This window comes from Silene latifolia, chromosome Y (assembly GCF_048544455.1).
Source record: "Silene latifolia isolate original U9 population chromosome Y, ASM4854445v1, whole genome shotgun sequence".
NCBI lineage: Eukaryota > Viridiplantae > Streptophyta > Magnoliopsida > Caryophyllales > Caryophyllaceae > Silene > Silene latifolia.
The window spans coordinates 430939021-431011109 of NC_133538.1; the positions used below are offsets into that span (position 1 = coordinate 430939021).

The 72089-nt window shown below is 42.6% G+C and overlaps 2 protein-coding genes, 1 long non-coding RNA gene and 1 other non-coding gene across 4 annotated transcripts; 3 read left to right on the forward strand and 1 right to left on the reverse strand.

Moving 5' to 3' along the window:
- Positions 1–26188: 26188 nt before the first annotated feature.
- LOC141626725 (ubiquitin-like modifier-activating enzyme 5) lies at positions 26189–27636 on the forward strand. The gene is made up of 3 exons (XM_074440395.1): positions 26189–26318; positions 26539–26607; positions 27193–27636. The coding sequence occupies exons 1-3, from the start codon at positions 26235–26237 to the stop codon at positions 27295–27297; spliced, it is 258 nt and encodes an 85-aa protein (XP_074296496.1). The 5' UTR covers positions 26189–26234; the 3' UTR covers positions 27298–27636.
- A 1278-nt stretch (positions 27637–28914) lies between these two features.
- Positions 28915–31744, forward strand: LOC141626727 (uncharacterized). The gene is made up of 3 exons (XR_012536317.1): positions 28915–29832; positions 30521–30849; positions 31517–31744. It is a non-coding gene; the product is annotated as an uncharacterized LOC141626727 (long non-coding RNA).
- An 820-nt stretch (positions 31745–32564) lies between these two features.
- Positions 32565–38011, reverse strand: LOC141632555 (uncharacterized). The gene is made up of 2 exons (XM_074445096.1): positions 37666–38011; positions 32565–32638 (listed from the first exon to the last, which is right to left on the reverse strand). The coding sequence occupies exons 1-2, from the start codon at positions 38009–38011 to the stop codon at positions 32565–32567; spliced, it is 420 nt and encodes a 139-aa protein (XP_074301197.1).
- An 18868-nt stretch (positions 38012–56879) lies between these two features.
- Positions 56880–56986, forward strand: LOC141635749 (small nucleolar RNA R71). The gene has a single exon (XR_012540412.1). It is a non-coding gene; the product is annotated as a small nucleolar RNA R71 (small nucleolar RNA).
- The last annotated feature ends 15103 nt before the right edge of the window (positions 56987–72089 follow it).

A 72089-nucleotide genomic window follows, 5' to 3' on the forward strand; every position in this document is an offset into this window, starting at 1 on the left:
ACAATCAATCACAACTACTAATCAGTAAGCAAACCTAACAACCGTCACAATACTCGTACGATAATATTCAACAATCACAAATCACAACCAACACATCACGTGACTAATACTGAGTAGGGAAACCCTACCTGGAATGCAATACAATCAGACGGTCTCAACAGCTGTTATCAAAACTCCTCTTCTACGAATCTTCCTCCTAACATATGATCATACAATTACTAATAATCATAAAAGACAACAAAACCCCCAAACCCCCAAATTAGGGTTTAAACAAACTTAATAAAATACTATAAAATCGGTACGTAGATCTTACCCTCGACGCAAGGATCACAAGAATGTAGAGGATGATGAATTCCGACCTCTCAAGCTCCGGGATTTGTCAATAATGCGAAAGATGTGAAGTATGTAGGTTGAAATCTCTTTTGAAGTAATTAGGTTTGATAAAAGTGTTTAGTGTTGATGACGGAAAGCTTTATATACCTATTCGCATTATTAACAAAACCCGACAAAACATTACCCGTAAACCGAGCTACTCGATCGAGCAACTAACGTACTCGATCGAGTGTCGCTTACTCGATTGAGTGCCCATGCTACTCGATCGAGTACCCTACGGGCAGACACTGTTTTAAAATTCAAAACACCCTTACTCGACAAAGTAAAGCCCACTCGATAGAGTACCCAGAGGCTCATAAAACCGTAGTATTACACCCTCCTTCCCCCCCTCTCTCTCTCCCTCTCCCTCCCTCTCTCTCTCTCTCTCTCTATACCTTTCTCTCTGCAAATTCTTTCACCACTGTTTTCGTCTCCTTACTGCAGTTTCGACTTCTGCTTTATTTTTTATTGAGATTTGGTGGATTTTTTCTTTTGTTTTGAACATTTGCATGTCGGGATGTAGTTTTAAATGTCGTATTTCTGGGTTTTTTAACTGCATTGCTTTAGCTGACGGTAATCACAATCACAATGAGGAGAACCGCCGGCGATGAACACCGGCATTTGTGAGGTAGTGTAGGATTAATTACCTCCCTTGTATTTATTGTAATATTTTAAAACGAATTGATTATTTTCCCAGTTGATTTTTATGTTTTTATTCCTATTTTTCTGTTTGCATGTGGGATGCCCAAATTCTAATCATGCTATTATTCCAGTTTCCAGTTTAAATTTGGGGGTGCTTTGCTTTTATTTTGATGTGCACTTGCTTATGTTGATTGGGGTTTGTTGAAAGGTTGATCGAGGTGTATTTTGATTAGGGTTAATGTAATACTACGGTTTTATGAGTCTCTGGGTACTCTATCGAGTGGGGCTTACTCTGTCGAGTAAGTATGTTTTGGTATACAAAACAGTGTTCTGTCTGTAGGGTACTCGATCGAGTAGCCTTGGCACTCGATCGAGTAAGCGGCACTCGATCGAGTATGTTACTTACTCGATCGAGTAAGTTGGTTATCGGGTATTATTTTGACGAGTTTGTTAATAATGCGAATTAGTATATATAATACGCCGTTATCTTTCATAAACACTTTTATAAACCTTATACACTCAAAAAGAGATTGCAAACTACGTTGTTCTCCCCATTCGCATTATTGGCAAATCCCCGAGCTAGAGAGGTCGGATTTCGTTGTTCTTTGTATCATAGTGATCCTTGCGTCAAGGGTAAGATCCACGTACCATTTTTTATAGCATTTGGTTGACTTTGTTTAAACCCTAATTTTGGGAATTGGGGGTTTTTATGATTTATTGTGTTGTTAGTAATTGTATGATTATGTGTTAGGAAGAGGATTCGTAGAGGAGAGATTTTGAGACAGCTGCTAAGATCGTCTGTTGTGTGTTTGCATTCCAGGTAGGGTTTTCCCTACTCAGTATTAGTTACATGATATGTGTGGTGATTGTGCTGTAGTTAGTGATTGTTGATTGATTCAGACGGTTGTGATTGTATATTGTTGATTGATTCAGACGGTTGTTGATTTTGGTGTTATGGTTATTGTTTATCTGTCTGTGTTCTTCGGGGTGCGTCCCTGGCTGAGTGGAGTCACTTGCGAAGTGACTTCACGCCCATGATTCGCCTTCTGTGGAACCCGCCACAGAAGGGATGTGCACTTTAATGGACTTGGGTTTTTCGCTCGATGGAGATGAGCGGGGCTTAGGTGGGAACGGCTGCGGTCCCCCACTGGCGGCGAGGAGTAACCTGTTGAGATGGGTACTCTGGCAGGGCTACACACTTTAGTGTGTAGTCAGTTATGAGGAGTTGATTATGGAGACTGGGGTTGATGTGACGATTGAGCTGTTTGTGTACTTGTTCCATTGTGGCATTGTTAATGTGTAATTAGTACTGACCTCGTTAAATGTTTTGAAAACTGTGGTGATCCACTCGGGGGTGGTGAGCAGTTATTGAGCAGGTATGAGCTGATGCGTATGGGATAACTGGGATGAGTCACCACGATGCAGTTTAGAAGTCTTCCGCTGTGTTTGATAGTTTTATAGTCTTTTGATAGTAGACAGTTTTGGAGAACTTGTATCTCTTTATCAGTTTTGGTTTTTGGCATGTAATCACATTAAACGTTATTTACTATTTAAATATATTTCTTTATTGTCTGATGATTATCATTGCCTCGGGTAACCGGGATGGTAGCACTTTCATGCCTTAAGTGGTCCTGGTAAGGCACTTGGAGTATGGGGGTGTTACAGTTAATCTAATTTACCTAAATTTAGTCTTTTTTTCCAGAAAATGCAGTGTTGAAAATGATGCATATCGAAGAGTGAGATTTTCGACACGGCGACAATTGCTAGATAGACAGTATAAGAGTTTGGATGTGAAGAAAAAGTATTCTGATATCAAGGCTAAGAAGGTTGATGGTTCACTCTTATTTTCAGTTAATTTTCCTTCTCCTCAACAGCCTTGAGAGTTCTTTTTGGCCTTTCACTGACGGAGACATAAATTACTATACTGTAAGATTTTTTGTTGTTTAAATTTTGGGTTGAAATGATGTTATCTGAAATAGACGATTTAAAAAAAATGCGGAACCTTTGTAGAAGATGGTGAAGGAGGCAGTATACTACGGTTTATTCGGTGTTAGGATTTATGCTTCTATCATCTATCTATAATTTATATCTCTTTGAACTTTCTGGAAACGTTCATAGTGGGGGCAGCGCATTGAGAACGGAGGTCGAAGATCTTCGGTACCACGATGGGGAACGCCGCCAGCGATGAAAACTGCCACTCGTGAGGTAGTGTCGCCTTAATTACTTCCGCAAATCGCTCACCATTTCAACAATTAGGGTTTTGATTTGTTGAGCGTCTACTTTTCTGGTATTAAGGTGTTCTTCTCTTTCTCCCTTTTTTCTGGAAAATAGGTCTTCTCCTTTTTCTAAATTAAGGTTTCAATTTCAACTTCATTTTCAATTTAATCTTCAGTTCTTTCCTCTTAATCATTTATAAATATGTCTTCCCTTTTTTGTAGAATTAGGCTTTCGATTTCAACTTCATTTTCAATTTAATTCCCGTAATTTCTGCAATTCTGCTCATTTTAAGGCTACTGCTATTGATGATTTTATAATGTTTCTGAATTTTGTTAGAGAACGATGCCAATTAGGGTTATTTTAGTGTTTTTAGGTCTATTGGCACGTGACTATTTCTTCTCTTGCTAGATGGTGGAGTTCTTTTAAACATAATTTTCTTTTAGTGAATAGTTCGTAGAATCTAATAGTCAATCCATTATTACCTATTTTAAAAATGTGAACCGAAGGTAAAATATGTGTTTCGTGGATAAATGTTTATACAAATGTTTTAAAAGTATGATAACTACCCAAGTTATATGGTATTGAAATGACTGTTGATTGTTTCACTAACAATAATCTATTAGTGTTTGTTTCATGGATAAATGTTTCGAATGAAATAGTCGACAATTTGTTGTGACATTTATTCATATCTATTTGTTTTATTGATTTTTGGCTGACAAATTGAATACACTTCGCTTCTCTCATACATTACAGCTGCAACATCGAGTACGACATATTACCGGTCTTGTGAAGTCAGCACCAGTTCAACGATCCAGAGTCAAGGTCATATATATCTTTTTAGACTTTTCTCTGATTTGCAGTTTTATGTTTGCAATATGTAAGTGATGCAATATTGATGAATTGATGAAATATAACAGAATATGAGAGTGCTGAAGTGATTGACAAGAATCCACTTTTAACATATGGGCATTGTAGCTAATTATGAAAGAATACGAGAATATTCTGTGGCAGTTGTTGTAGATACCCAGTATCTGCTGAGACTCCAACAAACACCCGATGATTATCGGACTACAACATGTTTTGGAATCGCGGCGTTTGATCGACAGTTTGTGTACAACTTTACGTCGGAAAACCTAAAACGATTTCGAAAATAAAACATTTCAAAACATTTCAAAAATACCTGGAGTGTTTAATGCACGGCAACGGGGTCGCAATGACACTAACTAGAGTCAAAACCGACACCGGACCAAAAACCGACTACAAAATTCAAATCCCGACTCCAACAACGAGTCAAACCGAGTCAATCACAAAAACAAAATATCTCAAAGCCTTCTATGCTAAGTTTTCCCGGATTCATGTTGGTCAAGTACCAAACATGTGACTACAAAACCTAGGATAGAACAAATCATGATTGCGTTTGTTGTGAAAGCGACAACACAGCTCGAAGACCCGCGACGTGGCTCGCGCCTCTTTGAGCAGCCCAGGTGGCCACGTCGCTCAAAACTCACACAACCACTCATTCTCCTATAAATACCCCTCAAATGCCACCCATTTGAGAGTTACGCGAGTGTCCGCCCCCTCTTTTCTCCCTTAAAATTCTCGACTCGACTTCTAAAGTCACAATCCGACGCGTATTTACGACCTACCGATTGTAAACACGAGCCTTACACATTGTTTGGTACCGTCATCGTGCATTAAACCACTTGACCTACCACTTCGACCACAACACCATCACTAAACTTTTAAAACACTCTTTTACTTACCAAAACGGTTTTAAACCGAGTTTTTTCCGATCAAACGAGTTGTTACACTTACGTCGGTCACTCGCCATAACCAAACATGTAAGTATGAGGGTGTAAAAATCCTCTTTTATTGTGTTTTCATTTGTTTCATGACTCTAACATGCTAAAACATGCATAACATGAACCAAAACATGGAATAAACGAGCCAAAACTGATTTTTGGTCTGAGGCAGAAGCCCCTTAGGTCGCCAACTGGCTCGCGCCTAAATGGGGTATTCAGACCAGAAATCAACCGTGTTTGTTCTCGTCATTTACCTTAATCCATTTTTCATATTTGTAATCGGTTTTTACCATTTCAAGTATTTTCGAAATCTTTTTGTTTCATTTCATATCTTTTAATCATAAAACATTTTTCACCCTTCGTTCCTCATACCATGACGGTTAAATCCGTGTTTCGGTGATAATATTTGGTTAATGACATTTATAAGGTATTTTAAAGCCTTTTATTTCATTTCTTTACATTTGCAAACAAACATATTAGTCACCAACACAAAATCATCCTTGGTTCTACATACCATGCCGGATTTTAACCCGGGTACGATGACAAGTATCGACTAATTACATTCAAAATGGACTTAAAACAATTAGTCCATAATCATTTTTCAAAACTATTCATGTCAAGTTTGTCAAATCGAACCCGACACCGAATATTATCAAATAATGATGATTATTCGTGTCTAGTTCTTCAAATCAACAAATGCGGTCTAAACGACCCTTTCACAATCAAACCGGGTTCAAATACCCATTTTTAACACGTTTTCTAACGTTTTCTAAAAGGTCAAAACACGGCATACAACCGTTGGCTAACCCGCGCCTCAAGCAGGCCTTTTCTTTCTCATTTTCAAAACTAGAGGGAGGCTCCTTACACCGCCGGCTGGCTCACGCCTCTTATAGCCGTCTGGTACAAGGCCTGTTCCCTTCCAGCATTAGTCTAGGACGATCCCGACTCCGGCTAACCCGGATATAGGACGGATAAGATGACTATTCATTTATTCAAAACCATATTTGCAAAATGCCTTACTAAGACAAATGGATCATGTTATGCACCCTAAACCTAATACGGTAAATGGATGTTTAATTTCCGTCTTGCATGCAAATCAACCATTAATCCAACTCGACATCTTATACTTGATACTTGGATTAAATCAACCGACTTAGAAAGCTCTCACATGTTAGGTTTAAATCATTGGATGTGCATTCATGCATTTAAACCGTTTTATCAACTTTTGCATTCAACCAACCAAGATCGATCAGTAGAGGCCGCTAAACGCGGGCGGGATTGGGTGTCTGATTAAAGGACTTCCCAATACGTACCTTCACCTCTTACTCAGAAACTTTGGATAGTGGACGACCTTATCCAGGGTGTACGAGAGTCATTCTAGAGATAGGATGCTAAAGAGGGACGATTTCCTTATCTTTAGTACCTATGTCAAACGCTGCTTTGTGCTTCGATTTGACCGAGGTATAAAGTGGAATTCGAACGGGTTCCAGGCATCCCACAAATGCTTGGTGGCGACTCCGAACATCTCTAATCGTTTCGAGACCCTTACCGAGACGACACCGATCGATCTAAAACGATCCGGTCGAAAGCATCTTTACGCCGCCGAGCGTGGCTTTCAAAAGACCGCTGCATGTCCACCGATTGGCCTGGCGTGCAGGTGGCCCGCGACCGCGGACCGGTAGGTGGCCCCAAATCCACAGACCGAGACGTGGCCCATGACCACAGATTGGCGACTCCGCTGGGGAGGACTAGGACACTTACGTCTTTGTGATCCCTAGATGGTGAGACTCGAACGAGGTCTTGGTTGGAATGCATTAATTGATATTACGGTCACGGTCGGGTTTCCTCGTCCGGGCCCACAACCTAACCCTTTTCGACCAATTGGCTCGTTTCGTCAGCGTGAGTTTTCTCATCCCCGCGTTTCAAATCCCGATTGAGTCAAGCATACCATTGATGTTACACATTTTGTTTCGTCAAAGTGCTTTCATCACTTTCGAGCACGAGGCTAGGGCACCCTCCTTACACATTTTGTTTGGATTGGTATCCCTCTCGCAAATCGGGGTTTGATTGCTTGGTGTGTAACCCACCCTTCTAAGCCAAAACCCGTGTCAGCATGATGCATAATATAATGAACTGTGAGTGCTTATGTGCTATCTGATCATAAGTCCTTCCGTGTCATTTTCAAACTTTCAAAAACACCCTTTTCGCGCCGTTATAATGGCCATTTCATAACTCGGTCTTTCGCCGACCGATGCACGCCTTTCTAGGCCGTCGTAATGATGATTTTCAAACCCTTTTTTGTATAACCATTTCAACACGCCTTTCTAGGCCGTCGTAATGACGAATTTCAAACCCGGTTTTGTATAACCATTTCAACACGCCTTTCTAGGCCGTCGTAATGACGATTTTCAAACCCGGTTTTGTATAACCATTTCAAATCACCTTTTTACGTCGTTGTAATCGCCGCGTCTAGACACGGATTTTAACCCGTTTCGTGCCGACAATGGCTCTCTTTCAAAACCCGAGAAAAGAACACACCCCTTTTCTCGAGACACTTTCGGATCCCGAGGACCACACACCGTCCCCGAGACCTTTTCAAACATTTCAAACTCGATTTTCAAAACATACAATTTTGAATTTCAAAACCGTCTTGGGAAACATTGCACTGTTTTCCGAGCCGACTCGAACTCAAACCGTATTTTGCAAATAAACTTAAGACAACCCTTTTCAACTGATCGACTTGCGGAGATTTCTATCTTCGGAAGCCGTCAATAAAAGCGAGAAATGAATCTTTTTGAAAATTTCTATTTTCGAAAACTTCAGTCCACCGTTCTAATTCCGCCTCGTGTCTATCGAGTCGAAGCAAACGTACTTATGGGTCTTTACTTATGAGTCGTCTCATCACGAGACTCGTCCAATGGCGTCACGCCGTCATGTTGGACTCGTGTCAAAGGTTCGGTCAAACACCGTCACATCATAAATCGAGTCAGCACCGAGGGACCACACACGGTCACCCCGTCTTGTTGAGTCGATCTTTGTCTCGTCCTCTGTGTTGTCTGCGTTCAGTCTTGGAACCGTGTCGGATTGAGTTGTAATGTGAGCCATTTTTCTGCCTCAGAGCCATGGCCCCGTCTTCAACTTTGTCTGTCAACCACAACAACATTGATAATAACAGAGATGTCACAACTGATCAGCTAGCCAGCCTGTTTACCGCTCTTAAGGTCACTTTGGATCGCGTCGAGACCCTGGAGAACAAGGAAATTGGGGAACATAATACCCCACCTCTGACTGAAACCGAGAAGAGGCTGAAACTCTTGGAAGAACAGCTCCTAGCCCGGGGTAACAATATCCACCTTGAAAATAACCGAAGGTTCGAACTTGAGGATCGGTTACGACAACTTCACCCCGACGATGTGCCCAAGTTCAAGGGAGTGGAGGACCCACTCAACCACATCCGTGCTTTCAAAGACTACATGGCCATTAAAGGGGTCAAACAGGAGCTCTTTACCCGGATCTTCCCATCCTCTCTGGAGCCAATTTCTCGCCAATGGTACTACTCCTTGGATCCGAAAAATCTTACTACTTGGGATGAGATCGCAGTTCAGTTTGCCAAACAGTATGCCGACAATGTCGAGATCCAGGCCAACACCCGTACTCTCGAAGTGCTAACCCAAAACGACAAGGAAGGGTTCACCGAGTTCCCAACCCGTTGGAGGAGGGTGAGCACTCAGTTGGTCGATGGCCGAGTGAATCAACTCCGGTCGAGAAGTTTGTCAACAACCTCCGCCCGGTTTATGCCAACCTGCGAGGTATCGAATATCAAAACTTTTCAAGATCTGCGTTACGGGGACACGTATCGAGGACGACCTCCGAAAGGGTGTCTTAGCAAAGACCACTGGCAGGGGTTATCAAGGATCCACCTCAACCGGATCTCGCCCTTACGGTCAGACAAACAAGATTGATGAGGTTAACCTCGTCGAACCATCTGCCAAGAAAACTGAATGCCCCCAGAGTGTGTTCACCAACATAGGGTCGACTTATGCAAGTACCTTGAAAAGGCTCATGGACCAAGGGAAGATACAACCGATCGGGCCCACCCCGGACCCGGCCGAAGCGAAGAAATCCCGATTTTGGAACCCCAACGCCTACTGCCAGTATCATCGAGGGAAAGGGCATGATACCGAAAATTGCTTCAAACTCAAACACCTCATTCAAGACATGATTGAGAAGGGAGATTTGCCTATACCCCCACCAACTAAACCAAACAACAAAATGAATCCCCTGGGAATTCACGCCATCTCTGACGATGAGCTGTCCCTAGACTGCTCTCATCTCATCTTGCCGATTGACGATGAGGTGAATGTTCTGGAAAAGGATCCTTCAGACGGAGTGTTCGTGTTTAGTGCTGCCACCATGCTCACTATGTTTCAGCAAGTGGAAGAGGCTATAGCCAGCCTCTCTGAGAGGATCACCCGACTCGACGACGCCTACCGTCGACTCATCTTCAATCCCCCAACACCGCGTCCGAGGTAGAATTCCCCAAGCATTCAAAACTACCCACCCCAGGATGGATTGCTCCCGCGACCATTCTGGCATAGACCTCACGAAAATCACCCTCAAAATAACTACCCCCCAAAAATCGCCCTCACAAAAATATCCCCCACAAGAACTACCCACCGAGGAATACCCCTCCAAGGTATCCTCGAGACCCTGAAATTAACGGCATATGGCGGGATGATGTTGAGGATGTCTATATCCTCCCGGGGAAGGAAAAGCGCACGAAGGAAATCGGACATCTCACCCGGTCCGGACGTCCCTATCAGAAACCGAGCAACTCAACGGTCGTTCCAACAACGAATGACCAAATCTTCCCAGAGGTGGACACTCAACCAAAGGCCCCCGAGAACTCAATCCTGAAACAGCTCCAGAAAGCAAAAGCCGAAATCACAATTTGGCAGCTGATCGCAACGCCTTTTGAGCATCGACATGCCTTACTGCAGGCCTTGGGAAAGACGCCCTTGATCTGAGCAACCCGGTCGTCTTCTCCGATGAGGATATTCCCCTGTTCGGAGCCAACCATAACCTAGTCCTGTACATCACCGTATAATGCCTCCAAAAGAATATACCAATGGTCCTCGTGGATGACGGTTCCGCCGTGAATGTCATTCCTCTCAAAACCGCCCACAGGCTGGGTATCAAGGAATCTGATCTAATCCCAACGAATCAAGGAGTACGCGCCTACGACGGCACTCGTCGCAAGGTCGCTGGGCTAGTCACTTTGACCATCATAACCGGACCCTTAGAAAGACAAACCAGTTTTCAAGTGGTCGACATCGACGCGTCCTTCAACATGCTCCTGGGGCGTCCCTGGATTCACGCCGTCAAGGCGGTCACATCAACTCTCCACTAGAAGATCAGGGTCCCCTTCAATGGGAAAACGATCACGATTCCCGCTTCCCCAATCAAAGCAGTTATGAGAAAGGGGATGGCCTCCCAAGCCATCGAGGAGGACGACAACGAAATGTGGGGTTTTCAAGCCATAAACGCCATAACTGATGAATTGATGCCCTCTGATTGTGACCCGTTCACCAGCCTCACGGTCAACCGTATTATGATGCGGCAGGGTTATTTCCCGGGTTTGCCGCTCAATCCACTAAATGACCCGTTGCCTCCCTTGAAACAGGCTAAGGTCCCCAACATTCCCTTTGGGCTGGGGTACGAACCTACTGACGAGGATGTCCGGGAGATGAACCTCCTAGTCCGAAAACGCAAGAAGCACGGGGTTATCCTCCGTCCCTACCACCTGACTCTCAACGGATACTTTGTCCCCGAGGGAGAGTCCGAGCTCTACCACGGTTTTCCGGAACCAATCTATGACTCTGTGGCGAAAGCTAGGTACCCGGGAGTGGAAGTCTTCCCGGGATCGCTACTTTATCCCCGACAACATCGAAGCTGCATCAACTGAGTCCAAGCCGTCACCCTGCCTTGACGGACAAGCTGTCACACTCCTCTTTGGGGAAGATAACGTCAAACACCTCGACTATGAGGACATCATCAACATCGCCCTGAAGGACAATCAATTTGATCCAACAGCCTTGATCTCCAATACTGACCCGGAGAAAACTACCCAAGGCTGGAGGAAGACCGTCAAGTGGACCGATGGCCAGGGCCGCATTCTCAAGATAACAACTGGAGAAGGCCCTATGTTCAAGGAGGAAAGTGAAGAAGGATCTCGAGTCCGAGTCCGAGTCGAGTCGAGTCATCATAACTCCTAACACTCGATGTCCCGTCAAGGTCCCCTTCCCACTGTTTTATCACAAAGTCATGGCTGATTCAGAGGCTGAGTCTACTGGGATCACCCCCACTCCCATGAATGGTGACAACCTGGAGCCTGTTCCAGGGGCCACTTCCTCTGTCGTGTCGCCTCTGACTGACTACGAGATGTCTGTCCTTTCCGAGCTATTCGCTCTTGTCAACTTAATGAACGCTAAGTTTGCTTATGACTCGTCTCAATTTAACTGCAATGCAATTCTGAATGATTATGAGGAATTTGACTTGAGTGACTACCCACCTCACTTAGCCAAAGAACTTGACAAGCGGGAAACCAAAACTCCCATCATTGAGGAAACTGAGCCTATTAACGTAGGAAGCGATAATACACCTCAAGAACTTAGGATAGGGACAACCCTGGACCCCTCGGAAAGACAACAGTTCATTGACCTCCTCCACGAATACAAGGACGTGTTCGCCTGGTCTTACAGAGATATGCCTGGGATTGACAGAGAAATCGCAGAGCACCGGATACCCATTAAATCCGGGGCTAAACCTATGAAACAGAAGCTACGCCGGATGCGTCCTGAGTGGGCCCTAAAAATCAAGGAAGAGGTGGACAAACAGTTCAAGGCTGGGTTCATCAAAGTGTCTGAATACTCGGATTGGGTGGCCAACATTGTGCCGGTACAAAAGAAAGACGGAAGAATTCGGGTTTGCGTCGACTTCAGGGATCTGAACAAGGCAAGTCTAAAGGACGACTTCCCTTTGCCACATGTTGACATTCTGGTGGACAACACTGCCGAACATGCTCTCCTATCATTCATGGACGGGTATGCCGGGTACAACCAGATTAAGATGGTTGAGGAAGACATGGACAAAACTGCGTTCACCACACAGTGGGGTACATATTGCTACACGGTCATGCCTTTCGGCCTCATCAACGCCGGAGCGACCTATCAAAGAATCGCTACCATTCTCCTACATGATATGATGCACAAGGAGGTAGAGGTATATGTCGATGACATGATCGTCAAATCAAAAGAACGGGACGGCCACATCAATGCCCTCCGGAAATTCTTCGCTCGTCTGTGGAATTATAACATGAGACTAAATCCTCAGAAGTGTGCATTCGGGGTCACCTCCGGAAAACTCTTGGGACATGTCGTCAGCAAAAGAGGCATTGAGATTGATCCAACCAAAATCAAAGCCCTTCAACAAATGCCTCGGCCTAAGAACGAGAAGGAGATTCGGGGATTTCTCGGTCAGGTCCAATACATCAGCCGGTTCATTGCCAAGCTCACTATAATCTGTGAACCGATATACAAGAAGCTTCGAGCATCCGATCACACCGATTGGGACGACGACTGTCAAAAGGGGTTCGACAGGATAAAGGAAATCCTATCCAAACCTCCTGTCCTCATGCCACCTCAACCAGGGATTCCTCTATCCCTATACCTGACTGTTACCGACACAACCATGGGAGCAATGCTCGCACAAACAGTTGGCAACGACGAGCGAGCCATCTACTACATCAGCAAAAAGTTCATTGAGTACGAGACGAGGTATACCCAACTGGAAAAGACATGTCTTGCCCTAGTATGGTCAACAAAGAAGCTGCGGCATTACATGCTCAGCTACTCGGTCCACATCTACTCCAAGATGGACCCGGTTAAATACATCTTCGAAAACCCCGTACTAAACGGAAGGCTGTCTAGATGGACACTCATGCTGTCCGAATTTGACCTCAAGTTCGTACCCCTCAAGGTTATCAAGGGAAGAGCAGTCGCTGATTTCCTAGCAGAAAATCTCGTCAACGAGGATCGAACGACCGACACATGGTCACTTCCTGACGAAGACATACTTTATGCCGACTCCGACACATGGGACCTATACTTTGATGGTGCATCTAATCTGAGAGGCTTCGGGGTAGGAATCCTTCTAATATCGTCAGAGGGAGAACACGTTCCGATCTCGGTCTAGCTAGACTTCGCCGTCACCAACAACACCACTGAATATGAAGCATGTCTCATCGGCCTACAAGCAGCCATCACACATGGCATCAAGAGACAGAGGGTCCATGGCGATTCCTCACTCATCATCAATCAGGTATCCGGATCATGGAAAATCCGATTTGACAGCTTAGCTCCCTACCTAGCAAAGATCAATCAAGAGGCCGAATTCTTCGACCAAGTCGACTACTTCCACTTGCCGCGAGAGGAAAATCAATTTGCTGATGCCCTGGAAAAATTTGCCGCGCTCGACAACATACCTGACGACATGACATCGATGCCCCTATGTGTCGAAAGACGGAGCGAACCAGCTCACATTTGTGCCATTATCGACGACGAGGAAAGCCATGATGAACCTTGGTACCAAGCCATCCTCAATTACAAAACCAAAAACGAATTTCCTCCCAACTCTGATCAAAGAGGACAAAGAGCCATCCGTTTACTTGCATCACAATTCGTGATAAACCAAAATCAACTCTACAAAAGAACACCCCAAGGAATTCTCCTCCTTTGCATTGACCATCACAAAGCCAATAAAGTCATGGGAGAGGTTCACGACGGAGAATGTGGCTCTCACATGAGTAGAATGATGCTTACACGGAAAATCATGCGGCTAGGTTACTACTGGACCACCATGGAAGCTGATTGCCGTAACTACGTCAAACATTGCCACAATTGCCAAATCTTCGCCAACATACAACACATACCACCATCCCTTTTGTACACAATGACATCACCCTGGCCTTTCTCAACCTGGGGCATCGACATCATCAAGAAAGTCAACCCAATAGGAACCAAGGGGCATTGCTTCGTCCTCATCGCCATCGACTACTTCACCAAATGGGTGGAAGCGCAGTCGTATGCACTCTTGACCGCCAAGCAAGTGGCCAAGTTCATTCAAAACAACATCATCTGCCGATATGGGGTACCCCATGAAATCATCAGCGATTAAGGCTCTCACTTCCGGGCGGAAACTCAAGCTTTGCTGGACAAATACAAGATCAAACGACATCGATCATCCCCCTACCGTCCCCAAACTAACAGAGCGGTGGAGGCAGCGAACAAAACTCTTGTTACCATTATCAAGAAAATGCAAGACAACTACCGCGATTGGCCGAGCAAACTTCCATTCGCACTCTGTGGATACCGAACCTCCATTCGAACACCGACAGGCCCCACACCCTTCTACCTAGCATACGGTATGGAGGCGGTTCAACCGGTAGAGTTAGAGGTCCCATCTCTACGCATCCTACTGGAGAGTCAAGTACCTGAGGCGGAATGGACCCGTCGAAGGTACGAACAACTCACTCTTCTAGACGAACGGCGACCCAACGACTTGTACAACGTCCAACTATACCAACGACGTATACAACGGGCATTCAACAAGAAGGTTAAACCCCAAAACATCCGGGAGGGCGACTTGGTCCTCAAGTCAGTTCGAGCACCATTACCCGTCGATCCGAGGGGAAAATTTAAACCCAACTGGGCCGGGCCATACCTGGTCAAGAAAATACTTTCGGGGGGCGCAGTGAGACTGAGTGACCTAGACGGGGAGGACTTTACAAACCCGACCAACCTGGACCAACTCAAGAAATACTACCCTTGAACCCTATCAACCAACAACCTAGCCTAGTTTTACAACTAGCATCGACCTCAACCCTTTTCAAATCAAGTTCCTCAATATGTTCTGATTTGAAATTGCATGTTTTATCGAGTCTAAGGTGCGACACCTTGCCCGTTTCGAATGTCCTTTGATCCGTCAAAGGCAACGTCCATTTGCACTAAAACAAAAAACCCCCTGAACTACGAGCATGGTTTGATTTCGCCTTTTCAGGTGGATACGTAGGCAGTCCCTCTTATTCCTGAGGGATACAACCACAAAACCCAATCAAATTCACAAAACATTTCGAACTACGATTATGGTTTGATTTCATCTCTCCCGGTGAATACGTAGGCAGTCCTTTCTTACACAAGATGGATACAACCATTCCCACAATCAAATACAATCATTCCCATACAAAAATCCCTATCAAAAAAGAGAAAGGTAAAACCATTCCCTTTCCCACAAAAATACAAAAAATGAGCCTTTCTCCCTTCCCACAAAATACCACTTTCCCAAGTGCAAATGTTTAGGACGATTCAAATTGAATTGCCTTCACCAAACGGATGGAATAAACAAGCGTTCACAATTTTCGACACGAGCAATCCTCTTATTTAATTAATAATGGGAGGGATTACAGTTTCAACAACAAATAAAGCTCGACGAGTCTACAACTTGTCAAAGCTAAGGTGTCCACTAACACACGTCACATAATAAAACTAGCACAAAACGCACAATAACTAGCTAGTACAACATAATAAAAACTCACAACAATACTACAACATAATAATAAAGCGGGTAATGGAGGTCTTCACTCTTCCATTCTACCCTTGCCTTTTCCCTCGGGGTACATCTTCCCCTTGTTCTTCTTGTTGGCCCGCCTAGCATGGACTTCCTCCTCGGAACGGATCCTCAACGGGTCTAAGACGGCGGCCTCCGGTCTAGCACAAGACCCCATATTCGAGCCAAGACGAGCCAATGCACGGCCCACCATACTCTTGGGGCCGGAACTCCTCCTCTTCGGTGGTCTCATCACATCGGGGGTAGCTCCATACTCCTCGAAGAAGGCACGGTTGGCCTTGCCAATCTCTCGATACTTCAAGTCGACAACCTCGTCCTTACGAAATTTGGATCTCTCTTCCAAGGACGGAGCATGTGACCACTTGACATAAGCGGGAGTCACCCATGTCGTGGCAGCGGGGTTTGGCACCTCCCAAAGTGGTCGAGTGGCCCACCACCTTTCAAAGAATTCCACCAGCTCGGAGTTCCGGAACACATTCTCTTGAACAAGAGTATCTTGATCAGGCACCTTTGTTGACGCCCCATTTGCCTCATGAGCCTTTCGGGATATATGAAGGAAACAACCTTAAAACCCACCACCATCAAAGAACGAGGACTAGCACCCGAAGCGGGCAACCCCGTGAAAGACCTCAAGTGCCACCACAGCGCCAGAGGACCACCCTCCTCCGCCAACCTTGCGGCCCAATAGGCCTCGGTGGAAGCAAAACTATCCGGGTACAACTTCTTCCTCATGGTAAGATGACGGAAGAATAAGAAGAAGGATTAACCGGAGGCTCTACATACCTTAGCCTCTTCAATAGCCACACTTGGAGGATCCTTGGCGATCCAAAAGAGGGAGCTTCTCCACAAGAGCCTTCCTTGTCCAAAGCTTGGATAATCTCTCCAAGCACCAACCATGATGGATCTCTACCATGCTCCATTTTCTCAATCACATGGATGAGGGTCATGCTACCATGGCATCTTGGCCCCTCCTTCTTCAAGACATCAACAAAGAGGTACACATGGACAAGGCAAAATGCAAGAGCCCTTCTCCTAGCCACCTCCGATACGTCAACATCTAATCGGTTTGAAAACATGTTGATAAGAGCCAACATATCCACACCATGTGGGGCAAGAAGAAAGTTGATTTGGCTTGTTGACAAGCCCAACATGGAACGGAATTTCTCCTTGTAGCACAACCGAGTCGGAGGAAGCACCGGAACACAACCCGGCCACCCACCAATGGCTCCAACTTCTTCGGCAAGAGGACAAAGCTCGCCTTTTGGGAAAACGAAAACATGATGTTTCGAATCCCAAAACCGAGAACATGCTTCAAGAAACGAAGGTTGCACCTTGATTTGACGAAGCACCAACAATTGACCAACTCCCATGCAAATGAGTTGATGCTTTTCGGGAGGCGACAAATCCCGACACCATTGTCGCAATGCGTTCTCAAAAGCATCCATGAAATATTTTTGTGGAAGAAGAAGAGGTTTTGTAGAGATGTTTTTGTGTTTCGGATGATGAAAAAATGAAGCGCAAACGTCCCTATTTATACAAAATGATCAGCGCATTTTTCAGAAAAATGGGAGAGCTGCTTCCATCGCCAAGCTGCTCGCGCCTCTTTGAGGCTCCTCCAGGATTCCCGCTGTTGACTCGTCTCTTTCAACATGTGTCTTCTCCTGACACCTCAAACCTCCCGCCGGGAACCTTGCGCCTCTTCGGGATGATTCAGGAAATTTTGTGTTTCCTCACACTCACATTTCCTTGTTTTCGCGTTTTACGAAATCCGACACGGTTTCCATGACGCGGCTTTAAACATACGGATTTTTTCTTCTTATTTTTAAAAGGGGGAAGGGCTAGCCGCCCCGATCCGCGATGGATCGTTTCCATGTCAGTCGAAATGCCTAAATTTTTTCGCTTTTTCGCAATTTTACGGCAAAAATCAAAATCGAAAATTGATAACACGACATCAATTTTCCTCAAAATTCAAGCACTAACAAATTCGAGTCTTGACATCAAAAGCCAAATATACTCGCAAAAATCCTTTTCTAAAATTCTTTCCTGACGGTTTGAGTTTTATATTTTTCGAGTCAATTTTCAATAATTTCGATGCAATTTAATTCACGACACGAGTTAATTGCTCAAATTCTCAAATCAATTCTTTTTGAATTCCAAACGCGGCGATTTTTCACGGAATCTTCAAAATTCATTTCAAAACTCAATTTTAACTTCAAGTCATCTTGGTTAATTTTGATTTTCAAACAAATGTTTTACGTGTTTTCAACCAAATGCTTCTATGTGTTTACGTTTTTTGCGTATGAGCTATCTGTTGCCTGTTTTCTACAGCTAACGATGCAGGAACTGGTGCAAAGTAAAAGGAGAATCAACAGCCGACAACGCTCCTCCGAAACACAACACGAAAAATCCAAAAATCACAAAACAAACCACAATCCAAAAACACATATATACAGACCGCCTCACGCAAAATGTAAATATGTACAAACAAGAGTCCAAGACACGGACAAACTACAACAACTACTCGTTGTCTCCCGTCGGACCAGTCCTGGTCTCACTAGGAGTCGCCGCCAACGCAGACACCACAACCAGCTCAGACTCCCTCTCAGGGGAACTCTCCAGCATCTCAGGCTCCATCTCGACGTGAAGCTCCTCCGCTACAGCCAACTGAGCCTTCAGAGAGGCAATCTCCGCGTCTCGGCTCCGCAACGCGTCCTCGTGACGCCTCAACTCCTGGTCTCAATCGGTAATCCCCAACCCCTGGGCCTCGATCATCGACCTGGCTGCCTCCAACTCAGCACGGACCCAAGCAAGCTCCGCCGGATCCGCAGTGCCCTGCAAAACACAATAACAGATCTTCAAGATCTAAAAACGTGAAATACAACACCAAATACACAAAAATTACACACAAAATGTACCTGGGAAAGTCGAGCCTCCCTCGTAACCAGGGCACTAGTAAGCGCCCTCCAGCGGTTGGCCATCCGCCACAAGTCTTGGTGACTAACAGTCGTCACCTGCAAAACAAAAATGTCCTTCAAAACAATGTAAGGCAAGGTATAAATGGAGAGAATGTTCAAGTCGAACTCACCCTCGAAACGTCAACCTCCACTCCATGCGGCATCGGCCATCTCGGCCACCGCGGGCTCCGTAAGCGCAAATCGAAGCTCCTCGCCACCCGGCCCAAAAAGTGGTCTCCGTCGGGAAAGTCAAATGAGTCCTCATCGGGTCGACTCCCTGCCATTTGGATCCACATCAAAAATGACAAACCCTCCTATCAAGAGAGGCAATAAAAACAAAAGAAAAGAGGAAAACATACCTCGATCGGGTACCAAGCAAGCCTTGACAACCGGAAGGTGTCGTAGTCGACGTCCCACAGCAACAGCTCCTCACCTCCCCGACCATGAAGGTGCTCCTCAACCTTGTCAGGAGTCGACTCCTGGAACAACACCCCAGGCGGGTCAACCGGCACGATAAAAGTCTCGGTAAAGCACTAGCGAACTAGACGCTCGCCCAAGTACCAAATCGGCTCAATCGCCGTCTCCAAGTACAGACGCAGGGAGCTGCGAGGCCGCAAACACTCCCTGATGGCAGCCGGCACACCCGTGTAGTGTTCCTAAGGCCGCCCAACAAACTGCATTCGAGACAAAGCTACTCAGCTAACTGGGGGCTTCACAAGCTACCTAATCATCCTATCTCTGTCTACCTCTATCTAAGGGAGAAGGGGGAAGAGACCAAGAACTTACATCAGCAACCGGAAGCTTGTTCACGTGACGCCTGCAGTCCTCGTAAGTCGACTTGGTCGACTTCTTCCGAGACACCGTCCAACCCCTCACAGTAGGGTAAGCCGAGGGAACATCGTCTGTAGTCCCCGGACGCAGAGGAGTGAAGTAAGCATACAACCAAGCCTGTAATCAAACACAGCAAACACAAATTAGCCAATTTCTCAAAAATTGCCAAAGTCAAAATCAAAATCAAACTAAAAAAAAAACTACCACAAAAAAAACTCGTACCTCAAAGATGAGGCTGGGACCAACCAAAGCAGAAGCACTACCCGCTCCCACTGTCTCCGGACGCACCGCCGCGTGCAAGTACCGGGTGAAACTCGCCAAAGTCGGCGTAACCCAGTCAAACCGACCCAAAGTGTCAAGGTCGGTAAGGAGAGGAAGCACCTTGGTCGACAAGCGCTCGCCCTTGTCACCAAAGTACGTGGCACCCAAGAAGTACCACAACCACAGCCGCGCCTCCCTCGCGTTGGCCTCAACCTCTACCTCCGGACTCGCCAACGGCGCCGGAACAACACCTGCCACCCTCTCAGTGAAGTGGTCCTTCACGTAGGAACTCGCAATCAGGTACCGAGTGACGTCGGAAGGCTCCGGCAAAGCAGTACCGATCAAGGCGGTGACCGCAGGAGAAGACACTCTCTCCGGCGTCGCGCTAAACTCAATAGGCAGCTCGCCGCAGGGAAGGCCGGATACCATGGCGAAGTCCTCTAAAGTCACACCGACCTACCCAAACTCCATGTGGAACGATGACGTCGTATCCCAATACCAATCCAACATAGCGCGGATCAAACACAGCTTCAACCTAATCGAGGACCTGTGAATGTCCCGCCAAGCGGCCACCAACGGCCCAAAAGCCGACCTCTCTATCAACGCCCTCGACCCGGCTCGGAGAACGTCGTAAAGACCCAAGCATGTAGAAAAGCCCGAGAAAGTCCTCATGGTGCCGATCTCCTGAAATCAAAAACAGACAACGTCAGAATGCCTATTTAGGCTCGACACTTCAAAAATGACAAAATTCAACCAGGGAATGCGACTCACCATGCCCTCGTGAGCACGGTAGGAAAGGTGTCGGTCCAGTCGAAACAACAACTGGCTACCGTCAAAACCCTCGGCCCACTCAGACGCCGCCCGTAAAAGCAACCCCCGCGGGGCCGTACCTCGCCTGGCTCTCCAGCTCGCGGCGTCAGCATCGTCCTCGGCTGTCTCTGCTCTCCGCCTCTTATGACCACGAGACTCAACGTGGTGGACAGGGCCCAACTCAACGACCCTGTTGACGTCCCGCAACGTCCGCTTAGTCGCCCAAGGACGTCGCTCCCTCGAAGAAACCCTCCTCCCGGAGGTACTCGCCTCAGCCCCAGTCTGAGCTCTACCGGTGCTAACAGCCCCAACAACGGGCTCCTCACGCTCCTCGACGGCCCCTGAGGCCCCAATAGTCTGCTCAGGAGGTCTCTCCTCCTCAGTAACGTCCTCCACAACCACGGTAGGCGTGCTAACCGGAGTACTAACCGGGCCTGACCCGAACAACTCCTCAAGAGTCGCAGCCATGAACTCGGCTTGCCCCGAACACTCTCCTACAAACAAAAAAATGTTAGCCGCAATTTCGGCATTACGACGGCATGAAATGGATAAATCCAAAAACAAAAAAAACAACCTGCAATACAAAAACAAGGGGCAATCCCGCCCCGAACCATTCACAAAAAAAACACAAAAACGACTCGCCCCTCTTTTCAAGCAAAAGACGAGTCAAAATCACAAAAACGGCATTTCAAGACCCATACAAGGTCCGCCAACAACCCCAAAATACATTCCCGACACAATGGGGATTTTTCTACGGTTCAAAAATGCAATTCATACGCTAATTTGAGCCCAAACCGGTCAAAAATTCAAAAACGACCGCAAAAAGGCAAACATGATTTTATCACGCCTCAAGGTGACCTAAAATACCAATAAGGTCCATTTCAAGGCAAATTGACTCAATTCAACCCCAAACAGGCGCTTATTTTGTCAGACGTAAGACCGTCGCAAAAGGCAAAAATCCAATTTTGCCCACAAACATATAACGAAGGTCCTTAGATGGCAAACACGGGTTTTCCCAACTACAATGCAACCTAGTGGGACCCACTATTCAAGCAAATAAACTTGGCATTGCGAAGTGAGACAGTGTCTCACCTTACTCGCGTTTTTCGAACATAGGGAGCGGGAACGGGGACCAAAATGCAAACTAAAAGCACCCCTATGCTCCTAAACAGGTTTCTAACCTAATGCAAACATTAATTTCACTCGAAATTGGCTCAATCAAAAACGCCCAATTCGATTGTTAGGGCAAAATTTCGCCCTAATTCAATCAAGCTAAAAATCGACAAATTTGAATGGATTCAAGAGGAAATACTTACCTTGAGATGACATTTGTTGACAATGGCACAAGTGAAAGCAAGCTAGAAGGTCCTTTAATGGCGATTTTGCGAGATTTTAAGGTTGAAGATGAATAATCATCCGCAGCTCAACCTCGCGTCTTTTTAACAGAAAATAGGGAAGCCGGCTTCCATCGCCAGATGGCTCGCGCCTAAACCAGGCCTCTCCCTTGCCTTTTCAGCGAAATTTGGGCTTTGGCCCAATTTCTAATCAACAAATTCGGATTTTCGTTGACGACATTGAATGTCGTCATATCCTCAAAAACAAACAAAACCAAATAGTGAAAATTCAAATTCGCTATATTCAAAATTTCAAGCAAACGGCGATCAAAACCGCCAACTTCAAAAATAATAGCGAAAATTCAAAATCGCTATTTCCTCAAAATCCGAACGACGGCAATTAAAACCGTCAATTCCAAAAATAATAGCGAAAATTCAAAAACCGCTATTTCTCCAAATTTCAAGCAACGGCGGCACATAAACCGTCACTTTGATCAATAGTGAAGATTTCAAATTCACTATTTCCATCACATGTCAACGGCGGCACATAAACCGTCACTTCAATCAATAGTGAAGATTCCAAATTCACTATTTCTGTCAAATGTCAACGGCGGCACATAAACCGTCACTTCAAACGCTATAGCAAACTCAAATTCGCTATTTTCCTTCCAAATTAGAACAAACGGCGATCAAAACCGCCACTGCAAATTCAACCCAACGAATGGTGAAGATTCCAAATTCATTATTCCTTCAAATACCAGCAGGGGGCTTCCTCGCGGAACCCACTCATTCCAAAAACGGTGATAGTGAAAATCTAAATTCATTATTTCCACAACGGCATCACGAGTTCGCTACTTTCAAAACAAGCCCATTCGACGCGGCTATTCCCATGGTCCATTAACCGACCGCTGGCGAGCCTTTGTCTGTAACACATCAAGGATACATCCCGAAGATGCCTCGGGTACATTTTCTTACCATTGGCTGGCGAGCCTTTGTCCGCAACCTTTCAAGGATACATCCCGAAGATGCCTCGGGTACATTTCCTTACCATCGGCTGGCGAGCCTTTGTCCGCAACCTTTGAAGGATACATCCCGAAGATGCCTCGGGTACATTTCCTTACCATCGGCTGGCGGGCCTTTGTCCGCAACACATGCGAAGACATATCCGAAGATGCCTCAGGCATGACTCCTTCTTATGGCTGGCGAGCCTTTGTACGTAGTCTAACGGACTTTAAACGACCCGCGCGGACATTCGACAGACTCTAAACTGTTCCCAACGACAGGCCCTTGACTCGTACCCTCGAGTCGCCTTGGCGTCGCCCTTCCCGACGGCAGGTCCTTGGCCCAAATTCTTTCGAGCCGCCTCGACGTCGCTTGGGTCTCCAGGTTGTAATCTTCGATTGACCTGGGGGCTCTACTTTGACTTTCGCCCTGTCCATGCCTCAGTCAAAGTGGGGACTCTATAGATACCCAGTATCTGCTGACACTCCAACAAACACCCGATGATTATCGGACTACAACATGTTTTGGAATCGTGGCGTTTGATCGACTGTTTTTGTACAACTTTACGTCGGAAAACTTAAAACGATTTCGAAAATAAAACATTTCAAAATATTTCAAAAATACCTGGAGTGTTTAATGCACGGCGACGGGGTCGCAATGACACTAACTAGAGTCAAAACCGACACCGGACCAAAAACCGACTCAAAAATTCAAATCCCGACTCCAACAACGAGTCAAACCGAGTCAACCACAAAAACAAAATATCTCAAAGCCTTCTATGCTAAGTTTTCCCGGATTCATGTTGGTCAAGTACCAAACATGTAACTACAAAACCTAGGATAGAACAAATCATGATTGCGTTTGTTGTGAAAGCGACAACACAGCTCGAAAACCCACGACGTGGCTCCCGCCTTTTATGAGCAGCCCAGGTGGCCACGTCGCTCAAAACTCACACAACCACTCATTCTCCTATAAATACCCCAAATGCCACCCATTTGAGAGTTACGCGAGTGTCCGCCCCCTCTTTTCTCCCTTAAAATTCTCGACTCGACTTCTAAAGTTACAATCCGACACGTATTTACGACCTACCGATCATAAACACGAGCCTTACACATTGTTTGGTACCGTCATCGTGCATTAAACAACTTGACCTACCACTTCGACCACAACACCATCACTAAACTTTTAAAACACTCTTTTACTTACCAAAACGGTTTTAAACCGAGTTTTTTCCGATCAAACGAGTTGTTACACTTACGTCGGTCACTCGCCATAACCAAACATGTAAGTATGAGGGTGTAAAAATCCTCTTTTATTGTGTTTTCATTTGTTTCATGACTCTAACATGCTAAAACATGCATAACATGAACCAAAACATGGAATAAACGAGCCAAAACTGATTTTTGGTCTGAGGCAGAAGCTCCTTAGGTCGCCAACTGGCTCGCGCCTAAATGGGGTATTCAAACCAGAAATCAACCGTGTGTGTTCTCGTCATTTCCCTTAATCCATTTTTCATATTTGTAATCGGTTTTTACCATTTCAAGTATTTTCGAAACCTTTTTGTTTCATTTCACATGTTTTAACCATAAAACATTTTTCACCCTTGGTTCCTCATACCATGACGGTTAAATCCTTGTTTCGGTGATAATATTTGGTTAATGACATTTAGAAGGTATTTTAAAGCCTTTTATTTCATTTCTTTACATTTCCAAACAAACATATTAGTCGCCAACAGAAAATCATCCTTGGTTCTACATACCATGCCGGATTTTAACCCGGGTACGATGACGAGTATCGACTAATTACATTCAAAATGGACTTAAAACAATTAGTCCATAATCATTTTCCAAAACTATCCATGTCAAGTTTGTCAAATCGAACCCGACACCGAATATTATCAAATAATGATGATTATTCGTGTCTAGTTCTTCAAATCAACAAATGCGGTCTAAATGACCCTTTCAAAATCAAACCGGGTTCAAATATCCATTTTCAACACGTTTTCTAACGTTTTCTAAAAGGTCAGAACACGGCATACAACCGTTGGCTAACCCGCGCCTCAAGCAGTCCTTTTCTTTCTTATTTTCAAAACCAGAGGGAGGCTCCTTACAACGCCGGCTGGCCCGCGCCTCTTATAGCCGTCTAGTATAGGGCCTATTCCCTTCCAGCATTAGTCTAGGACGATCCCGACTCCAACTAACCCGGATATAGGACGGATCAGATGACTATTCATTTATTCAAAACCATATTTGCAAAATGCCTTACTAAGACAAATGGATCATGTTATGCACCCTAAACCTAATACGGTAAATGGATGTTTAATTTCCGTCTTGCATGCAAATCAACCATTAATCCAACTCGACATCTTATACTTGATAGTTGGATTAAATCAATCGACTTAGAAAGCTCTCACATGTTAGGTTTAAATCATTGGATGTGCATTCATGCATTTAAACCGTTTTATCAACTTTTGCATTCAACCAACCAAGATCGATCAGTAGAGGCCGCTAAACGCGGGCGGGATTGGGTGTCTGATTAAAGGGCTTCCCAATACGTACCTTCACCTCTTACTCAGAAACTTTGGATAGTGGACGACCTTATCCAGGCGTACGATTTGCAGAGTCATTCTAGAGATAGGATCTTTAAGAGGGACGATTTCCTTATCTTTAGTACCTATGTCAAATCTTTGCTTTGTCTTCGATTTGACCGAGGTATAAAGTGGAATTCGAACGGGTTCTAGGCATCCCACAAATGCTTGGTGGCGACTCTGTGAACATCTCTAATCGTTTCGAGACCCTTACCGAGACGAAACCGACCGATCTAAAACGATCAGGTCGAAAGCATCTTTACGCCGCTGAGCGTGGCTTTCAAAAGACCGTTGCAAGTCCACCAATTGGCCTGGCGTGCAGGTGGCCCGCGACCGCGGACCGGTAGGTGGCCCCAAATCCACAGACCGAGACGTGGCCCATGACCACAGTTGTGGTATGTTCTTGAACTTTCTCCATTTACTTGTTTCTTATTTACTTTTCTCTTTAATTTCACTTCTAGAAATTATTGTGTGAATCAATTAATTATGAATGGGAAATTTTTTGCTCAACTAATGAAAATTGAATTCGGCGTATTTGGTGTGTTGTGGCAATTGGGTTGCTATATTGCAAAATTTCTAGAATTTGGTTTTCAGATAGTGTTACATGTATGATCTAGCATCAATTAGTTGGGTGAGATAGATTTCTTAGAATTCTAATTTTTTTAGAGGAAATGATTTTTCAATACAGGGTATTGGTGGAGTAGGAAGTGTTGCCGATGAGATGCTTATTAGTTAATAGATGCTGCATTGGTCGCTTTTGCTTTATGATTACGACACGCTGGAGTTGGCTTACATGAATAGGTTGTTTTTCCGTCCAGACCAGGTTTGTCTCATATGATCTTTTTCATTTGTACTCTATATAAATTCTCCTCTTTAGCTTACTTTAAATTTGGTCGTTGTAGTATCATTTCAGTAAGTTAGAGCCTATGGGATCGGATATCTTAATTTTTATTTGATTACGACTGAATCGCACAGTGCTGTTTTGAAAGATATATATAGGCCAGTTGTCATTTCACATTTGGGTGGTGGATTCTCAATTACAGGTTGGTATGCCAAAGACTAATACTGCTTTTCAGATTCTATCAGATATAAATCCTGATGCTGTACTTGAGGTGAGTATACTACATATATATTATACAACTGATGATATGCATCTCTCACTTCTATTTTCTCTTTATTGCTTTGCTGATTGAGTTGTCAGATTTGTCCCTTCAAAGTTAGATCAGTTTCTAAATTGTTAATGCAAGGGGTGAGGTTAAAACCACAAGACCTAATCAGTTTTCCTTAAGTAGTACTTCCTCCGTTCTTATATAATGTACCCATTTGTTGAATATATGAGTGTAGTATTTTAATAAAATGGGTACATCATATGAGAATGGAGGAATTAGTAGTTTGACCAGCTGAAATCTGGAACTAAGAGGGTGGGGTTAAAGCGACAGGAACTAATCAATTTCCTTAAGAAATAGTTTGACCAGCTGAAATCTGAAACTAAGCAAAGAAAAGTGACATTCACTAAAGGATGCTACAAGCCATGCTCAATTTCTCATGGTGGTTTGATTATTATGTTAAAGGGTGTATATAAAACATAGTTGCTTGACAAACACCTTGGTTGAGTATTGAGGTGGATTACTTCTTTATACCTGTGAAAGTTTTGAGAAAGCCAGCTTTAAACTGAGCCTTTTTTAATGTGATTGCAGTTGTTGAGGATAACGGAGATCGAGCAAGTAAGGACATCACCATGGATTGTTTCGAAAATCAGAACTCCTTCTAGTGTATGTTGTCTCTTTTTCGGTTTATTTTGATGATTTGGAATTGTGGGTTTTATTCGCGCGCTTGTTTTGAGGAATTTAGATCTGATTTTGATTTGTTGGTTCAAGGTTTGATTTTTAAGATTGTATTTTTTTGGGTTTGCTTTTGTAGTTATAACATGATCAATGAAGCATCAAATATAGTCTCTTTGTTTCTTAGGGAGTGCCCCATTTGATTAAAATTGTCCTCGTAAATCTTAAAAAGTGGGGCAATTCCAAAGAAACGGAGGTATTATAGTTCCAGTTATGAATGTCTTGGATTGAATCGTGTGAGGTGCTGCGTTTTATGTCTCTGATTTGATAGTCGTGATGATTGACAACAGTTCTCATTTGTGATTTTCTTGTTTAGTGAGTTGAGTTGTCCTTTCTGTACTTCAAGTTGTAGTTATTGATCTCAAAACAACACAAGTTTGAAAATAGGGTTTGAGTTTGTACCTTTCAGTAGCTCAATATTTTAATGGGTCATAGTTTCTTAGGTAGATTAATCATATTGGTAGTAGATGTAAATGCAGATAATGAGTTTTATTTGATGTTCTTATTTCTTGACACATTACGCTTTTCCGTGCTACCTTTAGGCCTATATCTAAGTTTTGATGTCTCCACTCCTTTTCCATTGTCCTATTCCCCCCGTTCATTACTCATTTGTGTCAATTCCTTTTTCACCATCCTATTCCCATTTCATTTTAGCCACGCACTTTCCATATGTCTCATTCACTTACAAGCATAATATAATTTGTGCATTTTATGTAGCAAGATGAGTAATGTGGGGTTGTCTCAGAGGATGTGTATATGGAAAAGTGAGGGAGAAGCGAGAGATATTAAGTGTGATATTATTAATATTGTGGCATGTTGAATATGATATCAGGAAGGTTTGATTGTGGATTGAGTTAATTTTAAGCTAATTGTATGGTTATAGGTATTAAACAATTTGATTAATCTAATGCTTATTCAACTTTGTCTTATTTTGGAGTATCTGGCTGGCAGCTTATAATTATCTTTTACTTCTAACTTTAATTATGGCCGTTTTCAAGTTTAAGTAGATTCACAAATCAAGCAGTCATAAATTAATGTTATGGTGTTGTTATTATCGTTGGTCATATCATTATTATCGTTTTTAAAATTAGGCCGACATTAACAGTAATTACATTGTTTATCTACTGGGTAACAGTAGTTACTGTATATGCTCTGACGATCTTAAATTCTGAGACAGACCCTTTATATGAAAAACACCCGTCTATTAATAGCGAGAACAATTTTCTTTCATAAAAGTACCGTCATACATGTCAGATCGTGTGTGACTGGGTAAAGCGTTAATTAGGATTGTGTGGCATCATCAGTACATGCTCTATGAGCATTTTTTAGCTAATTAAAGATTCAGTTAGTCTTCTACTCTCCGATAAACATACACATAATAACACATATTAATGTAATGGGAACCAAAGTATTTGACCAAGGCATCATGACTACTGTATTGTGTTGATTAATTTCTCATATAAGTACTCTGTTATGATCTGCCTAGGAAATCTAAAGTCATATTTTAACTCCATGTTCTGCGTTACGCTCAAATAATGATTTCCAACGTTTAATACTCATATTTTCTGATGTGAATTTCACCGTGTTCTATGTCCACATGCTCACTTGCTTAAAACTTACCCAAAATAGAAATAGATAATAATTGAGCAATACGCCCCAAAAGAGAAATAGATAACAATTGATCGGAATGGAGGTAGTAAGTCACAAATGTGGCATTATGATTTAAATGGAAGTGGATTCGAATACGAGATTTATTGTCTACAATAGTTATTTTGGGAAAAGAAGCAGCAGATACATCTGTTGTTGACTCACAATAGCAAAGATTGTCATTTATGAGGCTTGTAGCATTGGTTTGTAAGCCCCTGCATCCGGGCCTTATTTTTTACTCTTTTTGTCCCATCTGTGTTGTCCTCTAACTACCATTAGTGGTTAAATGTAGAGAACTTTGGGCAATATTTTCGTACAAAGATTCAATGACTGCAACATTTTTGAATTATAATATGAACAATTTTCCCCTCCTGATAACTCAAATAAAACAAATATTATGTTATAGTATATCCCATGTTTGAAGAACTAATGGTCAAAGTTGAAAATATTTGACCACCAATGTCAAATAGGGACAATAAATTTGGAACGAGGTAAAGTTGTATGATGACCCTTGGCTATTTTGTGAAAATTTTTCATATTTATATTTGCCTGAATCGAGTGTACAAAATGTCATGTCAGAATGTAGAATATGAGACATGCGAAACGTCGCCAGATTGGAGTGTAAAGTAATTCAGCCTAGAAGAAGAATGCCTATTTCTCACTGTTTTTTAATACCCTTGTTAAAATTGTCCTGTCGGAGGCCTTTGGTATTTGTTATTACAGGAGATTGAGTTGTCTGCATTTGACAAGGATAAGGTTAAGAACAACACAGAATTAGTGAAGATAAGGAATAAATTACAGTGGGGATTAAAGAATCCACCGTACTTTTTGGAGGGACATTTTCTTATGGTAAACAATCCGCCTTAGAGCATGACTTATTCCATGTGCTCTCCTCTTTAGTCTCTTTGATCTTGTCCATGTATTTGCTTTATATTGGGAGTTGGACATAATCGATTTTGATAGGATAAGATAGGAGCCTTGTACAATTAGTTATAGTCCAATGTTTAAGATGCTGTCTTTTATCGTGTTTAGACCTTCTATGATGTGAGCACTACCTAAATGTATTATGGACTTCACTATCGTTTAGACAGTCTGTCAATAGGTTGCAGAACGTAGTTGGGTTTTAGGAATGCACTATCTTTTCAGCGAATCTTGTATAAGATAGACTCACATAGTCGTACATGTGAGACCAACCTAAATCTGCACGTATTCCTCATTTACTTAGTGTTAATGGTACGGTGAGACATATGAGACTATAAGTTAGTTTAAGCAGTAAAGTCATTGACGGGTGATACTAAATCTTAGGGTCAGTACACGATGGCAATTCGTTTTCTTTGTCCCTTTCACACTGAGAAAAATTAATGTCTCTTATAAATTCGTGTAGATTTTCACTTTTCATGAATTTTGTTCCACGGCTCACTTTTATTATTATTAGGGTTTTATTTGTGACAATACTACATTTGCACCCCATTATGTGTGTTGTATTATGGATTCTTCAGTACTAATTATTCTTAACTTATATGGGCTGTCATCTCAGAAGAAGAAACTGTTGATATTAAGAGGTTCTCTCACACGATAGAAGGAAGTTCAGTAGACCAAATATCTCTTGATAACTCTGGCTATATGACACTCCTACCAAGATATTTTAGTACCTCGTTTTGCATTCCATACCACTTTCCTCCCTGTCCTTCGCTTTGTGCCTAGCAAGTAAATCTTATGTAAATAATCAAGTCAATTCCTCTCTCATGTCGACTTTACTTTCAACCAAAAATCCTGAATTGTCGTTTACATCTTGGAGTCAAGTTATGGAAGCTGGCTTACTACAAAGAGGGACTTCGGGCTGCTCTTTGTACTGCGAACTGGCGGGTACTGACCAGTTCATCATGTTCATTTGTCTTAAACACCATATTCTTACCATAAACCACAAGAGTGAGCCTTAATTTCAACCCTGTTATCCCTCCTTCCTTTAATTTGGATTTTAATAGAGCAATAAACGGCCAACCATTTTCGTATGTTTCAACTAATTATTATTGGAAATTTCACACGTTCGGAAGTTTATTGAGGTAGTTAATCTAACACTTGTTGAACAAAACCTTCAGTTTAGGCCAAGATGATATTGTATTTGTTCCAAAGCTTAATCAATCCGTGGAGTATAATGACCCATGGATTAGTTAGTCAATTATCTCCTCTCTCCAAATCAAGTAATTATTGTACCAATTATGTTGACGTGAAGAGTGGGGAGGCAAGGGTTCGATAAGAAACAAGGGTTCTGATTTATTTATATTACTTCCTCTATAGGAGTAGATTGTTGATTACGGGTTAAGTGGACAGTATTTCTTTGATTGCTTGTTATAATATTGGTTTCTTTTAAAAGGTTGGTTTGATATTTTTCAACATTGCGAATGTTGATTTTCTAACCTCTGAATAATTCAACATTGATCTACAGGTGGGAGTGGTTCCTAATCTGAGATTTTCTGCTATATTGGCGCAAGCTGAGAGACATTTACTGTCTTCTATTCTTTTGTCTTTGCAGACACAACAACATGTGTAATGGACAAGACTTTCACTCTTCTTTCAATAGGTGTGCTATTGTTTCTGCAAAAGCAAAAGAATCGAATTCAGTCTGCTGCGTCTCCTTGAATAGACGGTTTCTGTGTTCTCCGCGGTTTTAAGTCGGACTAAGATGCAAGTTCAAAAGCCACTTACAAACTATGTCATACAGGGTAGGGTGACGTGTTCAACTGTGAGGTCTCACTGATGGAAGTGGTGTATTACCTATCAGAGCATTCACCGCACGAGATATATTCAAGATGAACCAGAGACAATCAATCACAGACAGTTGCAAAACAATAACAACTACAACCTGTGTACACCAATCGATTACCGCATATACTCTACCACACACACTCACAACAACAACAACACCACAAACACGACACAACAACCGACACACTAGACCAACCACAGAAACTGAGTAGGCGAACCTACCTTTAAGCGACTGCAACGGTTCCATGTCCACACACGCAAGACCCAGCAATCAAGCAACACCTATACACACAATATAATCATCTCTCACCACCATTCTAACCCTAACCGAAAACACAAAGACACGGATGATGATGACGACATACCTACATAAGGAAATCTGGCAAAGGACCGCTACCCGTCTCAAGCTATGCACTCCTATGGCACAAGGACCTTCAAAGGCTCCCATGGAAGGTATTTGGTGAAGGGAAGAAGAAGGGACGACATCAAGGTTTAGAAGAAAGAGGAGGAAATGATATGCGATTTTAGGAAAACACGATTATAAACCCTCGCTGAAAAGACGCTACTCGATCGAGTAACTAACATACTCGATCGAGTGGCCCCTACTCGATCGAGTATCCAAGCTACTCTATCGAGTAGCCTCTACTCTATCGAGTACCACCCACAACTCAAGACACAAGATAACTTTGGCACGTAGTCCTAAGGACTATTACTGCTCCCAAGGTCAGTCAATGCTGGTCAACGGGTTCCTAAAAGGGCAGGTATTATATATGGTAGTCCCAGCCGGCCTACCGGCTGGGAGTTCCCCTCAACAATTATTCCTTCTTCTTCATGCTAAGTCTATCCAATGGTCTTGCTTGCTCCGATTCCGCCATTTCCACTCCAAATCCTGCAAGATGGACATAATATCATAGACTAGGAAATCGGGCCACAAAATTCAATGCAAGACGCATAAAACCGACTCAAATTGAGTCGGAAAACATGAAAATAGAGAGGAAAATTGGTGCATTTAAACACTATATCAACCTCCCCACACTTAAACATTACTCGTCCCCGAGTAAGAGGGTGAGTCAAAACGAGACCCTTATTCGACTATAGGTTAACTATATTAATAATATCTGATAAAAGGCAATTAACGGGCCTCCTCCGTCCCTTTAACTCACGTAGTTTTGCCTATGAGGTAAGGCACAACTCATAAGGCAAGTGGGGGCTTCAAGGAAAAATGTGATGCATCCAATCATGTGAGCATAGAAACAAGTAATAGAATGCATCTAACAAAAATGGTCCACTTCCTCATCTAAGTGGCCGAATTTTCAGCTCAAAAATATGGCCTCGGTCGGGAAATACCGGCTCATAGTCTCAATGGAGGTGCCAATCCCCTAAGCGTGGCCTAAGCAACCCTAACGTGTCCAATAAAGCTCAAGAAACGGATTCTAGAGCGGGAAAGAGGAGAAAGGGAACTAGACCTCCGAGAATTACCAAACCTGCACAAGATTCAACCAAACGACCCATGGCTAAGAGGACCTAAGTCAATGACATCCTCACGGTTATCACTCGTCTCTCATTTGAATTCCGGGCGTTTTTTGTACAAAAAATAACCAAAACACTCTCCTACTACGACTCGTGAAAACGTGCCCGCAATCTAATGTGTAAGACCGTCCTATGTCCAAATGAAATGCAAAATGTAACAATGCACAAATCATGAAAAAAGGGTTGCAACGGGGCTAGGGAGTAGGGCGAAACGGGATTGGTGCAAGCACCGTTTGGATATGTGGAGTTTAAATCAAGAATTGTCAACACATCACATCCCACTTCTTATTGCAACATATGAGACACGTCTATGCCCTAACATAGAATTGATTACCAACACTATGCAAAAATTGCATAAACCCAACTCAAATTGGAAAAATTTGAAACTACTCCTCTTATTTCAACAAATGAGCAACGTCTACACCCTAACAAGAGTTCGGTTTCCCAAAATCAAGCAAAAATTGTGTAAACCCGACTTACTTTGAAAAAACATCAATTTGCCCTTATTCTAGCAACGGCTTTTTCTACCCCTTAAGATGATGTGGAGGGGTGTTGCTTGCCTTTTTCTTTTCCTAACACACATATATACAATCACAACTAGCTCTTTTTGGATTTTTCAAAACTTTTCTACTTTTCTATTTTGTTTTTCATTTCAATATCAAAACCTCTTATTTATATACAATGCCAAATAGATGCCAAATTTCGACTCAAGTGGATATGTACACTATCCACCACTATGACCCAAATCACCTCCTAAAAACACTACTGCATAACCGACCAATTCATGATCAAGAAAAGGTGTATATGGAATGTAGTTAATTTAGTGGGTTTGCCAAATGGAAAGGCTAAAGCTCAAAGGAGGTGAATCAAAAAGGGAGTTAATGGAAGGGACAAAACAAGGCTATTTGGCTATGTGAGGTTCATATGCATGTGAAACAGATTTTTATTTCATAACTTGTGCAAAAAAATGAAATGCAAATCATGGTTTAAAGACGGAATGACACAATTATGCGTCTAGACACAACACGTCCCACGAGGAGACCTACTCACGATCCTAAATGAGGGTTGGGTATGGATGTACCAACCCTTTGAGGCTCTAATCCTCACATAAGAGTAGCTAGGTCGAGACTTAGGTCTAGCCTACGGTCCATGGTCGCACAGGGCGGCCTAGACTCGTTAGTTGGGTCCCAAATTTCCCACAACTAATCTATGGACACGGGTGCAAGCCACGGGGAGGGACGAGGCACAATTAGGACTTGACTCATCCTTGGGGTATAGACTTCCCAACCTTGACCACATTTGTGAACATGAGATAGACATGCAACGAGTCAACTAAACCTAGCAGCACATCAACACCAACACAACAAACCAAAAGATCCCAAAAGGAACATCCAAGGCACAAAAATCTCATCCTCCTTCAAATATACAAGATATGTAAAGAAAGAACGGTAAAGGAGTAAGAGATTAGAACGAGTTTACCAAGCGGGTCTTCTAGCTCCTTTATGCCTCAAATGGTCAATGTCTATGCCAAAGGTTAGTCAACAACAAGTATATATATACAATGCAATATTTTTGAAAATTTTGAATTTTTCGATTTTTAGGCTTTTTTTTTCGAGTTTTCTTAAATTTACAAGTATACATGTATATGCACAAATATAAACAATATTCACAAAGTGGATATTTACCTCTCCACACTTAAGATTTACATCATCCTCGATGAAACGAAATGTAGGGAGGAAATAGGAAAGGAAATAACATATTTTTGTATTTTTGTTATTTTTCAAAATAAAGAACGTGTTTTTGTATTTTGGGGTTTTTTCGAAATTAAATAACATGTTTTTGATTTTTTTTTTGAGGGGCCTACTCCCCACACTTGTTATATACATCATCCAGTGACGGAGGAAGTGTGGATAGGAGGCAAATTTGTGAAAATAAAAGCAACATATTTTTGGTTTTTGTTGGTTTTTTGGAAATTAAAAACATGTTTTTGCATATTTTCTTTTTGATTTATGGAATTTTGTCCCCACACTTATTTATTGACATAGTGTGTGCAGGAGATTCGAAAAGTAAGAAATAACATATTTTTGTGATTTTTGATTTTTTTTCAATTTTTTTTGTATTTTTGAAAAGGGGATGCAATGCATGAACTATACTATATGCAAAAATTGAAATACGATGCAATATAGCCTATATGAATGCAATCCTATATGTGATAATTTTTACATAATTGAAATCTAATGCAAGTCTAAATGAATGCAACTAGATGAATAGCTATCCTACATATCATACAACTAACTAAATGCATACGAAATTGAAATATGAATGAGAAGTTTGGATTTAGGGAATCATACTTGGCATTTGGATTGAGAGGGAGAGAAGAGGGCCATCATTACTAGGCCTCTTCAATTTCGGTGTCATCACCGTCTTAATTATCATCATCTTTATCATTCCCGGCTCCAAACTCGGATTCGCGGATGAAATCATCCGCATTCATAGGCATATCCGAGCCGATGTCCCCCATCTCCGTAGTCATATCAATGAACACCCCCGTGTTCCCTCCCGAGCCAGTAGTGCCTCCCTCACCAAAGATGGAAGGAGCACCCCCGAAACATCTAGTGTCGTGTCCCTCCCCATGAGTGAAAGGCGGGGTGAGAAAGATCGGGGCACTATAGTAATCGGGACGTATGTTGATGTCACCGTAGAGATAGGTCCCGTCCGCCGGATGTCCACCATCCGGAGCTAGATAGTATGAGGGGTGAAGGTCGGAGGGGTGCTTGTATTGGCGCCTCATGAAGTCATCATAAACCGGAAATTGACCCACCGAATGGTCAAAATAGATACGGTCCATGCGTTGTTGAAGACTGAGCCGCTCACTAGCGGTATCTTCATCTCCTCCATGAAAGAGATGAGGTCGTCGTGGAAGGGAGGTGGTTGTTGCGGTTGGTGACTACAGGACCCTTCCCCTTGTTGGAAAGGACCGGGAAAGAAAGGGGAAGTGGGCATGGTGTACCACAAGGTGGGTCTCGCGGGCATCGGGTGCTCACGCGCATAGACAAGGTTTGGATTTTGTTGTTGGGCGGTGTTTGGGTCTTCAATATCCTTAACCTCAAGCAAATAATATGGTGAATTAGGCACCACATTCATTTTATCGGGGTTGGGGAGTGGAATTGAATTTCTATCCACCCCGCTCACTCGTATTTGCCAATATTTTTGTTTATCATTGGGGTTGGTCTTGATCCAATTAAGGGTGTATATGATGTAATCTTTCCTCAACATTGTTTCCCCCGTGATAAAACTCATCCCATTCAAATTGAGCTTGTGGATGAGTCGTTTGGCAAGGTGGGTGATGAGTCCACCACCAAAACTTGAGATGATTGGCCCGGGGAGTTGCTTAGGCGGTAAAGGTGAAGGGCCAAATGGTGAGCAATGTCAATCTTGAAGGTAGTGGGATTGGAACATAGATAAGAGCCGAGAATTTCCAACTCCTCCATTTGGAAGTTGTGGTTCTCTTCACGGCCGAAAACAGTCCATCCCATGTACCGATGCCAAATTCTAATAGCGGCGTTGTGAACCGTGTTGGCCGCTCTTTTGATATCGGGGGTTATCATCGAGGCCGGTAATGGCCTTACATAAAGCACCACGATCAAATGTTTCGGGGGCTTTGTGAGGAGGGCTTAGGTCTAGCCCAAAATGAGAAGCAAAAGTCGGTAGGGTTAAGGAGTAATCCTTGTTCATCAACCGGAAATGCAAAAAAGGCGACTTTTTGGTTTGACGGTGTTTGTCTATCCTCAATGAGCTCAAAATTCTCAAGTGAGACGGGAATAGGTCTTTTCATGGATATCATACATAAATTTCATTACAATACCCTCAAATAATTCTTGGGTCACTCGGTTTAACCCCAACTCTCTCATGGATTGACGATCAATAAAACGAGTTAGGGTAAGGGGGCGTTGTTTGAAAAGCACGAATTTATATTTCATTGTGACGGAGGAGAACTTGAGATCTGAGAATGCCGGATCGGGACTCATCTCGGAAGCCGCGGCCGCCACCAACTCCGCTTGTTGTAAAGCCAAATCCCCCTTTCTAACTCTCTTTTTCGGTGCCATGGGTGTTTTTGAGAGAGGGTTAAAGGAAGGAAGGAGGTTTGTGGTGGTTTGTTGGTGTTTAATGAGTGATTGGAGGTGTTGGGTGGTGATTTGGGGAAGAAGGGTTGAAGTTTAGAGGGAGAAGTGTGTGTGTGTGTGTGTGTGTGTGTGTGTGTGTGTGTGTGTGTGTGTGTGTGTGTGTGTGTGTGTGTGTGTGTGTGTGTGTGTGTGTGTGTGTGTGTATTTCAACTTGTCTCCTCCTCGGGAAGGGGTTCCCCGAGGTAGAGCACCTCGATCGGACCTTTGTTATCTCCTTCATAGTAACGCTTGACTCGTTGCCCATTGACCCTAAAGGTTCCACCTTCCTCACTCCAAATTTCAAAGGCACCATAAGGAAATATCTTCATCACCTTGAAGGGTCCCGACCACCTCGATCTAAGCTTGCTCGGGAACACCTTAACTTTGGAATTGAAAAGGAGAACAAGGTCTCCCACACTTACATCTTTCTTCATGATCTTGGTGTCGTGCCATTTCTTTGTTTGGTCTTTGTAGATTTTGGAGCTCTCATAAGCCTTCAGCCTTAATTCTTCAAGCTCATTCATTTGGAGAAATTGCACTTCTACGGCGGCATCAAAGTCAAAATTCATTTCTTTAAGAGCCCACCAAGCCTTGTGCTCTAGCTCAACGGGCAAATGACATGCTTTCCCGTACACAAGCTTGTAGGGTGTTGTGTCAAGAGGTGTCTTGTATGCCGTTCTCAATGCCCATAACACATCCGGGAGCTTTTGGGATCAATCTTTCTGGCTTTTTCTAGTCACCTTTTCCGAGATAGCTTTGATTTGGCGGTTAGAAACCTCCACTTGCCCACTAGTTTGAGGGTGGTAGGCAAGTGCCGTTTTATGCCGCACTCCATGTGACTCGAGTAATGCTTTAAAGGTGCTCTTGCGGAAATGGGATCCACCATCACTTATAACCACTCTCGGGGTTCCGAACCTTGGAAAAATTGTCCCCTTGAAGAGTTTCATGATGACTTTACTATCATTGGTGGGAGAGGCCACCGCTTCAATCCATTTGGACACGTAGTCCACCGCCACCAATATATACTCATTTCCACAAGAGTTGGGAAAGGGTCCCATAAAGTCTATGCCCCAACAATCAAAGAGCTCAATCTCCAATATGTTTGTGAGGGGCATCTCATTCCTTTTTCCAATGTTCCCGACCCTTTGGCATGCATCACACGATTTCACCAAGTAATGGATGTCTTTGAACATGGAGGGCCAATAAAATCCACCTTGGAGGATCTTGGCAATGGTTCTTGAGGTGGCCAAGTGTCCTCCATACACAAAATTGTGCACTCGGTCAACAATCTCCAAGCCCTCCTCTCTAGAAACGCATCTCCGAAACATTCCATCCCCACACTTGCGAAACAAGTGGGGATCATTCCAAAAATATCGTTTGGCATCATGCCTCAACTTCCGCCTTTCTCTCGGTTCCATCTCATCCGGTATGAAACCATTCACTAGATAATTTGCAAGATCCGCAAACCAAGGAGTATTGGTGCTAACTTCCATTAGGCTATCTTCCCTTAGCCATTCATTAATCGGTCCACTCTTGTCTTGAATTCCATGGTTTTCAATGGTCAATCTTGATAAGTGATCGGCAACAACATTTTCCGACCGACCTTGTCCTTGATCTCCAAATCGAACTCTTGAAGTAATAAGACCCACCTCAAGAGCCTCGGCTTGGCATCCTTTTTCACCATGAGTTGTCTCAAGGCGGTGTGATCGGAGTAAACCACCACCTTAGAGCCAACTAAGTATTGCCGAAACTTTTTAATGACATGCATAATGGCCAACATCTCCTTTTCGGTCGTTGAATAGTTACATTGCATTTGATCAAGGGTCTTTCTAGTGTAGTAGATGACATGATATCTCTTATCAACCACTTGGCCTAATACCGCGCCCACCGCAAAAACCGACGCGTCGTACATAATCTCGAAAGGGAGGTTCCAATCCGGGGCCCGAATTGTTGGAGCCGTGACCAATGCTTCCTTCAACCTATTGAAAGAATAGAGACAAGGTTCATCAAATACAAAAGGCACATCCTTGAGGAGTAATCAAGTTAATGGCTTTGCTATTTTTGAAAAGTCCTTAATGAAACGCCTATAGAATCTGGCGTGGCCTAGAAAACTCCTCACCCCCTTCACATTGGAAGGAGGTGACAAGTTTTCTATCACGGCAACCTTAGCACCATCGACCTCAATACCCCTTCTAGAGATAACGTGACCGAGTACAACCTCCTCCTCTACCATGAAATGGCATTGTTGGAGCTTGTGTCCTCCAGTTAGTGCGGATAACGTCATTGCACATACACTTGTACGGACAAGTGGGAGCTTGTCGGGGTTGGTGTCCTTAACAGTTAGTGCAAGGACTTATAAACCTCTAAAAAGGATCAAAGGGCATACTTTTGGTATTATTATCAGTTGATCCACGTTTATCAATAACGGTTGGCTTGCTAGATAAGTTTGACGTTATTGTCATACAGATGGCGGTGATCAACTGGTCCCTAAAAGTCACACCTATAGGATACGTTCGAGAGATGTGACGGTATGAAAATACTGTCATGTAGATGCCAATTTTGACTAACCAGTTAGTCCGAGTTATTTGACTAGTAATTAGTCAAATATGTGATGTTGAGATATTATATTTGATACGGATTAAATATCATGGGCTAAGGCGAATTAACCAGTTAATTCGTAAAATTAAATATAAAACGATTTATATTTAATTAAATGTATGTTGAATATAATTATACAATACTGTTTTTGTCGGACACGAATTAATAATTCAGCTAACCCGTATTATTAGCCGATGCCTTAATTTCCGATAACCGATAACGATTTATAATCAAACCGCGTCATATACATTTAGTCATTTGGGTTCGGACTACGAGTCAAATAGAAGAGGAAATGGAAAAGCCCATTTCCTCCCCATGGACTCGGCTTGGCCGAATTAGGAGAACAAAAAGGAGAGCCTCCTCCTTCTTGTTTAACCTAATCATCATTAGTGAAAGATAATTAGGGTTTCGAAGAGCATTCTTCTCTGTAGAAACCGAGATCTCACATCTCAAGCAAACTCACATCAGTTCTCCCAATATTGCAAGGCAATCGGAGAACACGTTCTAGCACAAGGGCATATCTCGGACAAGGTCTTGGGTGCAACAATTAGGAGGGAATCTCATTTGATTTCTGTTCTTTACGCCGCACTATAAGGACCCGAGGTTGATTCTAATTCCTTATCGTTTCTATATTGTATTTATGTTTTATGACGATATTCACATGTTAAATTTACGTTATAGTCCTAAATTTAAAGGGTAGTATACGGATATTAACCCACAAGTGGTATCAGAGCCAGGCCACGTGAATTTTTCCATGTGTTTTTCATAAAACTATCTTGAAACGATTTTTGTTTTGTCTAAAAACCTTGCGGCATCAGCAAATTGTTCTCTCGGCAGAATTTTTTTTTTCCTGTTTTTGCTGCGTTTTTGGTTGCCTTGGGAACCGTGTCATGTTTACACGGTTGCTCTTGTTGTTGTTTTGTCTCGAAAACCGTACCGTGACATGTTTTACACGGGTTATTTTCGTTTTGATATTATGCATATTGTTATTTTACCCGATCATTATAACAATATGTTAATGTCTAGCTTTTTGTAGTTTTGTTTTCAATCAGTTTTGATCAAAATAGCGTTTGTTTTGTCTTGCCAAAACTGTTTCACGAGGGTTTGAAGTTTTCAGAGGTTTTTGCACTCGATCGACCAAATTTTTAATCGATCGAGTGGTTTTTCTGACAAGTTTTTGCTCGATCGAGTCCTTGTTGTACTCGATCGACCTGCTTTAAAATCCCAACGCTCGATCGAGAAGTCCTCGTACTCGATCGAAAGCGTGTCTTGATATATAAGTCCTCGATCGACCACCAGTGTTGTCGATCGAGTACCTCCTGATTAGCATACCTCTCGATCGACTTGCAGTTCAGTCGATCGAGCCCTCCTGTCCCTCGATCGAGCACTTATGTCCCTGGATCGAGGGATTTAAATCTTTGACACTTTGAAAATTTGTTTCTTTTGATTTAAATTTTCTTTTGGCTTCAATATGTACTTTATACGGATATAGTACACTCGCTATGATTGTGAAACGGTTCACACACGTACCATTAAGTTATTTTAAAGCGTTTTTAAAGTAACGGATTGTAATGGATTAAAATTAAATGATAGAAGCGGTTTTATCACATGAATTTTAATCATTAAAAGGTGGTTTGGATAATTTTAACATAATTACGGAATTATGTCACGAATGAATTTTTTTTAGTTGATGCATTTTTATTTATCGTTAATTATGAATGTTTTTGAATGCCTTTTATTACGTATTTATTTATTCATTTTGCAAACGGTTGTAACTTAGTGTGGCCTTAGTAGAACGTGTTACCGTAATGATGGAACACGGTCTTGGTTGTATTTTGAGATCTCGTATCTCCGTTTTGGATTTTTCACTTGTAATTACAGTTTTTAATTAGAATGTAATTAGGTTTATATTTTGTAATTTTAATTGTAATTTTTGAGAAGACCAAAGACGGAGACCGGATGCTCACTCCCGCTAATCGGATCAATATGGAACAACAAGACAAGCTTCTTGGGTCCAACGGTGGATTCCAAAGTTGTATTTTGTTCTTTTTATTAGGATAGGCCACACTAGGAAATTTTATTTACGTATTGCATTCAATTATTTATGTTATCGTAACGATAGTATGCATCATATTCCGCCTAAAAACCAAACCACCTAATAATTGCATGAAAACTGACACATATAGAGGTCACGAGTTAGTTTTCCTTGACATTCGTATGTCACACGTTTTTCAAAGCCATCATCCAAATAAATTCATTCACGACAAACGCTAGTTATTCGTTCACTTAAAATGAATTATAATTTTGTTGATGGGATCTTCCTCGTATAAACAAAAATTGAGAACGGTCTTTATAGGTCAAACTCCAATGAGTCCCTTCTTCGTCGGTAGGCATAATATGACCCCTTCTACGTCGGGTAAGTTGGAACCGATTGACCTATTTTATCTCAACACTATGGTCACTCGTACGATCCTGTGATTATGGTGGACTATAGATAGGATTTACAGAAATCTATCGACCAAGAGTTCTTCCGGAAGAATTAGCTAAACAGTTGGCTTATCAGTTTACAGAAATTGAGTCTTGGGATCACTTGTATCATTCTTGAGGGAGATCAATTATGCAAGTGGGAGAGTCTACATGTTTAAAATGAATTTTAAAATAGACTTAAATCACCTCGATGAGTTGCTTATTTCGTTTTGTTTTTCTTTCTTTTTCAGTGTAGATCACGATTTTAAACTGCTAAAACAACAAATGGCTGGTTCAAGTGATAACCCAATGCCAAGTGCCACATTGGACCGTGAGTCCTGGCTTCGGATCTTCATGAATCAGATGAATCAGTCTACTCGACTGAAGAATGATGGATCCAACTTCGCGGACTGGGAGGCGGCATTACGGAATGCTGCCGCTGCTGACGGGAAGCTCAAATATCTCTTGGAGCCCATCCCGGCAAACCCAGGTCCCACGGCTAGAGCTGCTGAAATCACCAAGTTTAATGATTTCTGTATGGAAGCGGGTGCGATTAAAAACGTACTCATTTTTGCAATGGAACCCAATTTGCAGAAACGCTTCATAGCCCATGGTGCAAACAAGATTTTCACCACGCTCACCAAGGAATTCTCGAAAGCACCGAGAATCGTGACTTATGAGCATACCACTCGCTTCTTTGATGCGAGACTCCAGAAGGGCCAACTGGTTAGCCCACACATTCTCAGCATGATTGAGAATGTCGAGAAACTGGAGACCTTTAACTGTAACATCAGCGAGAACATTGTTATCGACCGCATACTTCACTCACTCCACGATGGTTATTCGCAATTTAGAGCGAATTACTATATGAATGATTTGAAGAAAACTCCCCATGAACTGCACTCCCTTCTCGTACAGACCGAGAAGGACATGAAGTCCAGTGGGAGCATGAAACAGGATGTTCTCGTTGTGTCAAATAAAGGAAAGGGTAAGGGCAAAGCTCAGGCAAACCTAGCAGTAGGTAAGGCGAAGTTCAAGAAGTCGGGTTCAGGTAAGAGTGGGCCTGGTGAGTCGAGCACCTCATCAGGCGCGACAAAGAGCAAAATGGATAACATGGAATGTCATCACTGCCACAAGTCTGGGCACTGGAGACGCACATGTCCTGTTTACCATGAGGACATAAAAGCGGGTCGTGTTAAACCTGTTGGTATGTCTTCTTCTTCTACTTTTATTCATATGATTGAGATTAACCACGCAAGTTACGGAACTTGGGTACTTGATACTGGTTGTGGTTCTCATCTGTGTAATCATGTGCAGGGCCTCCGAAATCTCGAACCTCTCGCAAAGGGTGAGGTTGACCTGCGTGTCGGGAATGGAGCAAGAGTGGCTGCCGTCTCGAGGGGAACATATGTGATCCAGCTTCCTAGCGGATTTGAGTTATCATTATATGATTGCTATTATGTTCCTAGTCTTTCGAAAAACATTATTTCAGTTTCTGCACTTGACAAACTCGGATTTTCATTTGTAATTGAGAATAATACTTGCATTTTCTCTTTACACAATATGATTTATGGCGGGGCCTCCATGAATGGAATTTATGTTTTAGATCGGACCACCGAAATATTACACGTAATGAATAAAAAGTTAAAGGTTGGTGACAAAGATCAAACGTATCTATGGCACTGCCGTATGGGACACATTAATGAGAAACGCGTAAAACAACTCATTAAACATGGAGCTATCTCGGCCTTTGATTTTCAATCATTTGGCACGTGTGAATCATGTCTCATCGGTAAGATGACTCGTATTTCCTTCAAAGGTGTTGGAATGCGCGCTGCTGACCTATTAGGACTCATACACACGGATGTATGTGGCCCTATGTCAATCAACGCACGAGAAGGCTATAGGTATTTCATCACTTTCACGGATGATTTAAGTAGATATGGTTATGTCTACTTAATGAAGCACAAAAGTGAATCCTTTGAGAAATTCAAAGAATACCAAAATAGGGTACAGAACCTACTTGGTAGAAAGATAAAAACACTACGTTCAGATCGTGGTGGCGAGTATCTTTCTCACGAGTTTGATCAACACCTTAAAGACTGTGGATCGCCCTACGCTTAACTCCACCTGGAACACCTCAATTGAATGGTGTGTCCGAACGGAGAAATCGAACACTACTTGATATGGTTCGATCCATGATGAGTCACACGGTTTTACCTGATTCATTATGGGGTTATGCTCTTTTGTCAGCCGCTCTAATACTTAACCGAAGTCCGTCTAAAGCTGTTGACAAGACTCCATATGAACTATGGAAGGGAACGGTCCCTAACTTGTCCTTTATACGGGTTTGGGGCTGCGAGGCTTATGTCAAGTGGAGACCTGAAGATAAGCTCGGCCCGCGATCGGTCAAGACATACTTTATAGGTTATCCTAAAGGAACACGTGGTCATTACTTCTATTCGCCAACCGAACAACGTGTTTTTGTTGCGGCTAGTGCGACATTCTTAGAGAAGGAATTTCTCGAGAATGCAAAGAGTGATAGAACCTTCGACCTGTCGGAGATTCCAGAACCAAACACCGAGCAACCATTGGAGGAAACTGTTCCTTCAATCCCGGCTGCGGTGAATATTCCTGAGGAACCTAGAAGGTCGGGAAGAGTCTCTATTCCTCCGGACAGATACATTGGTATGGTCGAGGAACATGACATAGATGACGTTCTACTCTTAACGAGTAGTGAACCCGCAACCTATAAAGGTGCCATGACTAGTTCTGACTCAAAGCTATGGCTTGAGGCCATGCAATCCGAGATGGACTCCATGTATGAGAACAACGTGTGGGACCTTGTTGACTTACCTGCTAAGGTTCGTCCCCTTCAATGCAAATGGCTTTACAAGATAAAGCATTCTGTGGAAGGTCAACAAGATATCTATAAAGCACGACTAGTTGCTAAAGGTTTCACCCAAGTGCCAGGTTTGCACTACGATGAAATTTTCGCACCCGTAGTCATGCTGCGTTCCATTCGGATTATCTTAGCGATTGCCGCTTTTCATGACTATGAAATTTGGCAAATGGACGTGAAAACCGCCTTCTTAAACGGCTTTTTGGAGGAAGAGTTTTACATGGTACAACCGGAAGGTTTCATCGATCCAGTACATCCTAAGAAAGTATGCAAACTTAAGCGTTCCATTTATGGACTTAAGCAAGCATCTCGGAGTTGGAATCATCGCTTCGACCAAGTGATAAAAGAAAATGGATTTACTCGATCTGTCGAGGAACCATGTCTATATATCAAGTCGAGTGGGAGCAAGATTGTCTTCCTAATATTGTATGTTGACGACATACTCCTGATTGGGAATGACATACCTCTCTTAACTTCGGTGAAAGTATGGTTGAAAAACCATTTCCAGATGAAAGATCTGGGAGAGGCACAAAGAATTCTAGGCATCCGTATCTATCGAGATAGATCACGACGGATGTTATCTCTCGATCAGAGTCTTACATAGACAAAGTCCTAGAGAGATTCAAAGATGACTAACTCCAAGAAGGGGTTCCTTCCTATGGCTCCAGGGGTGCATTTGAGCAAGTCTCGTGCACCGAGACACCGGAAGAGAAAGAGCGCATGACACGGATTCCTTATGCTTCGGCAATAGGATCAATCATGTATGCCATGATATGCACACGTCCGGACGTGGCATATGCATTGAGTATGACAAGTCGATTCCAACAAAGAACCAGGTGAACCACATTGGTTGGCTGTCAAGAACATTCTTAAGTACCTACGGAGGACTAAAGATTGGGCATTGACTTATGGAGGCGATCAAAAGCTATGCGCAACCTATTCTGCAGATGCTAGCTTCCAAACGGATCGAGATGACTCGAAATCTCGATCGGATTCGTTTTTACTCTTAATGGCGCTGCATCACCGAAGAGTTCGAAACAAACTGTCACAAAGAGATTCTACGACGAGTCCGAGTACTATGCCGCGTCTGAAGCTACAAAGGAAGCGATATGGATGCGTCAATTCTTACATGGACTATCCGTAGTGCCTAGTTCGAATGACCCGATCACCATCTATTGCGACAATAGTGGTGCCATCTTCCAAGCTAAGGAGCCAAAGTCTAGCAACAAGTCTAGACATGTACAACGGAAAGCTCATCTAATCCGGGATTACGTGGAGCAAAAGGAAGTAGTGATAGAAAAGATTGCTAGAGATGATAACATAGCAGATCCTCTCACTAAAGCATTACGACAAGATAAGCATGAAGGGCATGTTAATTCCATGGGAATTAAACGTGTTCCTAAGTTGTAGTACTCTTTTATGGATCTGATTCATCCTCTCTTGTACTCTATACGACATCATCGTTTTGATATTTTATATATATATTTTGTTTTTCATGTGGAATTGTACGACGCTTTTGAACACCACAAAGTGAACTCGAACGAACATTATATCTTTTTCATCCTTAATTGCCCACATGAGCTGATAACTCGGCAATTATTTTGTGACGTTGGTTGATGGTGGGTTCAACGAGCCATAAGTCAACCGGTTGACCGACCAATCACAAGTGGCGATTTATACGGATATTTCGTAGGACACAATTGTGACATCGACGTGGAGTCCTAAATGTTTTATAACATTCGGTGCCCGGTCGTGGATAGGACTTCCATGGTGATCCTAAGAGTCGATTCTTTTGACTATTGACTGCCTCTTGAGACTACGGCAGATTTTGGGTGACTTTGGTTTATTTCTCACGGTCATCCGTAATGTGGGGCCAAGTAGATTTTTTCTGGGTCATTTCATGCCGTGCTTAGATCGGAAGGAGTTCGAGTTGAAGGAAATATTCAGCCTTTATCGTGTACTTGATATTTCTCGGGGCCACTCGAGGAGTCAGAATCGAAATGCATGGCCATGCTCGGATACGGATTCGTTTTATCAGTTAAGTTACTCTCTAGTCGGGGAAACCACTCTAGATACAGATCGATTGTAAAATACGACCTTTGTGGATCCAGATCTGCAAATTGTTTTACATTGAGTGGGAGAAATTTTAAATGAATATGAGAATCGGTTATCGCACATACACTTGTTCGGACAAGTGGGAGTTTGTTGGAGCTTGTGTCCTCCAGTTAGTGCGGATAACGTCATTGCACATACACTTGTACGGACAAGTGGGAGCTTGTTGGGGTCGGTGTCCTTAACGCTTAGTGCAAGGACTTATAAACCTCTAAAAGGATCAAAGGGCATACTTTTGGTATTATTATCGGTTGATCCACGTTTATCAATAACGGTTGGCTTGCTAGATAAGTTTGACGTTATTGTCATACAGATGGCGGTGATCAACTGGTCCCTAAAAGTCACACCTATAGGATACGTTCGAGAGATGTGACGGTATGAAAATACTGTCATGTAGATGCCAATTTTGACTAACCAAGAGTCCGAGTTATTTGACTAGTAATTAGTCAAATATGTGATGTTGAGATATTATATTTGATACGGATTAAATATCATGGGCTAAGGCGAATTAACCAGTTAATTCGTAAAATTAAATATAAAACGATTTATATTTAATTAAATGTATGTTGAATATAATTATACAATACTGTTTTTGTCGGACACGAATTAATAATTCAGCTAACCCGTATTATTAGCTGATGCCTTAATTTCCGATAACCGATAACAGTTTATAATCAAACCGCGTCATATACATTTAGTCATTTGGGTTCGGACTACGAGTCAAATAGAAGAGGAAATGGAAAAGCCCATTTCCTCCCCATGGACTCGGCTTGGCCGAATTAGGAGAACAAAAAGGAGAGCCTCCTCCTTCTTGTTTAACCTAATCATCATTAGTGAAAGATAATTAGGGTTTCGAAGAGCATTCTTCTCTGTAGAAACCGAGATCTCACATCTCAAGCAAACTCACATCAGTTCTCCCAATATTGCAAGGCAATCGGAGAACACGTTCTAGCACAAGGGCATATCTCGGACAAGGTCTTGGGTGCAACAATTAGGAGGGAATCTCATTTGATTTCTGTTCTTTACGCCGCACTATAAGGACCCGAGGTTGATTCTAATTCCTTATCGTTTCTATATTGTATTTATGTTTTATGACGATATTCACATGTTAAATTTACGTTATAGTCCTAAATTTAAAGGGTAGTATACGGATATTAACCCACAGGCATTTCTCCCAATTTAGGACAAGGTTGTGCTCCTCACATCTCTTCAACACATTAGTCAAATTGACTAGACCATGATTAAAAGAGTCTCCATGGACACTAAAGTCGTCCATGAAGACTTTCATGTTTTTCTCAAGAAAATCCGAAAAGATTGCCATCATACACCTTTGAAAGGTGTCGGGTGCATTGCACAACCCGAATGGCATTCTACGATATGCATAGACTCCTATGGGACATATGAAAGTCGTTTTCTCTTGGTCCTCCGGGTGAATTGGGATTTGAAAAAACTCGGAGTAACCATCGAGAAAGCAATAATACGCTTGCTCGGCTAGCCTCTCTAGCATTTGGTCAATAAAGGGGATTGGGAAATGGTCATTAAGGGTGGCGGCATTAAGTTTCCTATAGTCGATACACATTCGCCACCCGGTAACTGGCAACACTTTATCAAGGTTAGACAGACAATTAGCAAAGTCACTTCCATAGACACTGAAATCGTCCAAAAAAACTTCCATAATAGACTCTATATACTCAGAAAATATCCCCATCATGCACCTTTGAAAGGTGGCAGGGGCATTACACAAACCAAAAGACATTCTGCGATAAGCAAAAACACCCTGAGGACAAGTAAAAGTAGTCTTTTCCTGATCGTCTGGACGAAAAGGGATCTGAAAGAACCCTGAGTATCCATCTAGATAACAGAAAAACTTATGAGAAGCTAACCTTTCTACCATCTGATCAATGAAAGGAAGAGGAAAGTGATCTTTCTTTGTGGCGGCATTCAGCTGTTTGTAATCTATGCACATCCGCCAACCAGTCACTACTCTAGTAGGTATCAACTCATTTTTGTCATTCTTGACCACAGTAGTCCCTCATTTCTTAGGAACTACCTGAACTGGACTCACCCACTTAGAATGACCAACAGAATAAATAATACCTGCATCAAGCAGCTTCATTACCTCAGCCATCACAACATCCTGCATCTTCTGGTTCAGTCGGCGCTGACCCTGTCTACAAGGCTTGTGATCTTCCTCAAGCTCAATTCTGTGCATACAAATGTCAGGACTAATGCCCTTAATATCATCCAATGAATAACCCATGGCCTTCCTATTTTTCTTAAGAACAACTAACAAAGCGGTCAGCTGATCATCATCCAATTTAGCACAAATAATGACTGGATATTGCTTTGTATCATCTAAGAATGCATATTTAAGATAAGAAGGAAGAGGCTTACGCTCAGGTACCTTTACCTCTATGGCGCAAAGAGTATTTATCATTTGTTCCACTTTTTCTCCTTCAGCGTCGGTGAGTTCACGCTCATCTAATGCAGCTTTTAGCAAATCCAACACAGCGTCATTGTGCTTTGGGTTATCTACACACTCATCTAAAAGCATTAAAGCTTCCAGTGGATCCTTTATGAAGGAATTCGACCAGAACTCATAAACAAACTCGTCAACAATATCAACTGAATAGCAAGTATCCTCTATCATTGGACGAGCAAGTGTACCAGGTAAACTAAAAGTGATCGCGTCATCCCCTACTGCAAGAGTCAAACGCCCTTGTTTGACATCAATAATGGCCCCAGCTATACATAAGAACGGTCTTCCTAGTATAATTGGGGTCCGGGTATCCTCAGCTATGTTTAAAATAATAAAATCCACTGGTATAAAGAAGTTGCCTACTTTAACAGGCACGTCCTCTAAGATACCCAAGGGTCGTCTAACAGATCTGTCAGCCATCTCTAAGGTGATGTTAGTCATTTTAAGGTGACCCATATTATGTTTCTTGCAGACAGAAAGAGGCATGACACTGACACTAGCTCCTAAATCACAGAGAGCCTTATCTATCACTTCGTTTCCTATGGTACAAGTAATAGAGAAGCTACCCGGGTCTTTCATTTTTGGTGGAGCTTTATTAAGAAGTAAATTACTAGACTCTTCCATAAATGCAATAGTCTCGAATTCACTAAGCTCTCTCTTACGCGTCAAAATGTCTTTCATAAATTTTGCGTAGGTAGGTACCTGGGTAATAAGTTCAGTAAAGGGGACAGTTACCTGAAGATTCTTGACCACGTCCACAAACTTACCGTACTGTCGCTCGACCTTAGCATCTTTCAGACGTCCCGGATAAGGAACTCTGGTAGCAATAAGCGGGCATGCAACCTTCTCTTTACCTTTATCAGAACATGACATCTTCGCAGCAGGGGAAGACGACACGGTAGCGGAATTAGGCTGTGAAATAGAACTCCCGCTGGCACAGGTGGTCGATCGAGCATTTTTTCCACTCGATCGAACACATTCTTTAGGAAAAGTACTCGATCGAGGAATGCATACCTCTCGATCGAGTTCTTCAAATTCAACACAGTTCGATCGAGGGTCTGAAGCACTCAATCGAACATTGTTGTTGGGCAATTTACTCGATCGAGAAGAATGATATCCTTGATCGAAATTTTCAATTTGGGCTTCTCTCGATCGAACAGAGGGAGTATTCGATCGAGTACTTGTGGAGTAAATATCACTCGATCGAGGGGGAGGGGCATTCGATCGAGCTATCTGACGATGTTCAGCAGGGACATCATTAATTAACTCCTCAAAAACAATATCCGGAGTCTCATCAGCAGTTACAACCTCATCTTCCGGCATTTTCGGTCCATCATAAGTAAGACCGCTTCGGTGGTTTATGGCATTGATCGGGTCACATGGAGGTGGTTGATTCACTTAACTTTGCGCGGATGAAAGACGCGCCACTTGGTCTTGCAGCTCTTCTATAGCGTTATCATCTTTGTCGGACTTCTTTCCGAACTGAAGTGTTAAGTTCAGCACCAAGGATTTCAACTCTGCAAGTTCTCCAATTGTAGAGGGTGAATCAACTGGTTGTGGCATTGGTTTAGTAGGACTAGAGGTACTTGTCGTGGTCAAGTCTTTATATAGCTTAGAGAATGGTACTCCTTGCTTGAATTTTTTATAAGCGCGGACGCGCTCCACATCTGCCATACAAGTGATAGGGTCATGGCCCTCCGTACCGCATCTACCACAAATCACCTCCTGCTCAGTTATGGCATAAAGCTATTCATGCACACCCATAGTTTGTAACATCTCCGAATTGTCTAGCCTTCCACTAGAACTTTCTACCTCAGTTACAAAAGACTCATTTACACGCCTACCTCCTCTGGGATTTCCATATTCAGCTACGTGAATGGCCATTTCTTCAATAAGGTGCCATCCTTGATCATCTTCAACATTTTTCTGGAACCTCCCTTTTTCTGCGTTATCTAATATGGCTCTCTGGTCAGGATATAACGCATTGTAGAATTGGGTACACAGAATCCAACGTTTGAAGTCGTGATGAGGTACAGAACGAACAAGTCTCTTAAACCCAGTCCTAGCCCCATTCAAATCTTCAGTAGGCAATTGTTTAAATGCAGTTATTTGGTCTCTCAACGCATTATTGCACTGTGGTGGGAAATACCGTCTGTAGAAGGCTAAAGCAAGGGAATTCCAGTCAGTAACACCGGCAGCTTCCCTGTCCAAATCTCTCAACCATTCCCGGGCGCCATCAGTCAAAGAAAAAGGGAAAAGGACTACCTTAACCCTATCCTGCATCACCCTAGCGGCTAAAGGAATGGTGGAACAGTACTCTATAAAAAGCTCTATGTGCTTACATGGATCCTCGCCAGGTACCCTCTTGAAGAGATTTCTCTCAACTAGCTGTATATAAGAGGGGTGAATTCCAAAGGTCCCTGCATCTGTAGTAGGAAGCAAGAAACCTTTAGGCAGAGAATCCACCGTAGGTTCTGAGTGACTGGCAATATTCGGCATATTGGCAAATACAGTCTACAGAAGGTCAAGTATGATAATGTTCTCTTCTAGAACAGATTTCCTGCAACACTAATAAAGCACTTGGAAAAATATGAGATCAGTCTCAAAGAATAAATTCCTTGAGACGAGAGATAAACTTAATATAAGCAACAAAATACGCCACCTCCCCGGCAACGGCGCCGAAATTTGATACCGTCGTTTTAGTATCAAAAATAAATACCTAATACTACCAACAAAAGTTAGCGGTAAGTAGGGTCGATCTCCACGGAAAGATGGGAAAATGTCTGCTAAACTAAGTCCGCCTGAGTCATAATTTCTTGGGGGTTTATTTTTTAAATGATTGTTCTAATCTAAGGAGATCAAAGGGGAGAGATAAAGTAAGAGAAATAAAGAAGAGAGTTGATAACAATCAAGCAGAAAGAAAGCAACTAAGACAGTCGGTTCACCATGATTCTTGAGAAATGTAATCTAGGGTCAGAGGTCAATGCAAATTTGATCTACAGGGTAGTAAAAAGGTCCGTCCGGTCTGCTATTTGCTCTAAGACAATTCTAACTTAACTTCCGCCCTCATTAGAATGCCCTAATGTTCACTACAGGTCTTACCTTTTCCAATCTTCCGATCTAGGTCAAAGTGTACCGTGATTAATTACCTAATTGGGTCAACTCAAGTAGACAAGAACAATTATATGCAGTGATTAACAACATAGATTTAATTCACATCAAGTCTAATCACCTATTCACAATTTCCTTAAAATCTTGACTCCTCTATGTCTTAACAAGGGAGATTAGCTATGCATAATTTTTGAGCAAACAACATCAATACACGAACTATAAGAATTCAACATAATAGAAGTATGAAAAGAGAGAATCAATAATAGATATTAAAGCGGAAATAAACAATAGAACAAGTAATTGATTAAAAAGATTAAGAGTAGAATAAAGAGTACCGATTACAAGGAGGAAAAATCCAAGTTAGGGTTTAAGAGCCAGGTTCTCCGAGAGTAAGAGAAAGAGTTGAAGGAAGAGAGAGAGGAAGGAGAAGAGAAAAAATCTTTTGACTGCCGTCATAACTTATTTATCCTAATTACAAAAGGAAATCTCGAAAATAACTCAAAACCCGCATAAAACAAACAGGCTCTCGATCGAGTGCAATGAAACCACTCGATCGAGGAGAATGCTTGACAATCCATTCGATCGAGTAAAGATGGAGTTCGATCGAAGACTTTAGAGGGTAGTCATATCGATCGAGTAAAGGCAGAGCTCGATCGAGTGATTCTTGATGGATAAAGCATTCGATCGACCACTATGAGCAGCAAAATAGGTCGATCGAGCTATATAAGCACGGGTAAACTCCTTGACACCTTCTGAGGCCACTTCACGCATCTCTAAGTGACAGATTCCAAGCTCCGGTTCCTTGTTCTCCAAAATGTATGCGATTGGGACAAGTTCAGGCTTGATTTCGCTCCTTTCTGGTTCATACCTGCAATTTATACAAGACAAACCAAAGTAGACTATTCGAGGGTATTTGTAGCTAGATGCCACATAAATAACAAAGAAATGCGTGTAAAAATGAGGTAAAAACCTTATATAAAATACACGCATCAATGGTTACCCCTCCCTTCTTGGGTACCACATGGACCGGACTCACCCATTTGCTATCCGTTATTTGGTAGATAATCGCGGCCTCGAGTAATTTCAAAACTTCATTTTTTTACCGCCTCGGCCATTTTAGGGTTTATCCGCCTTAGACCATCTACCTTGGGCTTACTCCCCTCCTCTAGAATGATTCTATGCATACATATGCTTGGACATAGCCCCTTTATGTCATCAATGCTATACTCGAGTGAGCTCTTGTGAGTTCTCAAAATTTTTAAAAGTTTCTTCTCTTGTGACTCACTAAGGTTAGCATTTATGATTACGGGGTAAGCCTCCCCCTCACCAAGGAAAGCATACTTGAGTGAGGGAGGTAAAGATTTGAGTTGTAACTTTGGAGGGAGAAGGCCCTCCACCTTCTTCAAAAGCTCATCATCTACATCATGATATTCTTTCATTATTTCATCATGTAGGGAGATTTGGAAAACCTCTTCCGTCTCCGCCTCCTCTCGGGTCACCTCATTAACTACCTCATCAATCACTTCAATAGTGCTTAAACTTTAAACTTTGGGTCCTTTCATCAAATGTGGGAGGTTAAATTCGACATTGTCGCCTAAATCCGGAAGGTTAGCAGCCCATTCTTCACATCAATAAGCCCTCCTCCGGTAGCCAAGAATGGCCTACCTAGGATAATGGGGGTGTGGCTATCCTTCGGGATATCGAAGACAACAAAGTCGGTCGGGATTAAATATCTTCCAACTTTGACGGGTATGTCTTCAAGCACCCCCAAAGGGCACTTGACGGACCTATCCACCAATTGGAGGGTCATGGTAGTAGGAGCAAGACTGTGAATGTCAATTTTCTTTGCAACTTTTAAAGGAATGACACTCACACTTGCTCTCAAGTCACAAAGAGCTCTTGATATAGGAACACCACCAACTATACATGGTATTGAAAAGCTTCCCGGGTCACCAAGTTTAGGGGGCATCTTGTTAAAGGATATGAGCACTACATGACTCTTCCATTGCCACTATCTCTTGGTCACCCAAGACCCTCTTCTTAGTCAAGATGTCTTTCAAAAAATTTTAGTAAGTTGGCATGTTCAAAATCACTTCTGTAAAGGGTAAGGTTACTTCAAGTTTCTCAAGCATGTCACAAAACTTGGCGTACTTGAAGTTTCCCCTACTCTTTACGGCTCTTGAGGGGTATGGAATATGAGAAACAAGTTGAGAATTGGGAGATACCTTTGGGGGATTTACATTCTTTGTTACCTTAGTAGTGGGTTGTAGGAGTACCTCCTCGGTAGCATCTTTACCTCTTTCTTCTTCAAAAGGTAAATCCTCAACCAAACCGTCAATATCCCTTTCCACTTGTGTTTTCCCGCTCGAAGATTCTTCACATGCTTTCTTCCCTTTCTTGGCTTCACTCATCCGAGCCGATGGTGTCATCGGTGGGATTTACCTTCCACCATTCATTTCCACCCGCTTTCTCTTGGGATCCGTGTCAACTTCTACCTCAAGATGCTTGTAGGGGTCTTCAAGCTTTATCCTACTTCTTAAGACTACCGCATGAGCTTGGTGATTATTAGAAGCATCCTTTGAACTTTGTCCTTGGGCTATTAGATCACCGGGCGGCCTTTGAGGGTTAGCAAGAGCATGAGAAGTCAATCGGGCTTCCATTTCCCTCATATCTTTAAGGTAAGTAGCTCTTAGGTTTACTTGTTCTTGTTGGCTTGCCTTTATGAAATTAGCCATGTCTTGGCTATGTTGCATTTGCATGTTCTTTGATCACCATCCTCATAAGTTCATTTTGAGAGGGGTCACCTTGGGGTTCTTGATAAGGTTGATTGGCTATGGGTAAAGGGAACCCATAGTCATTCCGAGTGTTGGCACCTTGTCCCCCTTGGTAATTCCCTTTAGGGCCATTGTTGGTGAAGTTTGGTCCTTGACCTTGATCTTGAAACCCTTGAGCATACCCTTGCCCAAATACTTGATTAGCTTGATTCAATTGTTTCCCTTGATAGAACCCTTAGATGTTTTTATTGCTCCTAAAATCTTGGTACCCTTGAGGTTGGTTCCCAAAGTTTTGGCTTTGAATGTTGTTGGGCCATTGGTTTTTATTTCTGGGGTTATTTCTTTGGTTTGAGTATCCACCCCTTGGTTGATTAAATCCGGGTGGATTATTTGGGGCTTGGGGTTGAAGATGTTGTGGGTTTTGAACATTGGTACTCTTGTAGCTAAAGTTAGGGTGGTTCTTCAAACCCGGATGATAGAATTTAGTGTTTGGGTTATAGACATTGGGATTGTTGTAGGGTAGTCGTGGTGGTCTTGTATTGTTGTTATAGCTTTGAAAAGCATTAACATCTTGGACATTCTTCTCATACCCCCCACTGTAGTTGTTGGCACGCATGTCAAAAGTGTGGCCTTTTCCCCCACATAGCTTACAAGGTGAAACTTGAACTACCTCCTACATGGGTGGACCATGTGAGGTGGAAGCTTGATGAACTTGGTTCCTTTGCAATTTCTCAAGTTGCTTGGTGAGAAGATCAAGCTTAGCATTTGTCTCGGCATTTGAACTAGAAGAGTTCTCCTTAGGGTATTTGCCATTTCTCCTAAGCATATTTCCTCTTGATCCATAATTGGCCTCCGAGTCTACCATCTTCTTAATTACTGTCGTCCCTTCCTCATCACCCAAATGGTCGAATCCCCCTCCCGCGGAGGCATTCACCATTTCTTTAGTTCTAGGCAACAAGGTTTGGAAGAAGGTTTGGGTGATATACCACTCCGAGATCCCGTGGTGAGGACAACTAGCGATAAGGTCTTGATACCTATCACATGCTTCACCCAAGGATTCCCCATCTTCTTGTTGGAAAGTGTGGATTTTATTTCGAAGCATGGCGGTCTTGGATGATGGATAATACTTGGCCATGAATGCCTTGGCTAAGGCGTCCCATGTTGTGAATGTATCAGGAGGGTGAATATTCAACCACCCGTCAAGGAGAATGGGAACAACATCATCCTTAGAGTTTCTTCGGATACCCCGTTCTTCTTCATCATAGAGACCTTTCTCTTGAACTTTCGTAGGTGAGCGTGAGCATCTTCTTCAATGTGTCCCCCGAACAAGTCTTTTTCAATCAACCCCACTTGGGCGGGGTGCATCTCAAAGTTGTTGCGAGTCAAGGTGCCGAAATTAATTAGATTACAATAATCATTATGGTTAGGGCGATTGTGATCAGGTAAAGCCATTGGAGGTGGAGGTGGTGGTGATTGAGGTGGAGTCGGAATTTGAATGTTCTGAAATGGGTTTTCAATTGGAGTCTCAATTGTGTCGTTTGGCGGAAGTGGGGTTGTGGTGTCAATGATGGGTAGGGTGTGTGGGTTTGGTTGGTCTATGTTTGCTTAAGGAGGGTTCCTAACTCTATTAAGAGTCCTTATCCTCAAGGTCCTAAAAAGCCTTTCGGGGTCGAAGTTGAAAAGTAGAGCTTGATGGTTCCTCCTAGGAATGCACTCAACAAACCGTTAGTCTCCATGTGTCTTTACACACTAGGGGAGGGCAAGAAATCACACACTCTACAATGAAACACACAACTACTAAAGCAAACTAGCAAGTGAGATAAAACTAAAGCTAAGACTCTTAACAAACTAAGTATAGCCTAACGCCATCCCCGGAAACGGCGCCATTTGATGAGTAGAAATCTTATTATAGCCGTCAATTCTTATCATCAACAAAATTTATAAACCCAATTTAAGTAGTATAAATCGGGGTCGAACCACAAAGATGGCGGGGTGTATACTCAATTTGATGCGAGTCTAGTTTAGTCGGAAAACAAGAGAGATTGATTCTAAACTAACAACTAAATTCAAACTAAAACGAGTAATTAACAAGATGTGTAAACAATTAATTTAAAGACTAAGGTTTTCGGGTTCATCCAAATGGGTAAGAGTGAACAAGGGAGAATAATGGGTCAAGGGTAAAGATTAGTCTAGGAAAATGGATCAAAATCTTGGCCCCCCTAAAGATGACACCTAACTATCATTAAGCATCCAATCCTCTCTTAATCATGCTATCAAAATCCTCCATAAACTTTCATAAACAAAGGACTTAAGCAAACAATGAAGAAAAGACATGAGCTTTAACTCATACAATTCATCAAACACCTTATATGCATGAATAAAAGGACTAAACAATTTACCCACAACCCAAATATTAATCACCCAATCATTCCCTTAATTCCCACTTAGAATCCCCCTAAACCCTAGGGGGGTCACTACTCACACATGTTCAAAAGAGAAGTGTAAACAATTGGAGAAGGACAAATAAACATAATGAAAAGCATGATGTAGACTATAACAATGGTAAAATGAGGAATTCAAATGTAAACTATTGATTAAACAAGGTAAATAAGAAGAGAATTATACCAACAATAAGGAAAGATTGATACTTTGATTGAATTAAGGAAGATATTTTTCAATATCTCCAAAATACAACCCAATAACCAAATGTAAACAATTGAAACTAAGTAGATCTATATTAATTTAGTAAGTAATTAAAGTGTAATTAAGGAAAGATTAGTACTTGGCTTAATAAATATTGCATAAACTTAGAGAATTTCTGAAATCTAGGGTTCTGTGTCTAAAATGATTAAGGGAGAGGGTATTTATAGGTTGCATACAATTAGGTGAAAATTACAAAGTAGGGGTACAATGCAGAGAAAGGGCTCCCAGCCGGTCGGCAGCAGCCGGCTGCCGGTGCAATGCTCGGTTGGAAGTTTGCTGGAAGAAATTGAGTGGAATTTATCATCAGGTGTCCTTGGCCGGTGGTCCACCGGTTGGGAGTGCATTTGACTTTTCCCTCTTCCTATGTTGACTTTCTGATTGGCCTGTACTCCGAGCCAGCCGACCAGCTGCCGGTGGCTTGCCCGGCTTGGAGTTCCCTGTAACTTCCACCTAAAAACACCAAAATGCTAAGTATATATCCAATGGTCTTGCTTGCTCCGATTCCTCCATTTCCGCTCCAAATCCTGCAAGACAGACATAACATCATAGACTAGGGAACCGGGCCACAAAATGCAATGCAAGACGCATAAAACCGACTCAAATTGAGTCGGAAAACATGAAAATAGAGAGGAAAATTGGTGCATTTGAACACTATATCACCTGCACTACCGCTCATCCCATCACCATCATGAACGGTCTCTCAGAAGGCATCAAATGAGCAAGCATAATGCAACTGAAATGTACCGTCAGGAACCGAGTGAGGATACCAGCAAAATCCGCCATTGAACATGTAGATAAAAAAACTAAGTGACTCAACGCATCCAGACTGACTCGATATAACAGAAATCAAGACAGCCCAACCAACCCTCAAAATTTGCACAGATCAAACTCGTATATGCAGGAAATCAGTGTTCGGACGCAACAAAAGTTCAACCTGAACTTAGCTCAAATTATCTCCAAATGACCTCATATATGACTAGGGAAGTCAACCATCATCAAACTAAATCAACAGAAAAGTTAACTTTGTCTATTCATGAATGACTCATAATAAGATAACTCGAGTCAAAGAAACATCAGCAACCCATAAATTTCAGGCCGGAATGCGCAGCAGCAAGTATACCAAAGCAGCAAAAGTAAACCACGCAGAGTAGTGTAAGCATCACATTGCAGGTCTCGATTCATATATTAATTCTGCAAGAAATTCATACCTCCATCTGCAGTAAGACTAGATGAAGCCATCCAAATATAGCTCTCCCCAATTAGCATCAAACTCGACCCAATTTACAGCGAGAAATTTACGCCCAAATCGTCTTCAAATCATCCCTTAATTCGATCAAATCCAAGCCCAAAATTCCGCCTCAATCAACAGTAGTGAAATAGATACGGATGTTAGAGTTTTCGGAATTGGGGATTTAATGGGAGTTGAGTGAGGCCAGTCGCTTCAGTAAGCAACAAAGGTGACCGATGACGGAGTATAGGGTGGTGTTGCAGTGATGAAAGTAGCGGTTGTTGGGCGTCACAGCAGAGGACGCGGTGGTCGGAGTAGCAGGCAGCGCGCAGCGAGGGTGAACAGAAGAGGAACTGCGGATCCCGACAGACACCTGGCATCGAGGTGGTGATTGGTGGTGAAGGTGACGGTATCACATCAGTGAGCGATGGAAGCAGTGGTGGTAGGCGAGGTGGTGGTGAGAATGGCGGTGGAGCAGAAGTGAGCGACAACGGAGATGAGCGACGAGCGGTGATAAGCACAAGACTAGGTGTCGTAAAAAGCTAGAATTAACCTACCAAATTAACAATTTATAAGCCAAACTATACTCTAGACTACTCTAAATGATAAAGTAATATAGTGCAAGTAAGGGTCGGTCCCAAGAGAAGGTCTATTAAGCTAAAAACTTGAAATGTAAACTATTGACTACTAAAGACAAGATTATAAACAAACAATGGTTATTCACAATGGCAAACAATAGAGAGACATAAAAGGGGGGGGGGGGGGTTGAGTTGATTGGTGACATGAAAACAAGGTAAAATTTGCAATCTTTGTCTAAGAAGCAATATAACAAACACTTGGTGAGTAAGATGATTCAATAGTTAAAAGAACTTGGTGCAATTCTCCCTTTGTAACCAACAATGGTAAAGTTTAACTCTTTAATATTTCTCCTTCTAATTTCTACCCAATACTTTCAAGTCAAGATAATAACATGCACAAATGAAACCATCTAAGCATGTCCTCCAAGTTTAATCAACAATTCATTAAACCATGAGTGCAAATCAAACATGAGCATTAAGAGTTGTGCCAAGACAAGAAGCTAGGATCAATTCTCACAAGATTAAACCATACAAATGAGAAAAGACATGAAATTTCCTACTTATTGCATGAATACTTTAAACCAAATCAACATACAACAAGCTTGCTCCAAACAATCCTAGATAAATTAAACAATTTCTCTAGAATTTGCAATAGTTGAACAAATAAGAAGCATGGATGGCCAACCCAAACATAAACTCATTCAACATGAAGATTGAGCATAAGGAAAGATCATTAGATAAATAAAAGGAGATTAAAAGAGTCTTACAATACCAAAGTGGGAGACTTTGGATGAATTACACCAAGAAAGGGAAGATTAGCCTTCCATCTTCTTAGAAAAACCCAAGAATTGAAGAAAGATTAACATTCCAAGCTAAAAGATTACAACTTTTACCCAAAATAAAGTGTTCTTCCTACTACAAGTTTCTAGAGATTATTCAATAATGAGATGATAACTAGGTCTTCAAAATGAGGGGTATATATATGGGTGCACTCCTTTCTAGGTTAAGAGCCTCAAAAACAAGCCCAAAACACGGAATGTTTACTTAAGCTCGTGTTTAGAACAGATTTGCGCAGGCCTCTCTGAAGTTGGCGCAGGCTGCGCAGTCTTGGCGCAGGCTACGCCCCAGCTCGGGAGTTTGCTTCAAACTCCTAAGTTTTGCTTCCTTCTTTTCTTTCCAAGCTTCACTCCTACTTCTCCCAGCTGGTTTCTAGGCCATATATGAGCTCCTTGTGCTTGTCTTAACCTTTGAAAGGTGCTCTATGCCTCCCGGGTTCCGTTCATGAAGATCAATCGTCCAACCGAGGTAAATTACACAAGTTCAACCACATTATACCCATTCGCCAAGTGCTAGGAAAGCATACTAAAAGACCCATATTAAAAGACACGAGGGTGATAAAATCACCCTCTTAGACCGACACAAAACGTTACTATCAAACTCCCCCACACTTAGACTTTTGCTAGTCCCGAGCAAAACCTGAAACAAGCAATCATGAAGTCTACAAGAGAGTGTTGGAGTGAATGATCACTCTTCCCTTACCACGACCTTCTTATGTCTCCCTCTTTGACTACCACCTATGAAAGAAAAACAAAGACTCAAAGTTAACATACACTCTCTCTTCTCTCACATGCCCTCCTTATGTCATCCCTCTTAACAAGACACAACACACATCCTTCTCCGACTCCTCATGCAACTCCACCCTTCTTATATCACCCAAGTAGTAATGGTCACTCTTGCCTTATCCCAAGGCAATAGCAAAGTGACCCATTCAATCCTCCAATTCATTCATACTCCCCTTATATCACCCCCTTATCACTCCATGCAAAGCAAGTCATGCTACTAAGTTGACCAAACACCAATAAAGATCAACAACTTAGTAGCCAACATGAAAACCACCAATTTGAAACAATTTTCTTTGACTCAAAAATAAATTAAATCCTAATTCTAGCCTCCTTCCTAAATCCTCCTTATCACTCCCTTCTTATCCCTCCATCTTTTTGGTGTTGCAATTTTTTTCAATTTTTCAATTTTTTTTGGTGAAAATCCCTCATTTTGCCTAAGGTGCCCTTTCGGGTTTTCACCTTAGCTTTTCCTTTCCTCTCATCGGTGGCTCGCAACTCGATTCTTCATTTTGCCCGGAATGCCCTTTCGGGTTTTCATTCCGTCCTCGGCCACCTTTCCCAATCTTGCCTAGGCGCCCACCCTTGTGGCTTTTCACCTAGCCGGGATTTTCAAATTTTTCTTTTTTTTTTTCTTTCTTTTTTTTTTTACACGCATTCAATGGAAATGTAAAGAAGTGCACATATATTACAAATTCAATCATCTTGCTCCCCCACACTTAGATTCCACATTGTCCTCAATGTGGAGGAGTACTCTCATCCTCTCAAGATTGGTAGTTGGAGGGACCCGAGCCTTCCCCTTGCTCATATGTCCCTTGATCTCTCCTTCTCCTTCCTCTTGCTTGCCTCACTCTCTTGGCCCTCTCATAGGCCTCCTCAACTTGTGGCTCGGTGATGGTTGGTTGGTAGGTGGGGTCATTTTAATGGAGGGTCATGCCGAAAAGGCCACGGATAAGCCCAAAAGAATCCTCTTGAGCTTGAGCATCTTCATAGGAGTCCTCAACATATTGGTGGTGCCTCTCATTTTGCACCCCGAATTGTTGAGTGGCTTGCTCTCTCCATGCATTTTGGGCCTTCCACATGGCTTGTTGTTCTTCCATGTACTTGGTTTGTTTTTGTTGCCAAGCATAAGCCTCATCTTGCCTTTTAGCCATCTCTTGAAGCATCTTCATTTCGGCTCTTTCGGCCTCCGCACTCAAGTTTTGGTGCTCCATACTAGCGACCCTCCATTGATCCAAACTCTCAAGCCTTGGCGTTTGTTGTTGTTGCCAAGCATGAGAGCTATCAACTCTCCCACTAATTGCCTCCAAAGTCCCCCGGGTCTCCGTGAAGTAATCAAACATTTGTTGTTGCCATGGGGCGATTGGTGGAGTAGAGCTTGTCCCCGCCTCAAACATTGGTGTGTCATGGATGGGCGGGTCACGCTCTATGTTCCTAATCTCCCTCTCCTCTTCACTATCAAGGTGGACAACCGGGGGTGGTTCGACCCTTCTCCTTTGTGCCCCTCTTTGCTCCGGCATGTCGGCCGGGCAAAAGAAATGAATGGCATGGGTACCATGAGGAATGGGGCCATTCTTTGGTAGAACCATGTAGGGAGCTTTCCCCACTCCCAACCAATTGCATTGAAAATTTTGTTTATCTAGGACCTTGATCATATGTGTTTCCTCAAGTCCATGGGTGTTATAAAAATGATTTCCCCAAACGGGGAGTTGGTCATCCGACGTCGAGCCCACAAATTTCTCTACAAAAAGGGTGATTAAACCCCCACTATTTATGTTACCTCCCCTCCTCTTCTTATGTTTCAAACAAGAATCAACAAAAAGCCTTGCCCAATCCGGCACACCACTCCCCTCCGGGAGCATAGCCCAAATGCACTCCCTCACCGCATCGCTAACTTTTGTTGGCTCCCCCATGGAGAAGAACCAACAAGCCAAACATCTTGTCAAAAGGCGGATTGCGGGATTGGTGATGGCGGAAAGCTTGTCATTGTGATCTTGTGCTTGCCTTCCCGTGAGGTGACACCACACCTCATTAAGTTTGCCCTTGGGTGGGTTGACCGGGGAGGGCAATTTTGTGATTCTCAAAATCTCTCTTACCTCATCAAAAGAAATCGAATGCCACACTTTATGAAGACGGAAATTCACTCTCTCATTCGCCCCCTCCCCCGTTTTGGAGATGGTGGACAAGAATTCATAAGTAAAAGAGCGGTAGGTGTCATCATGAAGGTCCATGTATTGCTCTAATCCTACCCGACTCAAGAGTTGAAAAGTGATTTCCTCTATTCCTAGTTCTTGAAGAGTGTCACGGTGGAGGAATTTTGTGATGGGGACGGGGTTTTCTTTTTCAAGTTTTGCAAAGATTTTCTTTTGTTCCGCATTAAGACCCTAATTCCCGTTAAACACCTTGGGGTTACTTCCCTCCCCTTGTTGAGCCTTCCTCTTACCGAAAACCATGGTTCCTAGCAAGCAAGAGTACAAAAAGACCAACAAAAACACTCAAAACAGTTTTGCTCTCGTTGAGGCAATTCAACAAACACCTTCAAGGCACAAATTCAAGAAGGTGGGATTAAGTGATGTTTGTTGAATACCTCTCCCCTTTCTCAGAAAACAAGTTTATCCCAGCAATTATAGACAACAATTAATCAAAATTATCCAAAAATTCAATTTAAAAACACCAAATCCCGGATTAAAGCAAAGTAAGTAAAGAGAAAGATTGGAAAAGTTGTTATACCTCCCCGAATCCACTTAAAATGCTAGTTGATCGAAGTACAATGCTAAAAACCCTTCCAAGAATGCTCCAATTGCCCAGAAATCTCTTGAAACGAACTTGAATCCACAATTTGCAAGGTTAGGGTTTGGGATGAAATTGGGGAAAATCAGAAATTTGAAAGGTAAAGTGAGTATTTGAGTTGTTGGGTTGGGTTGAGAGGTGATTTTGATGAAGGAAAGGAGTTTGTTGAAGGTTTTGATGGAATATTGGATGAAGTTGTGATGGAGTTTGAGATGGGTGATTGGGGTTGAAGGTTGAAGATGTCGAAAATAATGAGGGGGTAAGTGGTTTTTGGTTTGTAAAAAGCTTTATCTTAATCCCGTGGCTGCTACCTGTGCAGGCTGCGCACTTGAACTGCGCAGGCTGCGCCGAATTGAGCAGGCTGCGCTTTTTGGCGCAGGCTGCGCTTCCTGGCGGGTTGTCGAGTAAATTGCTAGCCTTAAACTTATTCCTTGTCGGGATCTTTGGCCTTCCTTTGATGCTTTTCCTTCATTTGACTCGTGTAGATGGTGTCTCGAGTCATTTCACTTCCCATTACGACTTGGGGCACGCTTCCCAAGGAGCTTCATCCTACGTCCTTCAAACACTTCAACAAACTATCAAAAGAATCGATAATGCATGCTTCTAAAACATGTTAAAAGTAAATAAATTGACAAGAAAGCAGTAAATTCTATGCTACAAAGAGGGAATATTTACAAAAGTTGCCGTATGTTTAACGTCGATGGCTCGACAAAATGCTTCTCATGCTTAAGCTTGGTAAATGGGGTCTTCCAAAGTGACTTGTTCAACAATTTGTGCTTCCATGCCTTCATGATACTCTTTAAGCCGTTGACCATTCACCTTGATTGTCTTTCCCGTGCTCGGGTTCTCAACTTCGACCGCTCCATGAGGATGGACCTTGCTCACAATGAACGGTCCAACCCATCTTGATCTTAGCTTCCCGGAGAACAACTTTAACCGATTTTGGAACACAAGAACCTTGGTGCCTTCTTTGAAAACCCGCCGACTTATCATTCGATCATGCCATATTCTAGCTTTCTCTTTATATATGGCGGCATTATCATAAGAGTCAAGATGGATTTCTTCAATTTCTTGAAGTTGAAGCTTCCGATGGAGCCCCGCATCATCTATGCTTTGGTTGAAGGATTTGATGGCCCAATAGGCCCTATGCTCCACTTCCAAAGGAAGATGACATGCCTTCCCATAAATGAGTCGGTATGGGGACATACCAATGGGTGTCTTATAGGCGGTGCGGTACGCCCAAAGAGCATCATTCAACCTTTGACTCCAATCTTTCCTATCGGGGTTCACTGTTTTTTGTAAGATGCTCTTGATCTCCCGATTGGAAACTTCCGCTTGCCCATTGGTTTGTGGGTGATAGGCGGTGGAGACTTTGTGCACGACCCCGTACCTCTTTAGCAATCCCTCCAAAATCCTATTGCAAAAATGAGTCCCCCGGTCACTTATCAACGCCCTAGGATAGCCGAACCTTGAGAAAATGTTGTTGTGAACAAATCTAGAAACCGTCCTTGCGTCATCATTCCGAGTTGGTATAGCCTCGACCCATTTTGAGACGTAGTCCACCGCTAAAAGGATGTAAAGATACCCATCCGACTTGGGGAATGGACCCATGAAGTCTATCCCCCACACATCAAAAATCTCCAAATAGAGCATTGGTTGTTGGGGAATTTCGTTTCGTCGTGATATGTTGCCAACCCGTTGGCATTTATCACAAGTGTTGACGAAAACGTGAGCATCTTTAAACAACTTGGGCTAATAGAACCCGCACTCAAGTATCTTTCGTGCCGTTCTATGAGGCCCAAAGTGACCCCCACAAGCGTACTCATGGCAATGTTTTAGGATGGATGGGATTTCTACATCCGGAACACAACGTTGGATGACTTGGTCTTGACACATTTTCCATAGATACGGCTCATCCCATATATAGAATCTAGAATCGGACTTGATCTTGTTCCTTTGACTAGATGAAAGTGAGGTGGGAAACTTCTTGGTGACCATGTAATTGACAAGGTTGGCATACCAAGGCTCAACGGCCTTCATGGAATAAAGAGATTCATGTGGTAAGCTACCGTCAACTACTCCCATAGTCTTCACGAGATCTTCATTGATGTGAAGCCTACTCAAATGGTCGGTCACCACATTAGCACTCCCTTGCTTGTCCTTGATCTCTATGTCAAACTCGCTCAACAAAAGCACCCATCTCATGAGCCTTGCCTTGGTGTCTTTCTTGTCTACAAGTTGCCTTATAGACTTGTGATCGGTATAGATGATGACCTTTGCACCCAAGAGATAAGCCCGGAATTTTTCAATGGCATACACCACCGCTAAAAATTCCTTTTCCGTGACGGTGTAGTTCTGTTGAGCATCATTCAAGAGTGAAGAAGCATATTGGATCACATATGAAGCTTTGTCATCTTTTTGTCCCAATACGGCTCCAATGGCAAAATCGCTTGCATCGGTCATGATCTCAAAAGGCCGATCCCACTTGGGTGCCTGAATGATTGGGGCCGATATAAGTCTCTCCTTCAACAAGTCAAATGCTTCCCTATAATGATCATCAAACACGAACTCCACATCCTTGTGCAAAAGTTTGCACAAGGGATTAGCTATTTTGGAGAAATCCTTAATAAACCTTCGATAAAAACCCGCGTGTCCTAAGAACGACCTCACGCCTCGAGTATTAGATGGATACGGTAAGGTTTTAATCACATCCACCTTTGCCGTATCCACCTCAATCCCTCTTTTCGACATTATGTGCCCTAACACGATTCCGCTACTCACCAATAAGTGACACTTTTCAGAATTTAAAACGAGGTGAGAGTCAATGCATCGTGATAGGACCATAGCGAGATGGTCTAGACATGAGTCAAATGAGTCCCCATGGATGGTGAAGTCATCCATGAAGACTTCCAAAATGCACTCCACATAGTCCGAAAAAATGCTCATCATGCATCGTTGGAAAGTGCCGGGGGCATTGCACAATCCAAAGGGCATGCGGCGGTAAGCATAAGTACCAAATGGGCAAGTGAAGGTTGTTTTGGATTGATCCTCCGGGTGAATGGGGATTTGAAAATACCCGGAATACCCATCCAAAAAACAATAGTATTCCTTCCCACCTAACCTCTCTAGCATTTGATCTAGAAAGGGTAGGGGAAATGGTCCTTCCAAGTGACTTGGTTGAGGCGGCGATAATCAATACACACCCTCCATCCCGTTTGTAAACGGGTGGGGATCAATGCCCCTTGAGTGTTTTTTACTACCGTCTCCCCTCCCTTCTTTGGCACAACTTGAGTAGGACTTGCCCATTGGAAGTCACTAATTGGAAAGATAATACCCATTTGGAGAAGTTTGATAACTTCTTCCTTGACAACTTCCATCATAGGTGGATTAAGCCTCTGTTGTGGTTGCCGGACAGGTTTTGCATCCTTTTCCAATCGAATTTTGTGCATGCAAGTGCTTGGGCTTATCCCCTTGATATCCGCGATGCTCCATCCAAATGCTTCTTTGTACTTATGCAAAACATCCACCAATCTCCTCTCTTGATCACCCTCAAGTTGGTTTGAAATTATGAGAGGTAGAGTGTTGTTTTCCCCAAGAAACACGTACTTCAAGTGGTCGGGGAGTAGTTTTAGATTGGGGGTGGGTGGCTTAATGATGGATAGAAGTGGTCTTTCAAGGGAGGCCTCTAGAGGAAGAAATTTAACTTGATAATCATAAGAGGAGGAAGAAAAACAGTCTTTGGTGGAGCTGGGAACTGCGCAGGCTGCGCTGTGGTGCGCAGGCTGCGCCCTGGCTCAGGATGTCCTCCTCAATTTCCCTCATTTCGTTTTCTTCCTTTGATTCTTCTAGTGGTTCTTCTTTTTCCAATGCTTCTATATTTTCCTGCACATCATGAGACAACAAAAACCGCAATCCTTCCTTCTCGACATTGTTAGTGAGGGCTACCTCGAGTGGGTCCCTTTGACTAATTTGGTAAACTCGATTTGCCAAATGTTCAATTTTATCAAGAAAGTAACAACAACTCAAATCATCGGTCTTTTTCATCGTCTCATACACATTGTACTTCAAAACTTTCCCTTCAAATTCCATGGTCAAAGTTCCATCATACATGTCAAGCTTGGTTTTGGAGGTTCTCATGAAAGGCCTCCCTAACAAGAGGGGTGTAGCCTTAGAGTCCGGTTCCATATCCAAAACATAAAAATCGGCCGGAAATATGAACTTATCAACCTCGACCAACACATCTTCTACAAGACCCTTAGGGTGAATTGTGGAACGATCCGCCAATTGGATCACAACATTGGTCCTAGACAAGGGAGGCAATTCTAAGGTCTCATAAATGGAGTGAGGCATGACATTAATAGAGGACCCCGAGTCTAGCATAGCTCTAGCAAAAGCTTTGCCTCCAATTGAGCACGGTATAGTTAGCATGCCCGAATCATCGCACTTTTTGGGAAGATTTTGTTTGAAAATTGCCGAGACATGCCTACTAACCGTGACTCTTTCAACTCCTTTCCTTGGCTTCCGTTTAGGGGTGCAAAGTTCTTTGAGGAACTTTGCATACCTAGGAACGGTGTTAATGATAGTAAAAAGAGGGATGTTGACCTCACATTTCCTAAAAGTCTCATAAAGATCGCTGTCTTTATCAAACTTCTTGGGACTTGTGAGGGCACTAGGAAATGATACCTCCGGTTCATACTCTTGTTCAATCTCCTTGAGTTGATCCTTTGTGTTGGTGCTTCCCTCCTTTCCTTTGTCAATGCTTAAAGGACTCCTCTCTTTTTCCTCATTAGCTTTTGAAGATGATCCTTTCTCTTGTTCAACCACAAGCTCTTCTTCAATTTGCTCTTCAATGTCAATAACCCTTTCTTGTGACTTGCCCCTTCTCTTCTTCTTGGGAGGGGATTCTAAAGTTCTCCCCTTCCTTAATGTCATAGCACTAGCATTCTCTCTAGGAGGAAATGTAGTGGAGGGAATAGAAGTTGAGGTTCTTTGATTTTTCTTGGCAAGTTCTTGGGCAATTTGGCCAAGTTGGACTTCAAGGTTGGCAACCTTGGCATCACTAACATTCTTGTCGGCATCAATCTTGTCAAGCCTCTTGTTCGTTTTGACTTGCTCTTGCAAAATGTTTTTAAGCAAGTCTTGAACACTTGATTCCTTTTGAGAATTGTTGTTACCTTGATTGCCAAAGTGGGATGATTGACCTTGGCTTTGGTTTCTACCTTGGTTGTTGAAATTCCCATTCCTATTTCCTTGAGAGTTTGAACCTTGACCTTGTCGGGAATTTTGGTCCCTCAAGTGGTTGAATTGACCATTCACAAAGCTCTTTGAGGTGTCACCACCCCAACCAAGTCTAGGATTGTCTCTACTCCCAACATTGTAATTGTTGCCACTAGGGTCATAATTGTAGTATCCTCCTCCGGAAGGATTTCTAGCATTGTAATTCCCATACCCCATTGCACTTACATTCTCCACTCCAATTCCTTCTTCAATCATGATGGGGCAATTTTCCTCCAAATGAGGACCTTGACAATAGTTGCATTCCACTTGATTCCCTTTTCTCCCATCCTTGTTTGGATTGTTCACTATCATATTCTTCACCAAGTGAGTCAAATAATTCACACTTTGCTCAAGGTTTTGATTGGAAGAAGAAGAGGTTCCCATTGAAGAAGTATTCCTTGTTCCCCTTTGAGTTCTTCCATAATTCCTCGTAGTAGAAGCAAGTCTCTCAATGATTTCCTTGGCATCCACTATGGAAAAATTTTACAACCCTCCTCCGGTAGCGGAATTGACCATTATTTGATCATCTTGGCTTAGCCCTTCATAGAAGTTCACAAGAAGATCATCATCGCTCAACCCGTGGTAAGGGCATTGAGCTACCAACTTTTTGAACCTCTCCCAATACTCATACATGGTTTCACCATTGAGGTCTTGTTCTATGGTAGTAATGGCCATCTTGGCACGGTTGTGACGGGCATCTGGGTAGTACTTATCAAGAAAAGCCGCCTTCATTTCCTTCCAAGTTGTTATAGATCCCGCATCAAGATAAAAGATCCAATATTTGGCCGAATCCAACAAAGAGAATGGAAAAGCCCGTAATTTGAATTGATCCTCCGTCACCCCATTCGGAATAGCACCTTCACACATCATGTGAAATTCCAAAAGGTGACGGTTTGGGTCATTCCCCGCATGGCCATGGAACTTAGGCAAGTTATGGATAAAGAAGCCTTTGAGTTCGAAATTTTCATTGGCTCCTAGAGGGGGATAGGTGATACACAAGGGTTGCTCATCATAATTCCTTGCTCGTATCTCCCGGATGGTTCTTGTGTCATTCGCCATAGGGGGATACTCTACTTCAATCGGATTGACTTCAATAGGTTCTTCTAAAGGTTCTTCTAAAGGTGCTTCTTCTACTCTATGTTCTCTTTGTGCTCTTTGGTACCAAGGATTAGTAAATAACCACGAATATGCTCCAAAAGCGTCCTCTTCCACGGGGGTTGATTCACCGTGTTGTGGAGAACTAAACATAAACCTTCGCACTACACACACAAGTTAGAACTTCCACTTACTTATCCAAAACAAAGAGAAGAGAAATAAAAACTAACATGCAATTTAACAATCAAGCCTTTAGCTACGTTGCCCTTCCCCGGCAACGGCGCCAAAATTTGATAGACACAAGACTAGGTGTCGTAAAAAGCTAGAATTAACCTACCAAATTAACAATTTATAAGCCAAACTATACTCTAGACTACTCTAAATGATAAAGTAATATAGTGCAAGTAAGGATCGGTCCCAAGAGAAGGTCTATTAAGCTAAAAACTTGAAATGTAAACTATTGACTACTAAAGACAAGATTATAAACAAACAATGGTTATTCACAATGGCAAACAATAGAGAGACATAAAAAGGGGGGTTTTTGAGTTGTTTGGTGACATGAAAACAAGGTAAAATTTGCAATCTTTGTCTAAGAAGCAATATAACAAACACTTGGTGAGTAAGATGATTCAATAGTTAAAAGAACTTGGTGCAATTCTCCCTTTGTAACCAACAATGGTAAAGTTTAACTCTTTAATATTTCTCCTTCTAATTTCTACCCAATACTTTCAAGTCAAGATAATAACATGCACAAATTAAACCATCTAAGCATGTCCTCCAAGTTTAATCAACAATTCATTAAACCATGAGTGCAAATCAAACATGAGCATTAAGAGTTGTGCCAAGACAAGAAGCTAGGATCAATTCTCACAAGATTAAACCATACAAATGAGAAAAGACACGAAATTTCCTACT

Coding starts and splice junctions, on each gene's coding strand:
- LOC141626725 (XM_074440395.1), top strand. CDS start 26,235: ATGCTGCATTGGTCGCTTTTGCTTTATGATTACGACACGCTGGAGTTG. Junction 26,319..26,538: donor TGTTTTTCCGTCCAGACCAG/GTTTGTCTCATA, acceptor TCTCAATTACAG/GTTGGTATGCCAAAGACTAA. Junction 26,608..27,192: donor ATCCTGATGCTGTACTTGAG/GTGAGTATACTA, acceptor ATGTGATTGCAG/TTGTTGAGGATAACGGAGAT.
- LOC141632555 (XM_074445096.1), bottom strand. CDS start 38,011: ATGAATTTTGACTTTGATGCCGCCGTAGAAGTGCAATTTCTCCAAATG. Junction 32,639..37,665: donor CTATGAAGGAGATAACAAAG/GTCCGATCGAGG, acceptor TCCATCTTGCAG/GATTTGGAGTGGAAATGGCG.